The 72,089-nt window shown below is 42.0% G+C and overlaps 1 protein-coding gene across 2 annotated transcripts; it reads left to right on the top strand.

Moving 5' to 3' along the window:
• Window positions 1-25,379: 25,379 nt before the first annotated feature.
• Window positions 25,380-57,907, top strand: LOC120111017 (uncharacterized). 2 transcript variants are annotated; one of them, XM_039127290.3, is made up of 25 exons: window positions 25,420-25,604; window positions 26,138-26,797; window positions 26,882-27,006; window positions 27,098-27,192; window positions 27,308-27,538; window positions 30,184-30,274; window positions 32,854-32,905; window positions 35,385-35,450; window positions 38,117-38,271; window positions 47,040-47,110; window positions 47,336-47,530; window positions 47,663-47,701; window positions 49,540-49,647; window positions 51,099-51,188; window positions 51,329-51,404; window positions 53,759-53,855; window positions 53,943-54,012; window positions 54,157-54,333; window positions 55,462-55,584; window positions 56,466-56,549; window positions 56,685-56,869; window positions 56,961-57,099; window positions 57,173-57,232; window positions 57,422-57,493; window positions 57,609-57,907. In XM_039127290.3, exons 2-25 carry the CDS (start codon window positions 26,229-26,231, stop codon window positions 57,720-57,722), a joined length of 3,084 nt encoding a protein of 1,027 aa, XP_038983218.3. In that variant the 5' UTR covers window positions 25,420-25,604; window positions 26,138-26,228; the 3' UTR covers window positions 57,723-57,907. The 2 variants fall into 2 exon arrangements, with proteins under 2 accessions (XP_038983219.3, XP_038983218.3); XM_039127291.3 differs by lacking the exon at window positions 35,385-35,450 and having other exon boundaries at window positions 25,380-25,604.
• The last annotated feature ends 14,182 nt before the right edge of the window (window positions 57,908-72,089 follow it).

Raw genomic sequence — 72,089 nt, 5'->3', positions numbered from 1 at the left:
ATGGAGTGATAGCCGAGTATGCCTTGAGGTTTGGATTTCCAGTGACCAACAACGAGGCGGAGTACGAGGCCCTAGTCACGGGACTCAAACTCGCCGGGGAGCTCGGCATCTGGTGTTTGAAGGTCTTCACCGACTCCCAGCTGGTGGTCGGGCAGGTCCGTGGGGAGTTCGAGGCCCGGAGCCCGACCATGCAGAACTACGTCCGGAAGGTGCAAGCACTCATTTCCGACCTCGGCAGTATCGGCATCCAGCAGGTCCCCAGAAGCGAAAATGCCAGGGCCGACAGATTGTCCCGCTTGGTGGGCGCAGAGGCGCACAACTTGTCGAGGGCAATCTACCTGGAGACCCTGGATGCCCCGAGCATCGGCGAGGCTGGAGCGGTGATGACGATTGATCCGGAGCCGTCTTGGATGGACCCGCTCGTCGCCTACCTCGCCGAAGGGATCCTCCCTGAAGACGAAGATCAAGCTCGGCGACTTGTCAGGAAGTCCGCCCACTACGTACTCTATGAAGGGAGGCAGTATCGGACCTCGTTTACCGCCCCCCTCTTAAGGTGCCTCCGCCCCTCGGAGGCGGCCTACGTCCTCGGCGAAGTCCATGAGGGCGTCTGCGGATCGCACTCGGGGGCTAGGTCCTTGGCGCACAAGATCATGAGGCAAGGCTATTATTGGCCTACCTTGTTGGAGGACTCAAAGGATCACGTACGGAAATGCGACGCCTGCCAGCGCCACGCCAACGTCCAGAGAGTCCCTTCTGTCCCCTTGGCACCAATCACCGCACCCTGGCCCTTCGCACAGTGGGGAATGGATATCCTCAGACCATTCCCCGTCGCTTCCGCCCAGCGGAAATTCTTGATTGTTGCAATCGACTACTTCACCAAGTGGGTGGAGGCAGAGCCGCTGGCCACTATCACGGAGGCGCAAGTCCGGAAGTTCATGAAGAAAAACATCATTGTCCGATTTGGGGTACCCCGGGTCCTCATCTCGGATAATGGTCGACAGTTCGACAACAAGCATTTCCGTGACTTCTGCGAGGAGTTCGGGATCGAGCATCGGTTCACATCTGTGTCGCATCCCCAAACCAACGGTGAGGCCGAGGTGACAAACCGGACAATCCTCCAAGGAATTAAGGCGCGAATCGGTCGGACGGGGCAAGCTTGGGTCGAAGAACTCGAGAACGTCCTTTGGGCGTATCGGACCACGCATCGGACCCCTACCGGGGAGACGCCTTTCAGCCTAACCTATGGCACGGAAGCGGTTGTCCCCGTGGAGCTCGGACTCCCCTCGCCTCGGGTGGCTACGCACCGACCCGAGGCCAATTCGGAGCAACTCCGAGGAAACCTGGACCTCTTGAAAGAAGCGAGGAAAATGGCGCAGGTTCGGATGGCGATGTATCAGCGGAAGGTGGCCCGATATTATAACTCCAAGGTCCGACCAAAACTTTTCAGAATCGGAGATCTGGTGCTAAGGCGAGCCAAAGCATCTCAACCCGCGGAAGGTGGGAAGCTGGCGCCAAATTGGGAAGGCCCGTATAGGGTTCGCTGGGTAAACCGACCTGGCTCCTACCAGTTGGAGGCCCTAGATGGTCGAGAAATTCCAAGGAGCTGGAATTTCGCTAACCTACGGATGTATTACCAGTAGAAAGACAAAGCCAGAAAGACAGTTCAAAAAATGTATAGTCCTTTTCATCTCAATAATTTCTGGTTACAATGGCGTGTTCGTGTGATTACAAAGAATTCCCAGAGGGGAATTGGGGAGTAAAGAAAGTAAGGAAGAGGTGGGGACTCCGTTAAGCTGAAGATCTGGGATCCCGAACCCTCCATCCGAAGCAGCTGCAATCCCACCGGGCGTGGGTGCTTCCCCCCGGAGGCGCCATCGACGCCTCACGCAAAAGACGAAGAGCCGGCGCGGACGAAGAAGAAGTTCGCACTGCTTCTAGAGGAACGCCACCTCCAAGGGATATTCCGGTCCTCCCCAGGAGAAGGGGAGGAAAGGAATACAAGGGAGAAGAGCGCGAGGAGGCGCGATCCCGGATGAAGCGTCTAGCGCAGAGCTCAATCGGGAGGTGGGACTGAAAAGAGGGGGGGTGTGATCCCGGATGAAACGCCTAGAGCGGAGTTCCGCCGGAGAGAATCTCCTTGTTGATCCCAGATGAAACGGCTAGTTGGCGGAAGTCGCGAGGGGCGTGCCTCCCGTTCCTCCGGCAGGGGTTTCCCAGCCACACACCGGAGAGGAGGTCCACGATCCATGGCAACCTGAACAGCTCCGGCTTGGCAGGCTCCACCGCACCAGCACTTATATTTATAGCCAAATTGTGGCCCCCCGGTCGTTCCGATGCGGGTGGCTCCAATAAATGCGGGCGCATCGAATCCGGAGCCGTTCCGGCTCTCGAGGCGTATCCTCCCACGACCTCCTAAGCGTCGTTCTCCTTAATTGCATTCTTCATGCAGGACACTCAGGGCGGCGTGTATCCCACGGCCCACGTATCTCCGCACGCGCCCAGGCCGCATCCGCCTCGAAGAACGCGCGTATCGCGGCCGCTTAACTGGCACTCCTCGCAAGCAGCAACTGGCCGATCCGATTTCCCAGGTAACGCCTCAATTAGCATTTAATAGCCTTCTGGTGTTCCCCAGGCGACGCTTCGAGAGGAGGAGAAATACGATCGCAGCTGGCCACGGAGAAACCCCGTCGAGCGGCAAGTGATAGGCGCGCGACCAACGAGCGGAATTTTCCGAGGCTCAGCCCTCGGATGCCAGGCTAACGCGATGATCATCCCGGGAGCAGACTAGCCTGAAGCCCCGACCGGTCGCCTCGGCTTGCGCCAGCCTTGGCCGACCAACGAGCGGAATTCCCCGAGGCTCAGCCCTCGGATGCCAGGCTAACCCGATGATCATCCCGGGAGCAGACTAGCCTGAAGCCCCGACCGGTCGCCTCGGCTTGCGCCAGCCTTGGCCGACCAACGAGCGGAATTCTCCGAGGCTCAGCCCTCGGATGCCAGGCTAACCCGATGATCATCCCGGGAGCAGACTAGCCTGAAGCCCCGACCGGTCGCCTCGGCTTGCACCAGCCTTGGCCGACCAACGAGCGGAATTCCCCGAGGCTCAGCCCTCGGATGCCAGGCTAACCCGATGATCATCCCGGGAGCAGACTAGCCTGAAGCCCCGACCGGTCGCCTCGGCTTGCGCCAGCCTTGGCCGACCAACGAGCGGAATTCCCCGAGGCTCGGCCCTCGGATGCTAGGCTAACCCGATGATCATCCCGGGAGCAGACTAGCCTGAAGCCCCGACCGGTCGCCTCGGCTTGCGCCAGCCTTGGCCGACCAACGAGCGGAATTCCCCGAGGCACAGTCCTCGGATGCCAGGCTAACCCGATGATCATCCCGGGAGCAGACTAGCCTGAAGCCCCGACCGGTCGCCTCGGCTTGCGCCAGCCTTGGCCGACCAATGAGCGGAATTTCCTGAGGCCTAACCCTCGGATGCCTGGCCTAGCGCCGGAAGAATTTCCTGAGGCCTAACCCTCGGATGCCTGGCCTAGCACCGGAAGAATTTTCTGAGGCCTAACCCTCGAATGCCTGGCCTAGCGCCGGAAGAATTTCCTGAGGCCTAACCCTCGGATGCCTGGCCTAGCGCCGGAAGAATTTTCTGAGGCCTAACCCTCGGATGCCTGGCCTAGCGCCGGAAGAATTTCCTGAGGCCTAACCCTCGGATGCCTGGCCTAGTGCCGGAGGAACTTCAAGAGTCAGGAGTCGGCGAGACGCTACCAAGAGTTAAAAAGAGGAAGGACGAAAGTGAAATGGGGAAACACTTTGTTTGCATTAACTTTCGTTGCATCAGGGCCGAGACCCATACAACATGGCAAAACGCCAACATACAAAGAAAAGAACAAAGAAAAAGTACAGAGGGTCAGCTTGGAGGAACCCCTGGATCGGGAACGGCGAGCACGTCCGCGAAGGGTAGGGAGACGGTTGGAGAACCGGCAGGCAATGGCATCGGAGGGGAGTCGAGGAGGGAGACCCCACTCAGGTCAATTCCGGGGTATTTAGTGGACACCCTTGCTAGGCCTTCATCGAAGCCTAAGGCAAAGGAGTCGGACCCCGCATCCGACATGTCACGGATGAACTCGGCGGACTGACGATAGGCCTGTACCGCCTGACGCCCGATTCCTGCGCTCTTCTCGGCCAGCGCCGCCTCCGCTCGCTCCGTAATCTGAGCTTTCGCTTCCATGACCTTCGCCACAATCCGGTCGTCCGCCTCGGAGGAGACCCTCAGCAGATCGGCCCGAGCCTCCATGTGCTTCGCCTCGGCAGCGACGCGAGCAGCCTCAGCCTCCTCCAGGCGCGAATGAAGCTCCTGGTTGCTCGCACGAGTCCCCTCCAAGGCCGACTCCAATTCGGCCATCTTGGCTTCAAGAGATCGGGTTCGGTTGCGGGCGTTGTCGGCCGACTGCTGGGCCTTCTCCCACCTCTCCCAGAAGTCGGCAGCCTTCCGGGACTGCTTTTCGGCTCGCTCCTCCGCCTTCCTGATCTCGCTTTCGAGACCCGAGGCAACCTTGAGTTGCTCCTGAGCCTCCAACAGTTGCCTCTCGAGGGCGGCGAAGCCGAGTGCCCGCTCTTCGGCCACCTGGAGCCTCGTCTCGAGGTCCCTGGTCGTTCTCCCCGCCGCAGCCTGGCCTCCCTCCTCTACAGCTTTCAGTCGGCTCTCGGCCTTCGCCAGGAGCCTCGCCTGTTCCTCGTGGCTCTCCTCCAGACGGATCATGTACTGGGCGAGCTAAGAGACAGGAAAAATGAGAGCGTCAGACGGGGATCAATAGAGCCTATAAATGACGAAAGCGACCAAAAGAACACTCACCGACATGAGACAGACGCAGCTGGCAGCTCCGACTTCAGGGATCCTCATCTGCCGGACCTGCCTACGGTCACCCTCCAGCAGCACCGTCTCGATGAGGTTTCGGGCGCCGGCGAAAGTGAAGGCCGAACCCGACTTCGCCCCGGAGCCGGACGGTGGTTCTTCGGTGGTGGGGACACAGACCACCGTTTCCAGCATGTGTATAGGCGTCGCCGGCGTGCATAGCACTTTGGCTGCCATAGTTTTATTTCTTATGTATTTTGGTTTATTTATTATGTATTTTCATCCTTGTTAGTTGTTGACTTGTTATGACTGTATTTAGCTATGTTGTGGGGATCATGGGTAGTTATATGATGTTTTGTGGGAATCATGGGCAGTTACAAAGAGGGCTATATATGAGACCCTCATGTCTATTGTTGTGGTTAGAATATTTGGATTAAAGAATGGACTTTGTTCTGGCATCTGGTGGACTCCAGACTCCTCCCTCCTCCTTCCCCTTCTGAATTTCTTTTTTTTAATCAGCTGTCCCCCATCAGTTTGGTATCAGAGCACTGTTGGGCTTTGCCTCTGTGCCAACGCCCCGATCCTCAGTCTACTTCCCTTCCCTTTCTTTCACTGCCATTTTTCTAGGCCGCAGTGGGACAGTCTGCAAAAAAAAAAAAAAAAAAAATCTTTTGTTGTCTCCTCTGTCCCGAAACTCCCACAGAAATCTACCAAGTGTATGGCAGAGCACCGCCGGATCCCAGGATTCCGGTGGGCACACGAAATCTACGCGGTAACCCGACCCCGGACGCCGGAGCGAGCTGACGGACCACGGGTGACTCCCTCTGTCAAAAAGAAGAGGAGCATCGCTGCCCTTCTTTCAGATCTGTCCCTCGGACCCGCCGAAGCGTCTGCCGGCCACCGTGCACATGAAGAGAGACGGGAGACATTCCTGCGAGGAAACCCAGTGCCGGAGCAGGTGACCGGTCGCCGGCCACCACCACAGACCACTGAGACCTCCCCCATCTGCACTGCTAGCGTGGACTTCGGCACGATCGGCCGCCGGGAACTGCCAGCAACCGTAGCCGCAGAGCCCGGTACCACCTCCCGAAACCGTCGGGAGGTTGAAGAAACACCAGCTAACGGGTAAGTCCCTCACCCGTTACCCAGTCTATTAACCCGGATCCGTTTCCAAAAAAAAAAAAAGAGAGAGAAAAAAAAAAAAAAAGAGAGAGGTCACATGACCCTCACGTGAGCCTCGCACGTGACTTCACACGTGACCACCCCAGACGCAGCACGTGACTTGCACGTGCTGTTCAAAAAAAAAAAAAAAAAAAAAAGAGAAAGATCGTACCTGTTGCTCGACGGAGAAGAACCCTAGATCTAGGGTTCCGCCACCGCTGCCGCCGTCGATGCTTCGCTGCCACGCCTCCACCGCCACTGTCGCCGCTCCCTGTTGCTGCCGCCGAGCCGCCTCTCCCTTCCGCCGCCAGGCCCTTCTCGCTCGCCGCCGCCGCTTTCCTCTGCGACCACATACACCGCTGCCCGGTCACACCACCGCCCCTCCCTCCATCTTCTCCGTTGCCTCCACTCTTTCCCCAACCCTCGAGTTCTCCCATTCCTTCCCCCTTCCAGCTCACCAAAACCCTTCTCCCTTCCATACCTCATCCCTCAGACCCTAATCTTTTTTTCTTCTCCCTCCCATCTCACCGAAACCTCCATCCCATTTCTTTCCCCGCGCCACCACCTCCACCTCCGTTGCCGACTCCATCGTCCGCCCTCGCCGCTTCCTTCGCTCCCCAAAACGGAGATCTCCCCTCTCTTCTTCCACCGGTGTCACCCTCAGCTCCTTGGTATCAGAAGCTCCTCACCCAACGACACACAGCGGGATCCGAAGCCATCCAGAAGCTTCGGGTCCCATCTAGTCTTTGCTTTTCGGGCGAGTGGGCCGGCCAGTGTTCGGCCTGTTGTCACGCGGGCCGAGCTGATCTTCTGGCCCAGTGCTTTGCGGGCTTCGCTTTCAGGCCCTGCACCTGGATCCAGACCCTGCCGTGAGTTGGACTTCTACAACGACGCTGCAGTCAGCCATCTTCCAGCAGCATTTCCTACAAATCGTCGGGTTTCGGTTCTGCATCCTACACTTTGACATCCAAACTCATCCACTGATTCAGATCTGCAAGAAGAGGTCGTATCTTTCCTTTAAATAATTATTTTTCAGCCTTTCCCTATAAACTAGCTATCTTTAGATTATTATTGTTTCACTTCATGTTGTCGGTTTGAGATAGGACCTTGCTTTTATAAAAGCCTAAGCCCCTTGAAAACACATATTGAGCCTTATAAATTATTTTCAAATCCTCGAAAGGCAACTAGGAAATTTTACTTGAATCTGGTGAAACCCAACTCAATTTGAAGAACCCCACTTTCATTAGATTAACCTGTAAAGATTTTGCATGATCCAGACCAAGGTTAGCAGTACCTAAGGTCCTGATATTTAGTTATCACCTGTGCTAATTCGAAGGTAACCAAAACTACGTCAAAAGTCGTCTTTTATTCAACATTGTTGATTTTATTTGAATGTTAATTATATCTCTAGGATTTTTGAATTCTAGAGTATGACAACTCGCAGCGGTACATCTTACTCACATGAGATGTCGACCAACCCAAACCAACAGGTGTTAGATGCCATAGCAGCATTAGAAACCAGATTAGGAGCAAGAATCACTGACCTTGAAACTAGACTGAACACTCGCTTGACTATGGCTGAAAATTCAATCACCAACCTCCAAGTTACCCACAACGATGGAGAGTCTGAACTTGGTGAGTTTGAACCGCTCCGTGCCAGAGGCCTTGGGCAACAACACCAAAGGGACTATCTAAGATTGCGTGAGACACCAGATGAGCACGTAATGCGCAGTATTAAGATCGATGCACCAAGTTATGATGGTCGTCTCGACCCAAAAGTTTTCATTGACTGGCTCGCTGATATGGACCATTACTTTGAATGGTATAATCTATCAGAAGATCGCAGAGTTCGCTTTGCGAAAATGAAGCTCACTGGTCCCGCAAAGTTGCATTGGAACACAATAGAAAATATGCTTGCTAGAGCTAGGCAACCCCCTGTGGTACAATGGGATGAAATGAAGGAGAAGTTAAAGGAAAAATATCTCCCAACATCCTATAAGAGTCGCCTGTTAGATCAGTGGCAACGACTGATTCAAGGAAACAAACCTGTGTCTGAGTACATCGCTCGCTTTGATGAGTTCTTCATGCGATGTGATGCACGCGAGAGTGTGGAATTGACCCTTTCTAGGTTTAGGTCCGGATTGCGAGATGATTTACAAAAAGAGCTTATTCTGCGTGAGGTCAATTCATTAGAACATGCTTATCAACTTGTCCAAGACATTGAGCGTTATACTAATAAGACAACCTTTAGGCGATTTGATCTTAAGGAGACCAATTATAAGAACACCCACGGTAGTCAAACTAATACTTGGAGTAAGCCTAATATTAGAAATCAAGCGACTGAGTCCCCAAAAATTAATGATCAAAAGAGTAAGGGAATTTTAAGTGAACCACCCAAAATTTCTCGAGATCAGTGTTACAGATGTTTTGGTTTTGGGCATAGAGCTAGTCAATGTCCTACTAAGAAAACATTGGTCATCGAAGGAGATAGAAATGATGAAGAGAATGAGTTGGTCCATGAACCAGAATAGACCCTGAAGAGTCGGATGAAGGTGAGGACCCGGACTCACTTGAGGGTTCCACTCCTTTAGGTATAGTCAGGTGTGTCCTTACACAACCAAAGCGAGAAGATGATGACTGGAGGCGTCGCTCCATATTTCACACCTATATCAAATGTGGCGAACATAGCTGTAAGGTTATCATTGACAGTGGGAGTTGTGTCAATGTTGTATCCACAAGAACTGTCAAGAAGCTACAGTTAAAGACAGTGCCTCACCCTAATCCTTATAATGTGTCTTGGGTGGATAAAACCGCTATACCAGTCACTGAGCGTTGTCTAGTCCAAATCAACTTTTCTGAATATAATGATAAGGTCTGGTGTGATGTTATTCCCATGGACGTCGGACACATCATCCTTGGTAGGCCGTGGCTTTATGATTTGGATGTGACCAATTATGGCAAATCCAATTCCTGTTCTTTTGTTCACCAAGGAAAGAAAATTCGACTAAACCCTCTACCGCCTAGACCTTCTATTGCTGGAAAGAAGGATGTGAAGGTTGAAAAGCGCCTTCAAATCATTAGTCCTAAGGAATTTAAGAAAGCAGCAGCCCAAGGATCCAAAGTCATTGTGTTAGTGTCCAAAGAAGTTGTTCCTGATTTTCAAGTAGATTTTCCGAAGGAAGTTCATCATGTTCTGGAAGAATTTAGGGATCTCTTTCCTGAGGACCTTCCTGATGAGCTTCCCCCTATGCGTGACATTCAGCACGCCATAGACTTGGTTCCAGGGGTGACTCTCCCGAACTTGCCTCATTATAGATTAAATCCGATTGAGCACGCTGAATTGAAACGGCAAGTTGATGAACTACTCCAAAAAGGGTTCATCCGAGAAAGTCTTAGCCCGTGTGCGGTGCCGGCGCTTCTAACATCCAAAAAAGACGGCACTTGGAGAATGTGTGTGGATAGCCGGACAATTAATAAGATAACGGTTAAATATCGGTTTCCAATACCACGATTGGATGACATGCTTGATATGATGGCAGGTGCCACTATCTTTTCCAAAATTGACCTTAAGAGTGGTTACCACCAAATCCGTATCCGCCCAGGTGATGAATGGAAAACAGCTTTCAAAACCAAGGATGGGTTATACGAATGGCTAGTCATGCCCTTTGGATTAACAAATGCACCTAGTACATTTATGCGAATTATGACCCAAGTGCTAAGACCTTTCATGGGTAAATTCCTTGTAGTCTACTTTGACGATATCTTAATTTATAGCAAAAACAAGGAACAACACCTTGAGCACCTACGTTTGGTTTGCAATTCACTAAGAAAAGAAAGCCTATATGCGAATCTTAAGAAGTGTTCATTTATGACTGATCGTGTAATCTTCTTAGGATTCGTTGTTTCTTCTGAGGGTGTTTCAGCAGACCCGCAGAAGGTCCAAGCTATTCTTGAATGGCCCGAACCCACTACATTATTTGAGGTGCGAAGCTTCCACGGCCTAGCCACCTTTTATAGAAGGTTCATCAAGAATTTTAGTACGATCACTGCACCGATTACGAATTGTATCCGGAAAGGTGAATTTCATTGGACCGTTGCGGCCTCAAAGGCATTCCAAGAGATCAAGACTAGAATGACTGAAGCTCCGGTAATGCGTCTTCCAGATTTTACCAAAGTTTTTGAAGTCTCTTGTGACGCATCTGGTCTAGGTATAGGTGGAGTCTTAAGCCAAGACAGACATCCTATTGCATACTTCAGTGAGAAGCTAAATGATGCCAAACGAAAATATTCCACCTATGACAAAGAATTTTATGCAGTTGTACAAGCGCTGCGTCACTGGCGTCACTATCTATTACCTCAAGAGTTCGTATTATATTCTGATCATGAAGCTTTGAGGTACTTGAATTCTCAGAAACGATTGAGTTCACGACACGGAAAGTGGGCTGAATTTCTTCAAGAATACACCTTCGTGTTATGTCATAAAGCAGGAATTGACAACAAGGCAGCTGATGCCCTAAGCCGACGTGTCGCACTACTTTTGTCAGTAAGCATCAAGGTTACTGGATTTGATCGTATGATTGCCGATTATGCAACTTGTCCAGACTTCGCTGAGATCTATGCTAGTGTGTTAGAAAGTCACACCAGGGACAATAGTGATTACCTTGTGGTTGATGCATTTCTGTTCCGAGGAAACAAGCTATGTATCCCTCAAACATCCCTTAGAGATTTTCTTGTTTGGGAACTTCATGCGGGAGGAATAGCTGGCCATTTTGGTAGAAATAAGACCATTGATATGGTCGAACAAAGATTTTATTGGCCTAGCTTAAAACGGGATGTTGCAAAAATTGTTAGTCAGTGTCGTACCTGTCATCTATCCAAACAGCGCAAACAAAACACTGGCTTATATACACCCCTTCCTGTCCCAGATCGTCCTTGGCAGGATATTAGTATGGATTTTGTGCTAGGATTGCCAAAGACTAGAAGTAAGCATGATTCCATTCTCGTGGTAGTGGATCGGTTCTCTAAGATGGCACATTTTCTACCCACTTCCAAGACTTCTGATGCCTCCAAAGTTGCGAGGATTATCTTTGATGAGGTCGTTAGGCTCCACGGGCTTCCAGCCTCGATAGTGACTGATAGAGATGTCAAATTTGTTAGTTATTTTTGGAAGACCCTATGGAACTTTATGGGTACTAAGCTTAAATATTCCACAGCCTATCACCCTCAGACAGATGGGCAAACTGAGGTGGTCAACCGCAGTCTAGGAACCCTTCTACGATGTTTAGTAGGTGACCACCCAGGTAATTGGGATCTTCTTCTATCCATAGCTGAATTCGCCTACAATAGCTCTGTAAACAGGACCACTGGCTTGAGCCCTTTTGAAATTGTCTTAGGTTATGTACCGCGAAAACCTGTTGATCTTATCCCTGTAGCCCCTAACAATAGAATCTCTGAGACCGCTGAATCCTTTGCGCAACACATGCAAAATTTACATAAAGAGATTAAGAAGAAAATTGAAATCAACAATGCGAGATATAAAACGGCCGTTGACTTACGTCGACGTTATCAAGAATTTCGAGCGGGTGATGATGTAATGATCAGAATCAGACCTGAACGGTTTCCACCAGGAGCCGTTAGGAAATTGCACGCCCGAAGTATGGGTCCATACAAAATTCTGAAACGGGTTGGATCTAATGCATATGTGGTGGAAATTCCAAGTGATTTTGGGATTAATCCAGTTTTTAATGTAGAAGACTTAGTTGCCTACCGAGGTCCGACAACTATTCCTACTGACCCATTCAATGAGCCTGACACTGACCTCACATCCAACTTTGAGACCCTATTTCCTACTCCTGCCTTGCCTCCTGTACCTATTTCTCCGCAGATCACAGACACAGTGGAACAGATTTTGGACGATCAGATTGTCAGTACACAGAATGGTGGATATCAGCGATATCTGGTCAGGTGGCATGGTCGACGTCCGTCAGATGATACTTGGATTAGCAGAGATGAGCTTCAGCGACTAGCTTCAGACCTGTTGGAGCATTACCAGACCTCCGTTTCGCCAGAGGCGAACTCCTCTCAGCTGAGGGGAGTTGGTGGGGACACAGACCACCGTTTCCAGCATGTGTATAGGCGTCGCCGGCGTGCATAGCACTTTGGCTGCCATAGTTTTATTTCTTATGTATTTTGGTTTATTTATTATGTATTTTCGTCCTTGTTAGTTGTTGACTTGTTATGACTGTGTTTAGCTATGTTGTGGGGATCATGGGTAGTTATATGATGTTTTGTGGGAATCATGGGCAGTTACAAAGAGGGCTATATATGAGACCCTCATGTCTATTGTTGTGGTTAGAATATTTGGATTAAAGAATGGACTTTGTTCTGGCATCTGGTGGACTCCAGACTCCTCCCTCCTCCTTCCCCTTCTGAATTTCTTTTTTTTAATCAGCTGTCCCCCATCATTCGGCCTTACCCTTACCCATTGCTTGAGGGAGAGTCATGCCGACCGTGCTCGGGGCGGGGGCCGCGCCAGAAATCGACAGGGTCCCGCTCGGCCGGGGCCTCGGCGCGCCCCTCCTTCTCGTATCATCCGAGGCCGACCGAGTCGAAGGCCGGGCTGGGGACCGACCGCGTCCGACCCGGCCGTCTCGGGCGCGCCCGGATGACACCTCCGGAAAAGCGGTAGTCTCATCACCGGAGGGCTGATACGGCGTCAACTGTCGGTCCGAGCCCGCGGCGTCCCCCTGATCGGTGGGCCCGGACCCGTCTGTCGGCGTCGGAGTCGCCTGCTGGCGGGGCTTCTTCGCCGGTGGGACCCCGCTCGGAGGAGTCCGTTTCTTCCTCCGGACCGCTTCCAGTAGGGACGCCCTACTAACAGCCATTGCCCTGTCCGACTGCATGACGTCGTCGATTTCTGCAAAAAGAACGAGATGGTTAGAAACTGAGAAACTGATGGAAAGAAGAAACGAAAGAGGAGAAAAGAGCTAAAAAAGAAGAAGTGATGGCGGGCTCACGGTCGGCGGGGACCGAGCTCAGACCGACGTTCACCAAGGCATCCTCGGAAATAAGGCGAGCCACCGGGGGGAGCCGGCCCTCGGCAACCAACCCCCTCAAAACGGCGACGCCATCGGACTCCTCCCTTGACAACCTCGATAGGCCGATCGGGGACTTCATCGGCGTCTCCCAGGTTGTCCCGATTCCCCAAGAGGGATCTCTGTCGATGAAAAAGAAACGCTCCTTCCAGCCATGAATGGAGGAAGGAGCCTCCTTGACGAGGCCGCACCCTCGCCGCGCCGCAAAGCACCACCACCCTCTGTCCCGAGGGTGGCCGTTCAGGCCGTAGCATTCCCAAAAGACATTCAGGGTGGCGGGAACCTCGTGCATGCGGCAGAGAACCTGGAAGGCCGTCAGGGTACGCCATGAGTTCGGCACCAGTTGCGTCGGCGCCACTCTTAAACCTCGAAGCACCTGCACGACTAAGTCCGAGGGGGGAAAGCGGAACCCAGCCCGAAGGATGTCCTCATTGATGGCGACCTTCCCTGGAGGAGGATGGGACATCCTCTCCTTAGGCCCCGGGAGCGTAACGTTGCAGGCTTCGGGAAGGTGGTACCGGGCCACGAACCTATCTAGGTCTTCGGGGACCAGCTCCGACTGAATGCGGTCCGCTCTTACTTCGTCCATCCCTAACGGCCAGAGAATCTACGGTCAGGACGGGGTCAAGAGGGGAGTAGGGACCGGAACGACTGGGGTACACTAATACGAAAGGAGAAAGTACGGAGAGCCCTAAATTGAAGAATGGGGCAACTCACCGGAAGGGAAGGAAGAACGACTCCGAGAGCGTCAAAAGAGGAGCGAACGAACAGTCCGACAGCAACGGCAGCAGCACAAGGGAGAAACTCGAGGATGCCTGTGGAGAGAAAGGCGGACGGGGAGGGCCCCCGGTTAAATAGGCGGAAAGGCGGGTGACGCCTCGGTGACGCCAGAGGACGCCTGGCTGCCGAAGGATCGTTCGCGCCCCAAAGGCGAATCGACGCCATTAAGGAAGAATGTCCGCCGAAATCCGCAGACTGCCAGATCAGCGACAACCGCCATACGCCATAAAGAAGGCGGGGAGCTCGGAGCGCGCGCGCCTTTCCGAGGGATGGCGGCAATCTCGAAGCGTCACTCCCTTCACCCGTTCCCCTCCTGGTTCCAGGCTCGGAAGTGGGGGGCTACTGTTACGGGGGAACTTAGCCACCATGCCCCACGTGACCGGCACGCGCGCCCAGGAAGACTACGGCTGCCCCTTGATCCAGCAATCCGACCTCGGGTCGGATATCTTCGGCTCCGCAGCCCGACCCCGAGTCGGCTGCCCCTTGATCCAGCAATCCGACCTCGGGTCGGATATCTTCGGCTCCGCAGTCCGACCCCGAGTCGGCTGCCCCTTGATCCAGCAATCCGACCTCGGGTCGGATATCTTCGGCTCCGCAGTCCGACCCCGAGTCGGTTGCCCCTTGATCCAGCAATCCGACCTCGGGTCGGCAATCTCTTGACAACAACAGACTGTTCCCCTGAGGCACGCCGCGGCCCCCTGCTCCACTACTCCCTGCAACGGCCGAATCCGGCGCTGCCCCACGATCCCCTGTAACAGCCGTACAAAGCGGAGCTCCACTACGCCCTGCCATGGCCGTACCCAGCGCTGCCCCACGACGCCCTGTAACGGCCACGTCGGTGGCAACCCCATCGTGCCACACGATGACCAATCCCCAGAAAAACCCCCCAGCCTGATATATATGGGGCTGGGGGGAAGGGGGAGGGTAAGAAAGATTTTCCAGAGTATCATCTTACCTGCTACCTCTCCTTCTCCTTCTCCTTCTCCTTCTCCTTCGATCTCCCCTGACTTGATCGTCGGAGGGCCCCCACTACCCTGGTGGTGGTGCGAGGCTTGCTTGCAGGTTTCCCGGCGGAGGGCGGAGCGCAACCAAAGCAATTCAAAGGGAATCCCGTTCACACCGCTGTGCCAATCGTTCTCGGTTTGGACCCCAGCAAGATAAATATATGATTGACGTGGTTGATCTACCAATTATTTAAAAAGTTATAAACCACGTCACTTCATTTTGGGCCTCCTGCATTTAGTGATGGAGTGATTGCGACATATAACCTAGTGATATTGACTAAACTGAGAAGACTGACCGCAGAATCGTTAACACTCATATAATGTTTTCTAATGTGATGCTTTGTTGTTTTATAAATAAAATAGCTAAAGTTAGGCACTCAATTTGCTTGCTTCCCCTAAATACGTTTAAATAAGACTTGGGTCAGAGAATACTAAACCATGTTTAGCGAGTATTTTGGTCCTTCGAGAAACTAGCGCTCAACTTTTAGAGAATTTTTTACCAAACAGTAAATATTTTTTTATAAAAATTTTACTTTAAACAATTATACTTTCGAAAGCTTTGCTACTAACAGCTATATTAAATGGGGTCTAAATATCTTACATTCACTTTGGATGATTAGGCTGTTGATACCTTTTTTTAATGCATTCATGGACAATAATTTCTTTTTAATTTATGGCTGCCTACAGATTAAAAAAAAAAACAACACATATGCTGTGAGTACGATATAAAAGAGTCGTAATTTCGGACTCACTCCACCTACCATTGAAGACTTCGAGATCACTACCGCCAATCACTGATTGAAAGCTCCCTTCCCAATCCCGGCTATCTGATTCACGTAAACAGTTTCCTACCCCATATGAATTTGATTTTAGTGCTGGGCTGCGCGCCATGACCACCTTTCGTTGGAAAGTGATCGTAATTAGATCATTGATGGAGATGGCAAGCAGAGAGGGTGAGCAATGGAGGACAAGGCTTGGGGCCACTGGTTTTAAAGCTACTGTCTACTTCTCTAGAAAGGGTGGAACATTCAAAGGAGTAGCACTTACCAACAACCACGGAATTAAGGGTGAGTGTAACCTGGGGCAATATCTTATGACACTAGAATTATTAGAAAGAAGAAGGTGATTTCTTAAGAAAAGAATGAATGCATAAAATTCAAGAAAAGGAGGTAATGATCGCAGAGGATATGGATAATGGTGGGAATTGGATCAAATGACGTTTTTCTTCCTTTGGACTGAGGATTGACAAAGAGGTTAGAGTACAAGTTCGTGTTTAGCATGCTTTTAATGATATAATGATACAAGAACCATGAGCTAGCATCTATCTTGTTGATCATATAGGTTAATGGAGTACCATATCTCTAAAACATAAACCACAATAAAATCAAATGTAAATATATGTTACCCTGCACAAGGACATCAGGGCAGCACTGCATGCTCACAATATAAGTGTTACCACTTACACTTAAAAACCATGTCTTAAAAGATAGTTCACAATTAATCCAATCACATGTTCTTGCCAAATGTGCAGCATATAAGGAACTGGCCTAGATCACAACTAATCACTGCAAAACATTCCAAGCCTGATTTCATCTAGAGATGGGCACTGGGCCGGGCCGCCCACGGCCCGGCACGGCACGGCACGAAGTGCCGGGCCGTGCCTGGCACGGCCCCTTTGATAGGGCCGTGCTGGGCTAGAGGTTCCTGGCCAGCGGGCCGTGCCAGGCACGGCCCGCTTCGGGCCTGGGCCGGCACGGCCCGGTCTAGGCCCGCGGGCCAAGCACGGCACGGCCCGCGGGCCAGCACGGCACGGCCCATAAGGGCCTGGGCCGGGCTGGCACGCGAGCCTGGCACGGTCCGGGCCTGGGCCCGGCTCGGCCCGATAAAATTTTTTTAATAAATTAATAAATATTGAACACTAAGAAATCTTGATTTATGAATATAAAGCCACCTTAATGGTGGGGGGTTTGGCATAGACCCCTACCAGTTTATTAATTTAAATCAAAATGGTACATGAAGAGAGGTTTGGACCTTGGTCTGACCTCTAGATTCTAGAATACAATAAGAAACTAAGAAAGGGCCGAGGTTTGGACCTTGGTCTGACCTCCAGAATACAATAAAAATGTACAATTATAAAAAATTAAGAAATCTTACTAATCATCAGTGATTCAGTGAATCAGTATTCACTCTTCAGTCTTCACTCTTCAGTCTTCAGTCTTCAGTCTTCAGTCTTCAGTAGTGTTTGTATCATCATCATCAGAGGATGTTGTATTATGTCCACCTTTATCTTGAAGTCTTGCCTCAGCATCCAGCCAATCATTGAAGCAGAGAAGCATCTCCACCGTTTCGCCCGTCATCCTACTTCTCTTTTCGTCAAGAACACGCCGACCTGCACTAAAAGCGGATTCCGATGCTACCGTGGACATCGGCACAGCTAAAATATCGCGTGCAATTGCAGACATAACAGGATATTGATTTCTAACACTCTTCCACCAAGATAATACATCTAGATTCTCTATTTGATTTTCATCATATGCAGACTGAAGATCATTTCGTAAATAAAATTCTAGTTCACTACTTAAAGATGAAGAAGATGAAGAGGAACTTGAAGCATGTGTGTGTCTTCTCTGTGCAATGAATGAAAAAATAGATGACGAACGAGAACTACTAGAAGGAGGAATAGAGGTTTGTATTTGTGTTCTAGATCCACGAATTTTTTCATCATATATAGCATAAATATCATAAAGAAGTTGTCTTACCTCATCTTTAGCAGATTCAGCATCTTGATTCATATTTTCAGCGTATGCATCAAGTAAAATTAGCACGCCATTTAATTTAACTCTAGGATCAAATACAGCAGCTAAGTTATGCATAGGACATATCCTGTCCCAATACTCATTCCATTTAGATTCCATTAGGTGAATAATAGGCATTAAAACATCATCATATCTATGTTCTGCAAATTTTTGACTAATTATATATGCTTGTTGTAAAAATGAACATGAAGTAGGGTAATAAATACCAGAAAGAACATTGGTAGCATTATAAAAACTAAGCAAAAAATCTTCCAAAATTTTTCCTTTATTCCAATCAGTTTCAGTCAATGTAAATCCTAATCCACGATCATTAATATATGCACTTAATAAATTTTTATATGGGTATGCATCATGTATCATGCTATATGTGGAGTTCCAACGAGTAATTACATCAAGTTTAAATTTTTTAAAACGTTTACCATGATTTATGCATAATTCCTTAAATTCTTGAAGTCTTGATCTAGAAGCATGAATAAAAGAAACTGCATTTCTAATTTTTGAAATCACATCTTGAATCATGCCCATGCCAGCTTGAACAGAAAGATTTAAGATATGACATGCACATCTAATATGCAGTAAATTTCCATCTAATATGGGATGCAATGAGTCTTTTAATAATACAACAGCAGAATTATTATTAGATGCATTATCAAAAGTAATAGACATAATTTTATCATTAATATTATATGAACATGCAGTTTGATAAATTATATTTGAAATTTGTTGCCCAGAATGTGGAAAATCAAAAGCACGAAAAGCAAGAATACGTTTATTTAATTGCCAATCATTATCAATATAATGAGCAGTAATGGCAATAAAACAATTACTACCTACAGATGCTGACCAAATATCAGAAGTTAATGAAATTTTTACATTTAAAGTAGAAAGTGTTTCAATTAAATTTTGTTTTATTGCTAAAAAATTGGTCATAGCTACTCTTCTAAATGTACGCCTACTAGTTCTTTTGTAAGCAGGTTGTAGGTTTAATTGAACATATTCTTCAAAATTAAAAGATTCACATAAACTAAAAGGTAATTCATCCTTAACTATCCATTTTACAAGTGCTTTTCTTTGATTTTCATGATTATATGCAAAATTACCTACAAGTAATCCCCCTTGTATATTAAGGCTACTTTGAGTTTGAGCATGAGAATCATGCATCCTATGACTCTCTTGATGTCTTTTTAAATGCCCTGTTCCCCCACTACTACTACAACTATAAAGTTTGGCACATTTTTTACATTTAGCTTTCCAGACTCCTTCAACCATAACTCTATCAAATTCATTCCATACAGTACTAGTCCTCTTACGAGAAGAGGTTTGACCTTCACTCGGTTCACCAGTTCTAGAGGAACTAGGAACAGGGGGTTGGGGATTAGTTTCTTCTCCCTCAGAAACAGGAATGCCAAACTGACTTTCCTCAAAAGATGACATATCTATGATTAATTCAAAAAATAAAAACTAACCGCAAGGAGGAATTGAGTAGAGGGTCGGAGGGCAGAGGCAGAGCCGAGATTCCGAGCTTCCTCTTGTGCTCTCAACAGAAGCGACCTTCTCTTCTCAACAGGAACCTCCTCTTGTGTAGCACTTGAACAAACTAAAAATTAAATTGCTAGAAGAGCACTTTAGAGGAGAGAAATAATAGCAGTAGAGAAGGAGAGAATGAGAGGTTTGGTGTGGTGAGAATGAGGGAGGAATGGGCTATTTATAGAAGCCCAAAAAATTTTTTCCCCAAAATACCCCTCCATTCAGCCGTTATTGGACTGTTGGGAGGGGTAAAATCGACTTTTTCCCGAAAATAGCCGTTGGAAACGGCTATTTTCCCTCCCCCTCTCCAGACGGGCCGTGCCAGGCACGGCCCGTCTGGAGCCGTTACGGGCCGTGCCTGCGCCCGTTACGGGCCGTGCCTGGCACGGCCCGTGCCGTGCCGTGCCCGGCCCGGCCCACCAATAGAGGGGCCGGGGGCCGGGCCGGGCCGGGCTGGCCTTCCGTGCCTCACGGGCCGTGCCAGGCACGGCCCATTTCATAAGCGGGCCGTGCAGGCACGGCCCGCTTAGAATTTGGGCCCGGGGGGCCTGGGCCGGGCCGGCCCGGCACGGCCCGTTGCCCAACTCTAATTTCATCTCAATTTTATTGATCTTGACTTCATCTACAGAGTTACACTTTTCGCCACCTTAATTGCTTGCATGCTAAGGTGTCATTTCCCCCTTGACGCCAGCCAATGAGCGGTCCCTTCAGGATTACGTCAGGAGCTCAAACTCCATCCACGGTTCGGCTCCACTCGACCACTCGGCTGGATGTCGGCTGGAACCCAGCCTAACGGCATATTCCTGACGCCGTCTTCGATCCCCGGCGTGCGCGCGCCCGTACCCCTCTCGCTACGACGTACACGTGTCGATCGGTTATTGCCTCGCTCCGGGAGACGTGGCGGGAACAGATTCGCCGACTATCCGACGTGGCGATCCGGACTTCCGAGCGGAAGCGTTTGCGTCCGCGTCTCCGCCACGGCGACCCGTAACGCGACAAACGAGGGCGTGGAATGGTAGGGCGGCACACGTGTCGCCTTTTGATCGGCTGAAACGAGTAACCCTATCTTAACGCGACGCCACTAAAAGTTTCTATGACGTGGGCTCATCCTGTCCATTCGTGTGCGGCATTTTTGAACGGTTGAGATGTGAGGATAGGAATTTGGACGGTTAATTTAGCTTTTGCATTGAAATAAGTACATGGAGTGCGCGCGACGTCAAGGCCGCGGGTCGTCGGCGTCAGAAGCGACGAAGGCGAACAAGGGGTGGTTCTATATACACCCCCCCTATTGCTCAGGACACCCCCCAAAAATTAAAAAAAAATTAAATACTCTCTACACCCCCCATTTGCTAAGGACACCCCTAAAAAATTAAAAATTTCTAAATTACCCCCCACCCTCCCCACCCCCTCACCTAAATTGCTCTCTACACCCCCCAAACCCCCTCCACCCCGCTCTTCCCCTCCAAAACACCTCGCCAACGCCCAAAACCCCCCCGTTCCCCCTTCTCCCTCTCGTCGCCGGCATTCTCCCGATCTCCGACCACCTCGCCGGCTTCTTCCGGAACCACCTCGCCGGCTTCTCCCGAAATTTTTTTTTTTCACGGTTCGTGCTCCGTTCGGCACTGGATCGCCGAACAAAAGGCTTCTGTTCGGCTGAACAGTGCCGGACAGAAGCCTTCTGTTCGGCACTGTGCAGCCGAACAGATCTGTTCGGTTGAGGGTTGCCGAACAGAAGGCTTCTGTTCGGCACTGTTCAGCCGAACAGAAGCCTTTTGTTCGGCGATCCAGTGCCGAACGGAGCACGAACCGTGAAAAAAAAAAAATTCGGGAGAAGCCGGCGAGGTGATTCCGGGAGAAGCCGGCGAGGTGGTCGGAGATCGGGAGAATGCCGGCGACGAGAGGGAGAAGGGGGAACGGGGGAGGACGGGTTTAAGGAGGGTTTGAGGGGTGTTTTTTTTTTTTCTTTTCAAAACGAAACGGAGGAGGAGGAAGGGGGGTGTATGAGAAAATTTCAAGGGCAATATGGTAATTACACTAAAGGTTAGTTTGGGTATTTTCTTTTTGGTTTTTGGGGGGTGTCCTGAGCAATAGGGGGGGTGTATATAGAACTACCCGCGAACAAGTTGTCCGATGACGAAAACGCCCTTGACTGATTTAACATGTGACGGCTGTGTCCTTCATATTTTCGGCGATTATTACGGATCGGGTATCCGTCAGAGAGAGGCTTGAGCACGAGAGGCGACTTTTTTCGATGTGAAATTTATACGCTCCATGGCTTCCTTTGATTATAAGTGAGCTTCATTTTTTTTCTCTTTCTTTATATATATATATATATATATATATGCGCACGGGTGTGTGTGCACGTGCGTGCTTGTGCTTGTGCGTGTACGTGTGTGCGTCGACAAATCTCACCTATGTCACAGTGGACAAATGAATGAATGATACAAAATTTGCTGCTCATCCATGGGGTGATTATGTTCCCCTCTTCATTTAACAGCACAATTTGGCAGTTAGTCAATAAGATAAAGCTTGTTTTCTTTCACCATATCAGACTAAAGTTTGAATTATTCTATATAATGGACACCTAAGAGCATGGCTGTGGCTTCTCCTTGCAAAAATAAATCATGTTGCCGAGATTCATGGCTGCTTTCGTCCTTTCATCAGAGGATCTAGGAGGAACAAGTAAATACAGAGCAATAGCCGCTGTCGTGTCACTACAAAGCTAACTCCAAGTCCACCCAGTTTTTATATTTAGATATTTCCAAGGCTTCAAACCAATAAGTGGGATCTAATCATTGCTAAAGTTTGACATTCCGAGGCAACTTGGCATTTTAAAATTAATGAAACGTTGCCATCAAGTGTAGGTGGGCATTTGTGGGTTGTGCACCCTATATTTTTAGTTAGCAATACAGCATCAAAGAAACCAAGCATCGGTTTTCATATATATAAATAAAAAGAATTCATACTCTGTCAATGGAGGTTTGGACTTCAGAAACATGGGAGGCATAAATATTCTTAACATACAGAGACTGAAGTTGAATGAACTTGTTACTTATTTAAACAATTAAGTAGCTTTCAATTTACCCATTCATTTCATGCTTCTACTTGAAATTCCATCATGCGACTCTAAAGTGATGTTACCTACCGCAATAGCATAAAAAACAATCTCAATCTAAAGTTTGTTCTATTCGTAGCATGACGAAGTCTTCGATGTATAATTTAGTGGGCTCCTCAAAGTATCATTAAATTAGAACCAGTTAATCAACTTGGCCTCAGGTCTTGCCTTTAGCATTACATTACTCAGATGTAGAGAACCAAGGGGGAGAAAAGGTCATGGGACAGGGACTTGTCTGGGCTACTGCCTTCAAGTGACTTCAGCGCTTTTAGATTATTTTTTGAGCAGTTCTTAAGGCTGGTGGCAGGTGAGGATTTCTTCTTCATGCAAAGGTGGAAGAAAAGGTTCCTTTTCGTTATATCATTATTTTAAGAAGCCTCAGATTCAGTAAATGATCTTTCAGTGATTTAAGAAGTATGAAAGTTATCAGCTCATAGCTCTTAGGAGAAGAAAATAGTGGAGGATGACAACATTTTGGGCCTAAAACTTTATGCACCAATTGCACCCTTTGCTTATCCCAAAAAGAAAGATCACCCCACTAACTAATTATATGAATCTGCGATATTAACTTGATGGTCCAACATGAGGATCACTTGGTCAAATCAGATGATTTACATTACTGGTATGAACAATTCTGGGTCACTACATTTTTCGGTGTCGACAATTCAGCTGAGAACTTCGGCGAACCAAATCAAAAGCTAGGACAAGTTTCTTGGTGTAATATTGGTGATCCAACCAGGTTTCTGAACCCACCCCACAGGAAGAATCCTCAAATGTATATCATGTGTATCTATATAGTTATTTACTTTTCCTTCTTTGCAAACACACTTTGTTTAGCTATCTTTATATCTATTGATATAATACTTAAATTTCAATTGTTTACTACTAAAATTTTCTACTTGAATATATTTTTGTATTCTGCAACTACTTGTAAATTAACTCGTCCATGCCACTATATATAATCAGATTGTTGGGAGTCCCAGAGATTCAGGCTTTCGAGATTTCGAACACCATACAGAATTTCCTGCTCCTCTCTCCACTCCAGTGCTCTTGAAAACTACTTATTTTTTCAACCAATCGCAGGTAAAAGTAGTCTGGTGTCATAGTATAGGGATCTAGCAAACATTTGGAGTCTCTTTAGATCTGTAAAATATGGCTATCAAAAACTCTATTCCATCAAAAGAAACTGGGCCTATCTTGTTGCTCGTCACCTCCCATGCAGGCCAGGAAAGAACCAAACTAAATCCTAACATTTAATCCTCAGCTTGGATTCGTATAAAATTTCCCTTTCCAAGGTGACCCACAATCATGGGATGACATCTTAGTTACCATTCCAGCTAGATTTACCAAAAAGAAAGATGGAAAAACAAATTGCGAAAAAGAAAAATTAGAACAAAAGGGAGGTGAAGAGTATTCAACATTAAACTGAAACTTTGTTATTTTGAACTTCGAAAGTTTGTTATTACAAGAGAACAAACATTTCATATTTGAAGACATATTATAAGAGCAAAGACCATGTATGGCTATACATCATCAGGTAGCGATATTAGATGTTCGATAACATCAATCTCTTGACTAGACATTACAAGCATTGCCTACTAGCTAAAATCGAAGGTACAACTACGATATAGGTGGTTGACGATGAGCTACACATAAAACTTAAATCATCCTAGATAATGGTTGTCTCAGCTGCTGCCAGATTTCTCACTATGGAGTGAGGGAATCATTTTTAAAATGAAGGTAAAATTATGAAATTAAAACTCGATCTCATCCTATTAGTATTCTAAAATGTTGCTATGTCAAGAAAAAAATGTGGGCTTTTAGGAGAGGGGTGTAAATTTATGACAAGGTGAATTCAAACAACATTGATCAGTAGCCATAAGCTCATAAATATTTTGTTGTACGTAAACTTTTTGCATCATGCCTACATTGGGTGGCTCTGTTTCTCTTCAGTGTCTTCTTCAACTGACCGAAGAAAAGAAAGCAAGCAAATCACACATAGAGAGCCATCCTCCAACAAATCTAATAATTTCCGAATACAATGGTCAAATCATCCAAAATATGCCTCAGTTTCACCATAAAAAAAAAAAAAATAAAACATAGATAATACCGACTTGTTAACTTGATGATGGAGGAAAGTGCAACAGAAGACACTAAAAGGGCATTTAGAAGGAATATGATGGAATAAGTTCTTTATTCAACCTCTATTCCATTGACCAAACATGATAATTTTCTTTGTGTTGAGTCAATGTACATTGAAACATTAAACTTGATGATAATTTTTCAGGTAGGGCTAACAAAAATTGACTCGACTAAAAAATCTAGCCCAATCCAACCTTATTTAGATCAAGTGGAAGTTAGGGCTTTTTCAACTCCAGATTTTAGATGGGCCGGAAATGATTGAACTAGTTATAGGGATAGTGTTTCTATTTGGATTAATACAGCTTAGAAAAGGATCGTGCCACACCTTAAGCAAGAATCTTACAAGTGGTTGATCTTTTTAATTACTGCTGGTTGTTCATTTGATCTTGGAAACAAGTCACCAAGTTATCGAGATTGAATTTGACATATTAGATGCGCTCACTCAAGGATCAACCTTTACAAATTAGATGATGCTGTGGGTTAAAGGGGTCAAATTGTATCATAAAGGTCAATTTATAGATGGGTATTGTAAAAAGGATCCCGACCTAACATTGGGTCAAGCATGGGCCAAGGTTTTATCTATTGCTATCTTTAGCTGGCTATGGCCTGGACCTAAGCCAACCCGATCGGCTGCCACCCTACCTCCTCTTAAGAGACCATGCTCGTTTAAAATACGGTCATGATTGAACGATGCGTCCATCTACAAGGCCAAATACACATCACGTTTCATGAGTAATTAAAAATATAGAACTTATTCATACACTCGATCCCAACCATCAATATGATGAGATCCCGAGTGCCCAGCGTACCACGGGATCACCCCGCCCTGCGATTCTCAGAAATCTAATCAGACGCACGATGATCCTTATCATAACCGTTTCGATCATCAATCGCGAGCCATCCATAAAATCAGGCGGTCCAATAGCACGAGATCGGAGGGCACGCGCGGCTTCCACATATATGAACGAACTGGAACCTTGAGAGCCAGATACAGCTGCGGCGCCTTGCGAAGCCAGGACAGGGCGAACGATTTAACTCCCGGTTCCCTCTCCGACTCTCTCGCCCCTGTTCACAATAACAAAGCCAACGGAGCGAGGGACCCCAAAAAACCCTAACAAGGTTTGCCCTTCTCCCTAGAATCTATACCAAGTTAGCGTTTTGATTCCTCTCCTAGGGATGATTTTAGGGTTTGGAGCATCTTGTTTGTTATTATAATTCCTTTTCGGAAGATCAACTCGTTTCTTGCTCGGTATCTGGGGATCCCCCCCTCCCTTTTTTGGTTTTTAGCTGCAGTCCTCTATTCTAGAGGACTGGGCATGATCTTTTGATTGTTTTTTCTTTCGATTCTATTATCTATTAGTTGTAATTTCTTTCATTCATGGCTGAAACTGAAGTTATGCGTCGTTGATGCGATGAAAGGTTCATAATTAATTTTCCTGGGCCTCCAATTTGTTGTTTTGATGGCGCTGGTTAAATTTCCTGTCTTTCATTGCGAGTATTTGTATTGATAGCTCGGTGTTGATAAAAAGTCATATGTTTGGAATCTGTGATGCAAGATAAAATTCCGTTCTTTGCTGCCACCGATTCTTGTTCTATATACTCGGAGAAAATGTGCATTAATTTTTTTATTTTCTGTTATTCTTAATGTGCAGAGTTATCTCTACAAACTGTAGCTTAATACCAATAACTGTTATAACACCACCGGTGATGCAATAAATTTCCTGAAGATTAGAGAAGGTTGCAATGTATGCAAGGAGAGTAAAGTTTAGGGGCCAGAACTGGTATTCTTTATCCCAACAGGCAGGATCTTTATTTAGGTTGATCAGAAGGGATATTTCACAATCCTCTTCTAGTAGAAGTATCTACCATACAGGCCAATCACTAAAAGATAGTGTTATTAGGAAGTTCAGCTCAGTTCCACCTTCCCTGCCGGTTGGTAGTGATTTAGGCATTTGTAGGAGGTACCCTGCATCCTTTTCATATGGACTGTGTCGATTTTATAGCTCCAAAGGTGATGGGAGTAATGCCAGTGGGGACAAACATGTGCCGGTTAAAGATGCCACCAACTTTGATAAAGGGAAGACTAGGAAAGAAGAGGTTTTAGCTGATTCAAAGCACTGCAATGAGCATGCTCGGCTTGGGGAACACGATCAGCAGGAGTGGCTGAATAGCGAGAGATCGTCCATTGATAGTAAAAAGAGAGAATCCCCTTTTCTAACCAAGCGAGAGAGGTTCAAAAATGAATTCTTGCGAAGGGTGATTCCATGGGAGAAGATCACAGTTTCATGGAGGACCTTTCCTTATTATATCCAGTAAGTTCATTTTATTCTCTCTTTTCTTATAGCTAGACTATAATGTTCTTTGCTGTAACTTATTCCCTTCTTTCTTGCTTCTAGTGAACACACAAAAAATTTGTTGGTGGAATGTGCTTCCTCCCATTTGAAGCACAAGAGTTTCACATCATCTTATGGTGCTCGGCTTACCTCTTCAACTGGGAGAATTTTGCTTCAGAGTATCTCAGGTCGTTTGTGGTTCCTTTATTACTTGTCAATTCCTTTCGCTAAAATATGTCATTCAAGTTGGGTAAATACTCTATTTCTTGCTATTCATAGGAACCGAGCTTTACCGGGAAAGATTGGTGAGAGCTTTGGCTCAGGAATTACAAGTCCCCTTGCTGGTTCTAGACAGCAGTGTTCTTGCTCCATACGTAAGTGCAGCACATATTACCCCTTGGTTTCCATGTTTGATATTTGACCTGGTTATGATCTCTTTCATTAACTTATTAAAGGCATTTGCTTGTTATTGTTAATTATCTGCTGCAGGATTTTGGTCAAGAATGTGCATCAGAAAGTGAAACGGATGATGAGAATGTGGAATCAGGAGAAGAATGTACATCAGAGTCAGATGTTGAAGATGATGGAAACAATGAAGAAGAATGGGCAAGCAGCAATGAAGCCAAATCTGGTGAAAGCGAGGATGATGTTGATGATGTGCAAGCATCTGCTGAGGCCATCAAGAAGCTTGTACCATACAGTCTAGAAGAGTTTGCAAAGGTAAAAACGATAGAATTATTATCATTATAATTCCTTTGCTGGAGCAGGTGCTTCAGTGATGATTTCTTTTGAAAGTTTGTGCATTAACTCTGTGTGTCTATATGTATGCATGTGTTTATGTGTATGAATGAATCTATGTAACTGCGTATTGTGTAGCCTGTTCTCACCTAACAGTTTAGTTTCTTCTATTCATAGTCATCAAGATTGTTTCTTTTACGCGAGAATTTCAAACTAAGCATGGTTTAATTATTCTGGACTAATGGTATCTTTGTGGAGAGGGAAACAAAGGATGACATGGTTTTGCAGAGGGAGGGATAGAATGATGCTTCAAGAATGGGTGTTATTGTAATACATAGTTGAAAGAACAAGGAAGAGAAATGGAATGGTCAAGCACCACTCTCATGTGAAACAAAAGACATGACTACTGTACCATATTTTCATTCTTTTATGAAGTTAGGCCAACACTGACCTGATATGTTTGTTAATTCTAAAATATTGAACTTTACTGTTTCTATTACATTTATAATTTTCCTTGATCAACAGGATACATTCTATAATGTTTGTAGGGAAACACATGCCGTTTAAATGCTAGAAGCATGGTTTTTGGTAACATAAGGTGGTCTTTTATGTGGTTTCATCATAGAGCATACCTTTTTGTGTGCTCTCTAAAGGGGCTTCGCCTCAATACACGTGGGGCCTTGGGGTGGGCTTTGCCTGCGCCTTGCGCCTAGGCTCAACCTTAAATGAGATCTTGATCCAATCTGACCGTCCAAGCAAATGAATTGGATTTGAGTTCAGAACTGAAAACTACTGCCTGTATGGCTTGGATCTTGTCAAATAGGATCTGGACCTGATCCAACCCACTTGCAGCCCAAAGCGAGGACAAAGGTTGTTGGTTGTTGTCATTGTCAATTTGATGAACCTGCATGTAATTTATTTGTTTATTTTAGTAGGTAGTTTGATTGATGTTCAGTGAATCGTGGACAAAGGCCAGACTTGAACTTGAGAACCATGAGGGTATGATATGTTGATTGGTGCAATATTTTCTTTGCTATTTTTATATTGATGTTGACCTGGTTTGTTGTACTGATGTTGGGTATTGTGCCGTTACCTTATTGGTACTATATTGCATGCCTCCTATACCGAGGTAGTGTTGGAGACCCTTTCCTTTTGCCCAACTATGTACCCAGTGTAATGTACCCAGTGTAAGCCGATTTGGCTCCTGCGCCATATTGAACCTCACTAGTGTACCCATATCTTTGTGATAATGGCATGGTATGCCACAATGGTCTATCGTACTGTTTGGTACGGGGCATATCGTACCGCTTGGTACGGGGCGTATTGTACCGTATCGGAAGAAAACCGGTACGAAACTTAGCTTCAAGTTGGTACAAGCCCGTACCGCCCCATACCGACCTGTATGGCTGTATCGAGGTATACTGAGGTGCGTACCATCCCGTACCGAAGCGTACCGTCTCGTACCGAAGCGTATTGACCCATATCGAGGCATACCGAGATAAAAATTGAGAAAAATGGTTAGAGAACTATTTCAGTATAGAGGCGTACCGTACTAATAAGGTATCGATATGGTATCCGGCACCGAGATTGCGGATCTTGGTATGCCATGTACTGGATGGTGCGGTGAACCATGGATTTCGATCAAACTATATTATTTAAGATATTTACTAAGAACCACAAGTTTACGAGCAATAGTAAAATAGAACATCAGGCAAATTGACTTATCAATGTGACTTCAGTCTTATTGATTTATTTTGATTTGGAAACGGATTAAAGTTAATAGTGGGGTTATCTTTAAAGGGACTCCTTTATGCTTTTTGCTGAGTGGACTTTGGGGGATGCAATTGCATAATCTGTAAGTTAGGGGCTCCAAGGAACCTATTAGAGGAAATTAAATTAGGCAATGGGGCTAGGGGTGGTTGTGTACTGGTGGGCTGTTCTATCATGTTATCATGTGTATTTTTTAAGCTCTTCATTCATATCGCAATTGAACATGGGACCCCCAACTTCTGTATCCTTTTTGCACTATTAATAAAATATATTGGCCATTTAAGAATAAATTCATGATACAACTTGTTGAAATATCTGGTTATGATTTGGATTCTTACTTAACATTGTGTGGGAATCAAGACTTGGAGTTCAATTGAACTCTTCAACCATCATTGGTCTTTATAGTACCATTTCACTTTTCATAAGTTGAAGGTTTTTTGCATATATACCCTTGCAAATATGCCTTATTGCATGTTTATCCCCTCAAAAATCACTATTTGCATATATACTCCTCAATTCACCCTATTTTTGCAATAATGCCCCTTCCATTTGGGATATTGATGCAAAAGGTTAACAAAGTCATTTTATACTCAATATGGGAACACCATCAATCAAAAAATCTAATAGAAGGGGCACCGTTGCAAAAGTAGGGTGAATTAAAGGGTACATATGTAAATAGGAATTTTTGAAGGGCAAATATGTTCTAAGCTATATTTACAGGGATACACATGTAAAAATACCTAATTTTATTAGGTTAAGTGAGAATATGTTTTTGCTTCATGTTGTTTGAACTGTCTATATTTTATTGTTGTCCGCTATTGATTTAGCTTTATATTTTTGGCTGTGATATATTGCAGAGAGTTTCTGGAGAAGTTGAGGGTACCTCATCATCGACACAGACAGAGACTGCTGAGTCATCACAACAACCAAAAAGGCCTCTCAAAAAGGGTAACATGCTTGCTTACCTAGTTTTAGATATCTGTTATGCTCATGGTCGGTGGAACTGTCCCGAACCGGACGGCTCCGCCCGTTCTGAGCTGCACCGGTAGCTTACTAGTACGGTTTGGGCTGTAAAAACGGCACTCTGCCGGCACCGGAGAAGGAGAAGAGAGAGAGCGAGCGGGAGAGGGAGGGAGAAGGAGAGGCGGCATATGTCGGCAGAGGGCTGCGGGGGGCCGGCGTCCGCCGCCTCTCCTTCTCCCTCCCTCCTTCCCCCGCTCGCTCTCTCTTTCTCTTCTCCTTCTCCAGCTTTGGCAGCGTGCCCTCTCTCGGAACGGTGCCCGATACTGATTCCTCCGACCTTGGTTATGCTATTTCAGTAATTCGTGTGGAAATTAATCCTGTTTCATGGTTTGCTTTTGTTGCATTCATCTAATTGTAACTTAACTATCACTTAAGATTTGGTTCTCTTTTTGATGTATATATGCCTTTTCTGTTGGCGTTTCCTTTATGGTTATGTGCCAGAAAAAGGAACATGGCCTGAGCTATGAATTGCTTTGCCATGTAAGAGTGGGGATGAACAAAAAAGCCATATCACTCCTGGTTTTGCATGGTTTAGAACTTGAAATTGTATACTTTTTGCTGAATGATTTCTTTCTTATTGAAAATATAGCACCCTCAGGAGAATGTTGTTAAAGTTTGTAGTATTATTTAACATCGCATGCAATTAAATATATCTTTGTTGGATAGGGGCGGTGATGGATCAAGTCAGTTTAGGTTTGGGTCGGGACGAAGCAAGTTTAGGTCAAAAAATTTCCAACCCAAATCCAACCCATTTATAATCGGTTGGAAGATGTAAACCCATACTCGACCCATTTGTTTTCCATGAACCCGGATGCAGCTACCAAACCATTTTAATTTTTTCTTTAAGCGTCGGGTCAAAAAACTTGCAACCCAAATCCGACCAATTGTTAATTGGGTTGGAAAATGTAAAACCATACCTGATCTATTTATTGTACAACCACCAACCCGTTTAAATTTTTGTTTGTCAAATATATATATATATATATATATATATATATATATATATATATATATATAACTGAAGTTGAAGCAAAACATAGCATGCAAATATCACAAACAGAAAATATCATATTTTTATCATCATAAGCACAAAAAATTTAGAAATTTAGGATATATTACAATAAAAAAATAAATTAACAATGGACTAAAAAAAAAATGCTATAATAAGAATAAATTAGGTCATAATAATTTACTTGTTTTGTGGGCCACTAGCTTCATAGTTGCTATCGTGGCTAGTGTATCTTCATGCAAGTGATATAGTTATCTTTGCTAAACTTAAAAAAATCTGATATATTTCTGATATATATTGACTTAGGGGACCCACCAGATTTGGGAGCTAAACCCGAACCCATCCATTTATGAACGGGATGGTCTCAGGTTGACTCACTTCCAACTTGGATTTGAAAATGGCCAGCCAGAGCCTGTTTATTTTGGTTGGCTTCATGCAGGTTGGTGGGCTCGAGAAAGGTTTTGCCACCCCTAATGTTGGAGGGTGTTCTTTCATAGAAGACATAGGCTTAGATAGGAAGTAAAAGCAAAGTAGAATTCATACGAACCCAAATTGCTGGATTAGGGCTCGTTGTTTCTGCTTGGTGTAGTTTCTACTTGGTAGTAGACATTCAAGAAAGAAAAACAGTGTCCTTTTTATGGATTATGTTCTTTCTGCAAGTTGTCAAGTCATGAATTAGTAGTGCACCTGACTCCTGCCCAGCAGGAAAGACATTATCCTCATTAGATAGAACTGTTGATCTCTCTAAAGATGTAATGCCTTGAAGTTCCAATATGCTATCACGGAGGAATCTTGTTCTTGGTTTAACATATGATAGTGTGCCCCAGTTTACAATTATTTATAAGCTCAACTGATCTTATGCTGTTTCTATATGACAAAGTTCCAATTTATTGAAGTATCTGTGGGTGGTTTCTAGTTAGTCTCCATGATGGTGATTATACCTCAAACTGAAGTTTTTTGGTGATATTTAGCGAATGGATACTAATGCAGTTTTTTTATTGATATTATATTAATATTCAGTGCACTTATCATTTGCTGGTTCATGATTCTACTTATTGAGGTGGATTAAACAAATCGAGCACATTATGGTAGCATATATTTTACATAACATGTTTTATGTATATATCATGTATGTGATTTAACATGCTTTTACTTATTTCATGTGAACAATAGGATATATGATGGTTGCATACAAGTTAATATTTCGATTAGAGAGGGTTAGCTGGCACCTATCCTTTAGATGTCCTGGTAAATAAATGCACGAAATGTTCTGATTCTTGGTGGGGATGGTGCCGGGATCCTTTGTTAGTGTCATGAAGATTGCATATGTGCATCATCTTCATTACGATCAGGTTGCATGCCTCATTTGATAATTATGTTTTGGGGGATGTCGACCAGAATGATCTCCTGCCTTCAATTCCTTTCTTTGAGCTGGAAGAAAAATTTTTCCTTATCATTTTCTATGTGTTCTCAAACCATTCTATCCATTTTTCAGGGGACCGGGTGAAGTATGTTGGGGCCTCAGTGCATGTTGAAGCTGATCACAGGTAATTTGGTTTATCTTCTCTTAATCTTACCTCCAATTTATAGTGAAATGCAACATTTTGTTTCTTGATCTGGGCTATGTGAAATATTTTTGTGTTAAAAATCTTGATTCTATGTGGATATTCTAATTTTCAACCATCAATCATTATATTTACACCTGAACCTGAAATCTGTGTAATGTCGTGAACCTGAAATCTATGTAATGTCATTTTGATATGTGAAGTATGCCTTGGTTCTATAATAACAATCACTAATAAGTTAACAAATTTGTCATGAGCATGTATTGTGACTAGACCTTATTAGTTCACTATGATAATTGCTATTCAGGGAAAGTAGTGCACTTTAGAAGTTGATCACGTCCCCATCCTTACATCTGTCTAGGCCGTGTCTTATTGTGTCTCGATAAAAATAGGAAAGCATAAATGTCTACTGTTGATGGAGTATATAGAAGATTATACAAATAGCTATGTATGTGTTTTTCTACAATAATCTTTTCAACTTTGTCAAAACTTCTATTGGAACTCGAGTGGTAGGTGGTGGCTGTCCTGCCTAACGCAGGGTTAATGTGTAAGGAACAAAGATTCTTCTTTTGGATCATTGGTTACAGTTCCTCTTTTGCTTGAGGTTGCCTTGGCCAAGAATTTGCCATAATTTCTGAGTGTAAGCAACAGCTTAATGGTCTGATCATAAAAAATGCTCAATTTTTGTCGGATCACTTACTGCCATGTTCAAATTCAACATGTATGGGTGATAAAGGCTTGCTGGTTAAGGCTAAAGATAATACCTTACCGCAGGCCACTTAAAACCACAACCTTACACTGTGCTAATGTGTGTGTGTCTATATATATATATATATATCGAGAACTAGAACACAGTTTTTATGTTCTTTTGCATGACTACACGTGCACCGTTGGAGAGACCCCTTTGATATGTTTAATTTTGTTGCTGTATCCCTACATCTTTATAAAAAAATTATCATTCAAGAGGGGCAGGCCATTTGCATTCCTTGAATATTGATTTGGGAGGTATAGTCTTTCCTACTTGAGGCTATCTGATGAGAGCTGTTAACTTCTTATGAGAAACTGGTTAATTAATTTTATCCATAAGAAGGATATTTTAATTTGTTAGTTTTCCACTATGACTTTTGGGCCTATAAGTTGTGCTCCAGAGATGAAGTGTCGTTCCCTAGTTGCATGAGTTTTTGCGGGGATCTATATGACAAGTCTCTCTGCTTGCTTATTGGTCTTCTAGGTCCCATAGTAGAACAATCTCTTGCTGAAAGTTGCCTTGGCCAGAAATTGGACTCCTATACTTGGAGGGTTGACATCATGTTGGGAACTGGTCTTAAGAACTTGCTCAATTCTTTCATGAAGCATTCTTGAGTTGGAATTTTACTCCTTATTTGACCATATTTTTTAGGAAAAAATGGTTAAACCCTGAAAAAATCTGTACTATTATAATGAAAAGTACCTTGAGCCTCCACCCATGGTCTTCGAGTCTCCATTTAAGGTGAAATACTGCCAACTTTTTATCTCTAGCTGCTTTAAAAATAACCGAATTTAGTAGAAATACACCTCAGTCAGTTTAATCTTTGCTCAAGGGAGAGGAAAAAGATATGTGTTGCTAGCTTAAGAGTGCATTTATTAGGTTAGGGATCACACCCATGCTTTACTTCATGCTCATAACACGTGGCCAGCACTAGAGTTTAATCCCTTGAGTATTCATCATTGCATCATCACCATATGATGATTGAAGATGATCTTTCCTTATTTTTACTCGTTACTGGAAGCTGCAGCAAACTCTGCATGAGTTGCCATTCAAACTTTGATCCAATTTATACTGGAACTGACTATAAAGGGTCATTTCTGAGAGAGATTGCGATCCATGTGATTGGATTGGTGTGATTGTATAGTTTGGGGGAGCGACCAGAAACATCTTCCACCAGTTTTAGCTCACTGTATTTTCCACAATAGGAAGTGGATGATATTTGTTACTTGATGTTGGAATTGTTATTTTTAGAGTTGATTTTAGCAAATCAGAGGTTCTTCCATTATTCAATCAACAAGGCAAAATATGATAATGGAAGAGGAAAAGTGAGATGCACCTGCAGCTAGAAATTTACTTATTTCTGTAGTCAGTTAAACTACTTTTTCATGGCAAACTTTTTAAAAATATAAAGCATAAATGGTTGCATACTTGCATTAGTCTTTTTCTTATATTGTAACAAAGTTAATGCAGATTTTTGCTTGACTTTGCAATCGATTTCTCAGTTATTTGATAAATTTGAAGTTCAAATGTTATGTCTTTGGTAACTTCAAGAGTGTAAGAAGCTTCACCTGGTCAAAATCATGAAACTGGTTGACATTCTATCACATGAAACTGGTTTAATCGGCTCACTCCCACATCCTTGTATTCTTCGACCCCCCTAATTGAGCTGCATATTTATGAAGCCTGATTGATAGCATATATATTGTATCACAGGATCATATTGGGGAAAATACCAACTTCTGATGGCTCAACAAATGCATATACATTTATTAGAGGCAGGTGGGTGGGTAAGTCTTCCCTATATAGCATAGGATAACTGTTGGATCAAGTGTTTAGCCTTCTAAATTAGGCATATTCTTTAGAATTGTGGCAACCTTTGTGCCACAGTGTTTAACAGCTTGATCATGTTTTCAGCTGGAGAGCAGGATGACCCTTTTCCCGTTGCTTTGTTTATCTTCTGGCATACTGCTTTTACATTGTAATGGTTTCATTTCAATTGGTTGCAGAAGAATAATTGCCCACAACAACGCCTTTCAGGAAATCAAGAATGTTTTCTTAAACCTTATGACAAGCATTAAAATCAGACTTTATTCTGTATATTGATCTCATTTGACCATATCATCTTGCCAATGAGAAATCAAAGGGAATGTCATATTATTGCATTGTTTAGGGGACATGAATCATTGAGAAATTTGTGCTTAAGGGCTGTACTGGTGGGTGGTGTAGGCCTTACTACCAGTTCTTTGAAAATGATCTCTGATGATTGATTGTTTGTTTGGTTCAATAGTCGGTAGAGGTTTCCTTCTCTTCTTTTACAAATCTTCTCTTTTTCTTGTCTTGGTCCTAAATTCTGTTGGTATATGTCTGGTAGTTTTGCAGACATCATTACTGAATCTTCCATTTTAATGTGGTTCATTAGGGATTGCTGATGAACTCATTGTGAATGTCACCTTAAATTTTATATAGTGAAATGCATGCTTTTATCTATCGTATATTCCTGGAATTGTGCCAGATATGTCTTCGCTGTTAACATCAGAACAAAATTGTCAGTTTTTTACTGGTACCCTTTGACTATCCTAGCATGTAATGCTAGTTGTCCTATGCTACCTAGACCATTTGGTGTAACCTAAAGTACTTGGTACCCCAGCACTTGAACATGGCATTGGTAGACAACCGGACATGGAAACAGACCCACTACCGACACACATACTGGAGTCAAGGTAGTGTAGGTTTTGCCCTGGGGTTCTGTGGGCAGAATACTGGCATTCTTTTTTTAAAAAAAATTGAATTTCCTCTTTGGAGGCTCAATTGATTACTTGTCTACTAATTAATCAGAGTAAGAGGGCTATTATTCGGTAACTTGTCTCTGCAGCCAGTGTTTAAGGGAGTGAATTTTATAAGTAGCTATACCATACTCGCATTGATTGGTAGGCTAGCATAACCAGGATCCTATGATTGAGAAGCTTGGAAAGAGACTTGCTGTGGCAAAAGGTTGTATCTGATAGGTATAGGGGTCCCAGCCTGGTCGGTCCTGGACCTACTGGCCAAATGTTCCATGCTAGGTATGCTTGTTGAATTTCCTAAAAGAAATGTTCTTAACAAGCTGTAGCGATTGTGGAAAAGTTCCTCAATGAAAGCAGGAGCGTTGGAGGGTAAGTGGTTGCTATCATCCTTTAACTGGGTTCAGCTTTGTGGCTTTGAGAGGGAAGAATTGAGGGCAAGAAGAAGCTTTACCAAGTTAGTAGGTTGGTTTTGTTTATTATTTTGATTGAGGATCTGTGCCTTGAAGGCTCATCTGCTCCATATTGGTCATTGTTGGGCTTGACTGCATGTTATTTGCTTCAAAAGAGAAGAAATGCAGGGAAATCAGCTGCAAACTTAACGTGTATTTGTCCTGAGAAAATTCCAGAAACATATTACCAGCTGAAACTAGTATGATTCTCCTGGAATTTGAAAATGAGTTTTTTGCTGGAGTGAATTTGGAAAATGATGGTCTGTCTAAGCTCTAAAGATAATGGTCACAAGTGTAACTTTGTACTCAGGAACTGCATTAGGAATATATTAGTGCCAAGAATGTTACGGCTCTTTGGGACTAATGATATGTACAATTTCAGTATCTAGAAATCTTATCTATTTTGGGCTTGTGCTTATAATGGTGCCTTAGCAGTGATGGATGGAATTCATAAATTTCAAAAGTCAAAGCCCTTTCCCATCCATAGGGTATGGCTCTTTAGCTGCATATTCTTAAAATGAATAGCCAATAAGGCATGTTTCCTGCCAACTGGCTCTTGGGATTATCAACTTGTCCCTCCATTGCCCAATTTTACCTTGACTAGATATGGGACACTAGTTTGGAGAGCTGGCTTCGGATTTGAAGTTAGTGGTAAGATGTTTGGAAACCCTAGTGGTTCATACTTGATATATGAAGTCGATACATATATATAATACATGATATTATATTCATGGAGCAAAAGGTTGCCTTTTTGAAGTTTATAAGTAACTATAGGTGGCGTCAGGATGAAGGGGATGTTTGAGAGACTGAGATGGGAAATGCTAATTGGGCATTGCCACAAGCACTACCTTGAGCACATTTAGAATATCATAAACATAATTAAAAGTTCCTCTAGTGTTTCTCTATTGTGGATATGCTGCCTGTACACCACGCAACAACCCACATGCTGTGCTCTACATGGAATACAACTTCACAGTATTTTTATTTTTGAGATATTAATTTTTTCCCAATAACTTAACATTCATATTAATACAATATGCTGTCTTTTCTTTTTTTTAATTGTCAATGTTGTCTTTGGTTCTGGATCCTTCTATTTTGTTTATAAAGTATGTGTATTTTTTAGATGTGCCATATGCATGTTTTATCCTTTCCAGCCTTCTATTTTAGATGTTTTGCTTGGTTTAATCTTCTCTCAAACCATCAAATCGTGCAGGACCCTGTCAAATGGACAGCGGGGAGAAGTCTATGAGGTCAATGGGGATCAAGTAGCTGTTATTCTTGACAGAATGGGAAATAAAATGGAGGAAGAAAATAAGGCTGAAAGTATCAATGAGCAAGATGCAAAACCATCTATTTATTGGATTGACAGTATGCTTCTATTGCACACTAATGATTGGATTGAATTAACATTTCTCTGGCTATGTACTTGTCATGTTTACATCTGTATGCTTTATTTTTATTTTTTTTAAATTTTTAGCGAGTTATTTAGAAGCTAAGGTTGTGTTTGGCATCACTTTCACCTTTTCTATTTATAAAAGTTAAAAAAATCTGTTTCTACTATTTTCTTATATTTTCAGAAACTTAAACATATCTAGTGTAGTCAACTACTTTTATTTTTGTAAACACAAATGAACTAAAAAAATTGACCTCTCTTCTAACCTTTGGATGCGGCGGCGGCAGCAGCAATGGTGGTGGAAAGGATACGAAGGAGGTTGGAAGTTCTGCCTGCCACCACCGATGGTGGTTAGACAGTGGTGATTGTGGTGGAAAGGATATAAGGAGAGTGGGGCTTCCACTTGAAAAACCTGAGTTTCTTATTTTGGAACAATGTGAAAAACAAGATATTCTTGCTTACATTTTTCCTAAGAACAATGTATATGATTTTCCAAAAACAGAAAATAGAACAGGAGCACTAAACATGTTTTGTCTTGGTTTTCATGTTTTTGTTTTAGAACAGAAACATGAAAAGACGTGACAAATAGGCCTTGAGTTTTAGCTATTTTGTTGTCCCTGAATTTTGTCTGTTAAGTGTAGAAAAGTATCTGTGTGGTGTAGAAAACATACATTCGTAATGTTTTATGACGCTGATTATCAAGAATGCAAAAGAAACTAATGCTTCAAAAGCTGTAATGTACTGTGCTACTGTTTTTGTGAGGACCCGTGCGGGCGTGTGTTTAGTCCCATATCGGTTATTTGCTGGGTAGATCTTGGGTACTTATACAGGATCAAGGAACCTAAATAATACTTTCCGGTTAGCCATTTTGGGTGAGGTCCTTGGTTGTTACAAATGGTATCAGAGTGGACCCGGCCTATAACTTATGTGGACTAGGGGACACTGCAGCACGGATCTATTGGGGCTGACCACGGACTGATCGTGGTGCTTGTAATTAGAGATGGGCACTGGGCCGGGCCGCCCACGGCCCGGCACGGCACGGCACGAAGCGGGCCGTGCCTGGCACGGCCCGCCAGCTACAGTGCCGGGCCGTGCCTGGCACGGCCCCTTTGAGAGGGCCGTGCTGGGCTAGAGGGTCCTGGCCAGCGGGCCGTGCCTGGCACGGCCCGCTTCGGGCCTGGGCCGGCACGGCCCGGTCTAGGCCCGCGGGCCAAGCACGGCACGGCCCGCGGGCCAGCACGGCACGGCCCATAAGGGCCTGGGCCGGGCTGGCACGCGGGCCTGGCACGGTCCGGGCCTGGGCCCGGCTCGGCCCGATAAAAATTAATGCTTCATAAATTTTTTTAATAAATTAATAAATATTGAACACTAAGAATTTATGATTTATGAATATAAAGCCACCTTAATGGTGGGGGGTTTGGCATAGACCCCTACCAGTTTATTAATTTAAATCAAAATGGTACATGAAAGGAGGTTTGGACCTTGGTCTGACCTCTAGAATACAATAAGAAACTAAGAAAGGGCCGAGGTTTGGACCTTGGTCTGACCTCCAGAATACAATAAAAATGTACAATTATAAAAAATTAAGAAATCTTACTAATCATCAGTGATTCAGTGAATCAGTATTCACTCTTCAGTCTTCAGTAGTGTTTGTATCATCATCATCAGAGGATGTTGTATTATGTCCACCTTTATCTTGAAGTCTTGCCTCAGCATCCAGCCAATCCTTGAAGCAGAGAAGCATCTCCACCGTTTCGCCCGTCATCCTACTTCTCTTTTCGTCAAGAACACGCCGACCTGCACTAAAAGCGGATTCCGATGCTACCGTGGACATCGGCACAGCTAAAATATCGCGTGCAATTGCAGACATAACAGGATATTGATTTCTAACACTCTTCCACCAAGATAATACATCTAGATTCTCTATTTGATTTTCATCATATGCAGAATGAAGATCATTTCGTAAATAAAATTCTAGTTCACTACTTAAAGATGAAGAAGATGAAGAGGAACTTGAAGCATGTGTGTGTCTTCTCTGTGCAATGAATGAAAAAATAGATGACGAACGAGAACTACTAGAAGGAGAAATAGAGGTTTGTATTTGTGTTCTAGATCCACGAATTTTTTCATCATATATAGCATAAATATCATAAAGAAGTTTTTTTACCTCATCTTTAGCAGATTCAGCATCTTGATTCATATTTTCAGAGTATGCATCAAGTAAAATTAGCACGCCATTTAATTTAACTCTAGGATCAAATACAGCAGCTAAGTTATGCATAGGACATATCCTGTCCCAATACTCATTCCATTTAGATTCCATTAGGTCAATAATAGGCATTAAAACATCATCATATCTATGTTCTGCAAATTTTTGACTAATTATATATGCTTGTTGTAAAAATGAACATGAAGTAGGGTAATAAATACCAGAAAGAACATTGGTAGCATTATAAAAACTAAGCAAAAAATTTTCCAAAATTTTTTCTTTATTCCAATCAGTTTCAGTCAATGTAAATCCTAATCCACGATCATTAATATATGCACTTAATAAATTTTTATATGGGTATGCATCATGTATCATGCTATATGTGGAGTTCCAACGAGTAATTACATCAAGTTTAAATTTTTTAAAATGTTTACCATGATTTATGCATAATTCCTTAAATTCTTGAAGTCTTGATCTAGAAGTATGAATAAAAGAAACTGCATTTCTAATTTTTGAAATCACATCTTGAATCATGCCCATGCCAGCTTGAACAGAAAGATTTAAGATATGACATGCACATCTAATATGCAGTAAATTTCCATCTAATGTGGGATGCAATGAGTCTTTTAATAATACAACAGCAGAATTATTATTAGATGCATTATCAAAAGTAATAGACATAATTTTATCATTAATATTATATGAACATGCAGTTTGATAAATTATATTTGAAATTTGTTGCCCAGAATGTGGAAAATCAAAAGCACGAAAAGCAAGAATATATTTATTTAATTGCCAATCATTATCAATATAATGAGCAGTAATGGCAATAAAACAATTACTACCTACAGATGCTGACCAAATATCAGAAGTTAATGAAATTTTTACATTTAAAGTAGAAAGTGTTTCAATTAAATTTTGTTTCATTGCTAAAAAATTGGTCATAGCTACTCTTCTAAATGTACGCCTACTAGTTCTTTTGTAAGCAGGTTGTAGGTTTAATTGAACATATTCTTCAAAATTAAAAGATTCACATAAACTAAAAGGTAATTCATCCTTAACTATCCATTTTACAAGTGCTTTTCTTTGATTTTCATGATTATATGCAAAATTACCTACAAGTAATTCTCCTTGTATATTAAGGGTACTTTGAGTTTGAGCATGAGAATCATGCATCCTATGACTCTCTTGATGTCTTTTTAAATGCCCTGTTCCCCCACTACTACTACAACTATAAAGTTTGGCACATTTTTTACATTTAGCTTTCCAGACTCCCTCAACCATAACTCTATCAAATTCATTCCATACAGTACTAGTCCTCTTACGAGAAGAGGTTTGACCTTCACTCGGTTCACCAGTTCTAGAGGAACTAGGAACAGGGGGTTGGGGATTAGTTTCTTCTCCCTCAGAAACAGGAATGCCAAACTGACTTTCCTCAAAAGATGACATATCTATGATTAATTCAAAAAATAAAAACTAACCGCAAGGAGGAATTGAGTAGAGGGTCGGAGGGCAGAGGCAGAGCCGAGATTCCGAGCTTCCTCTTGTGCTCTCAACAGAAGCGACCTTCTCTTCTCAACAGGAACCTCCTCTTGTGTAGCACTTGAACAAACTAAAAATTAAATTGCTAGAAGAGCACTTTGAAGAGAGAAATAATAGCAGTAAAGAAGGAGAGAATGAGAGGTTTGGTGTGGTGAGAATGAGGGAGGAATGGGCTATTTATAGAAGCCCAAAAAATTTTTTTTCCCAAAATACCCCTCAATTCAGCCGTTATTGGACTGTTGGGAGGGGTAAAAGGGTCATTTTCACGAAAATAGCCGTTGGAAACGGCTATTTTCCTCCCCCCTCTCCAGACGGGCCGTGCCTGGCACGGCCCGTCTGGAGCCGTTGCGGGCCGTGCCAGGCACGGCCCGTCTGCGCCCGTTACGGGCCGTGCCTGGCACGGCCCGTGGCGTGCCGTGCCCGGCCCGGCCCACCAATAGAGGGCCCTGGGGCCGGGCCGGGCTGGCCTTCCGTGCTGGACGGGCCGTGCCAAGCACGGCCCGTTTAGTCTTTAGGCCCGGGGGCCCGGGCCGGGCCGGCCCGGCACGGCCCGTTGCCCACCTCGACTTGTAATTAGATTTGAATGGATTTGAACCCTTAGCCTGACGAGGACGTCAGGGCTTGAACGGGGGGAGTATGTGAGGACTCGTGCAGGCGTGTGTTTAGTCCCATATCGGTTATTTGCTGGGTAGATTTTGGGTACTTATACAGGATCAAGAAACCTAAATAATATCTTCCGGCTAGCCATTTTGGGTGAGGTCCTGGGTTGTTACAGTTTTCAGCTTTGTATTTTCTCCTTCTAGTATCTACCAATCTTATCTCAAGCAAGTTCTCGATTTCATTGCAGGTGCTTGATTGTTAGCTCCATTCTTATTAGTTTATCTCACCAAGCTAAAAACGTCCGTGTCTACCATCCTGAATGCTTATCTCATGCAAGTGCAGCCTTTATGTTAACCATTAACATAAATCACCGAGCTCTTCCATTGTTCTCATTATGGGTTTAAATTTTTATTGAATCCCACTAACATGTTATAAGTCATTTTTCGCTTAATGACATTACTATGTTATTGATGGATGTGTTGCTAATACAATGTATAATACAGTATATTTTATGTCTTTTTTGCTACATATATATATATATATATATATATATATATATATATATATTTAAGGATAAGATATTGTAACATTGAAAATTAATAATCAACACCATTTCTCTTGCAGTTGTATTGTTTGGTTTCTATTGCTCAATAATTTGTTATTCTAGGTTTAGCAAATATAAAAACATTCTTGTGGGCAAGGTGGATTGTTCCATGTGAACTCATTCAGTCAACTCAAGGTATCTGTAGACAATTTTGATAAAAATTTCTACTTAAATCGAGGGGACTTATTTAAAAGGAAAACCACTATGAAAGAAATGACTTCAATTAGAGTGTACTTAGAACATTGCTTACTACATGAGGCCTTGATTCGCACCCCCCCCCCACCACAAAAATCTTCGTTTCCTTGATAGCTATATATTATCAACAACATAAGGGTGGCCTAGTTCACGAGGTTGCTGCCATTATAGGGTCTAGGGAAGGTTAGACATACGCAGCCTTATCCCTATGTGTGGACAAGCTGTTTTTGTATTTCAAACCTATTACCTCCTGGTCATAATGGAGTAGTCTTACCATTGTGCCAAGGTTGTCCCTTATATATTATCAACAACAACATTCGGTAAATCCTTGACTAATACTTTTTTTTTTTGGTACATTGGTGACTCATATACAACGGGTGTGAGTGTAGCCCATAAGGTTAGAAAGAAGCAGAAAATGCAAAAGAGACGGGACAGAGTCGTGTCTCTCCTAGATAACACCTTCGGAGTGCTGGGCCGCATAAGGTGCCACCTAGTCTGCAGCACTGTTGGCCTCCTTATACACATGAGAAGCCCGGAAGGCAATGCATTCACCTAAAGGACGGTGAATGTCGTGGAGCAGCCGCATCCCCTCGGCAGACCTCTCGGGATTGGATTTCCTCGATCACCGTGGTGGCATTCCCTCAAGGATAATGCATGCCGCACCTAGCACCCGTCTTGCATGGAAGATACCCTCCCAAGCGACTTTGACCTCGGCAACGGTCTGGTCAAAGATGCGCCTACCCTCGACCGCCACCAATTTAGCCTGCTGATCTCTGATGACAAATCCGACACCGCTATATCCACCCGCCATGACACTGCCGTCGAAGTTCACCTTGAAAAAATAGGAGGTGGGGGCTCTCAGGAGACGAGCATAATTCTGGACGTTACAAGAGCGGAGTGAGAGCCTCAGATTTTTCTAGCCAACCCAAGGGACGACGACACAATGATATGAAGGACCTTCGCCACATGAAGTAGGGCCCTATCCGCTACCAATCTTGGGTGCGCACCTCTATCCTCAAAGACTCGGGCATTCTTGTCTAGCCAACAGTGATAAGCCAGATAGGTCACTCTAATCCCCTGCTCCAGTCGGTCGAGCCTCCAAGAGGACTCTGTCAGGAAGGACAAAAAAATCCTCGATCGATGCCCACCTCCGACATAAATCAAAATAGGCCGAGGCACACTCCCAAATCAGAGCAGCCCGGTGGCAGCCGAAAAGGATGTGGGATATGGACTCCTTTGCCTCCTAACAAGCCTCGTAGCTTGGGGTGATGCTCACCCCCCTTCGAGCTAGCACTCTTCTGGTGGGCGGACAACCCCAGGCCACCTTCCAAATAAACAATGCTACTTGGGGATGGATACACAGCCGCCAGATGCCCCCCTCAATCTGCTGTGCCGTAGACCTCCTGACTAGCCCAAGATGGTCCCAGGTCTGCACCTCTGACCTGCCAGTCTGGCCCCACACTCGCCGATCCTCCATCACATCTGTCGGGATTGGCACCGTTAACACCCGCTCAGCTAACTGCTTGCCAAACACCCGTTGCACAAGGTCCACATCCCATGCTCGCTCACCTGAAACCAGTGGGTCACAGACCCTGCGCCCCTCTAGCCCCCGGGGTCGAAATAGGTGGGCCACCTGCTTAACGGTACGCTAGCCAGCCAGCAATCCTCTAAAACATCCACTGCTCGCCCATCACCAATCTTCTATCTAATCTCTAGTATCACCAAATGAGTGCGGGAGCATATCTCTCGCCATAAGGAGTCGTGTCTACCCGAGCAGAAGATAGATGGGTCCGTCGGGTCTTCATACTAGGCCGTTCTACTAATACTTCCACTGAAGCAATAATACTGTAGACCTAGCCCCTCTCCTCGGACACCTCTTTTTCTCCCCTCTTCCATTTCAACCACATTTTTGCACAAATTTAAACCATTATATCATGCTTCAGCCTTCTGGCATTGTTGCATTGCCTAAGCTGACTTGCCTCTGACCACTGCTGTAGATGATGAGACTTCATAAATTGCCCAATTGTTTTCTCAGAAAAAAGAGGAGACTTCATGAGACTTCATAAATTTCTCAATGTTGAAATTTGCATCTCTGCAATGTTAATGCAATTGTAAGTGCTGAAAGCTTTCGGAGGAAGGGTCATCAGGTACCCATGAAGCTGGACACACATGGGTAGGAAAATTACAATAGAGATACTCTGATTCAACAAAATCTGAAAGAGCCGTATATGATATGGCTATGATGCGAATATGTATATGTGCTATTTGTGTGCATCTCTGTGTGTGCATGTCTGTGTGCGCACTTTATATATATATATATATATAAACACTTGTTTTTTGCAAATATGTATAAAAAGCATTTGCAAATCATTTGCACAGTTAAAATAGCACAGTACATACTTTATAAGATCATGCAAACATCACATGCTGTCATTCAAATCCATAGACCACAGCCCATGTTCCATACAATAATGTGAACGTCACATATTCCAATATTAACTGGGTACAATTAAAGCTTAACATTCATTAAAAAAAAGGAAAGAAGAAACCCTCATCCTCCAAGTCATTGAGGAAGTATCTTGAGAGTATCAAAGAAGTATTTGCAGCTCTTTTTTAATTTTGAAAAATAGGTTACTTAAATATTGAGTACATATTCTAGTACTATATAAGTATCAGTATCTAATATGTATCTGACAAGCATGACAAGCAAATTGAGTTATTTGTGCTTCTTAGTGGAGTATCAGTCTTCTTGGGTCTGTGTGCTGAATTACATAATTTACACATAATGGATGGATTGTCAGTTCTACTTGGCTTTTGCAGAATTACAAGTTCCTCCCTTTCTTTCTCTCTACACAAACATTTATTTTTGTCATACATATAAACATAGGGCAATTTTCCCCTGAATTGTGTTTTTTGTAAAAAAAATAAAAAAATATTTTTTCTCTACTTGCCTTCGGGCCAAGTATGATATCTGGTCAGAGGTAATTTTTTTGTCTGCTATTATTTCCTATTATCCCTGCTTGTTGAGCTGTTCAAGCTTTAGAATGATTTCATGTATGATGTATCATGACCCCCATAATAGTGGTGAACATGATAAAATGGTTGACAAGCAAGGCACTTAGTGGTTCTGAAATTATGTTTCACTAGTATTCATATGTTTTTTTATTAAGAAAAAGGGGTGCTTTGGGGTTTGGGGGGGGTGAGGGGTGGGAGAGGCTAGGTGAGAGTAATGGAAAAGGAAAGAAAAAGGGCATAGTTGTTGCAGGACTCCTCATAATGACGCGAGCCCTTAATTATTTGTTCACAATAGAGACTTCGCCCTTGGACTCTGGATTCACGTGGCCTGCTACAAGAGTTTCCATTATATTATTGTAGAAGATAAGAAGATGAGTCAGGACATAATTGCTTGTGGACATATCATATGAAAGATCTATTGATGGTGTAGCTATGTTTAGTATTCTTCAAGGAAATCTATTATAATGCTTCCATTTTTCATCTTGACTCGATATACATGACATCCAGTTTATCGCAACATCTTAATTATGTAAGTGCCAGACAAAGGAATGCAAATCTTATTTTCTGTTCCTTTCTAGTTCAGGATATCGTGCATGATTCTGATACTCAGGCAGAAGATTGGTGCATAGCAATGGAGGCACTTTGTGAGGTGATTATATTAATCGATTTTTTACTCACTTTACATTCCAAGAGATTGTTTCTCATCATATATGTTTACTTAGGATACCTTTATATTCTATTTTAGTGTGACTTTCAGGAAATGATCCATTTTTATAGTTTTTTGTTCTCCTTTTTATATTACCACTGTGGTTTCCTATTGATTTCTTTTGTACCTTTTCTTACATTATTTTTTCTGGTTTCTGATGGATCGCAGATTTTACCATCTTTACAACCCGTTATTGTGTATTTGCCTGACTCTGCCCGGTGGTTGTTAAGGGCAGTTCCCAAGTCAAATCGTAGGGAGTTCATCCATAAGGTGGAGGAAATGTTCGACCAACTTCCTGGACCTGTTGTTTTGATATGTGGACAAAACATAATAGAGACAGGGTCCAAGGAGAAAGAGAAATATGTAAGATTCACTTTATTTTTAAGATGCATATTGAAAAGATTTGTTCTTTATAGCGATACTTTTAGATATTTGTCTTTCCATAAACTTATGCAATTTTCAAGTAGATTTTTTCTGATCTATGGAGTGTTGCAGACTATGGTGCTTCCTCGGCTTGGTCGCCTGGCTCGGCTGGTACCTTTTTCTCTTCTTTCTTTTCTTGTGGTTAATACTTTGTTAATTGCCAATTTCTTTCTCAGCACTGTTAAACAATAAAGCCATAACGCAAGTCTCCATGTACTGTGATCCTTTCTATTGGAGACTAAATTTCTGTCTCCTTGTTTATTTCCCAAAAGGAAGCAAAATGCATAGCATGACCTCCTATTTAGGATGTGCCTTTGCCATTTTAATCTGTTTCCAGTCAGTAGTAACCGTGCAAGTTGTAAAATTCATACATTGATGTAGTTTATGACAGCTATCCTTCCTAGACTTCTCACAAATCTATCTTTACTTTCTTGATCATGAAATATCTCTTTTATTGGCATGGATTCTTAATGTAAAACTCATAGAAATAGCAGGGATAGGTTGGGAAATTCAATGTGTAGGTATTCAAAGCTTGTTTTTAAAGAATAATAAATCGAAATGGAATATGGTTCCTGCAGAGAACATATAGCACATCAAAGAAGCTAGGGAGACGGGCTGCATATGCCTGCATGCTCAAAGTTAGTTTTGGAGAAAACTCTGTGAATATAGGTGTTCAACAGTGGACATTGTATAAACTGCCTTAAGCCAGATCTGAGGGCAAATCTAGCTCATGTTCATATTGCCATGGGGATTGATTTCTTTATTATTTTTTGGTTACTGGGCTTCCCTAAGACCTGCTTCTTGATTAGTCCTTTAAATTATTTATTGAGAATAGAGTTTGTACATCTTCATAGTATATTTCCCTTTTTTGCTTGGTATTCTTTGTTCTAATTGACAGCAGTCTTCATACATATTCATCAGTAATTTTCTCGTATTTGTGATTCTTTGTTCTAATTGAATAAGTACTGGAGTTATTTTGCCTTACTCATTGTAACTTTGCTAGACCTAAAGTGTTTGTTTGCTATACTGCTGAATAAGTTATATTACATGACGTACCAGTTTGATTTTGATGTCAGAGTGGGAGAAGGGATAATAAAGTACAAGTGGACATACTGGTGTAAGTAACTCACAGCTTTATTGGAATCCACCAAGGATGGAGCAAGAAGTCACAGATGAGATCTTTGTGGAACCATGTTTCCCGTCAAAACTCCAAACACCTTTTTTCTTACATTGTTAAGCCATGTATAGGAAACTAGGCATATTGTGGAAAGATCCTCCTACAATATATGAATGCAAAAGTATAGATAACAGTCTTTCTGTCCATTTTAGTTGACTTTATCCATCTTTCCAACATAATGACTACAATATACTTCTAAACTTCAGCTCATGGTCTGCCGTACCGATCGGTACGGATCGGTATGGGCTGGTACGTACCGGTATCGGACGGAACCGGTACGGTACAGCTATATTTTTCGGTTCCGACTATTTGCAACCTGTACTGGCCCCGTACCAACCTCAAATTTTTTTTGGCTTTTGGCCCGAACCAACCGAACCGGTATGGTATACCGGTTCGGTTCGGTATGGTACCGGTACCGGTGCTCACCGGTACATCGGTACGGTCGGTACAACGGGCCTTGCTTCAGCTACTTATTGTTTGGAGTAGTTATAACATCAAAACATAAAATCTAATGCAAATGCTATTAAACTTGAGAAGCGAAAGGTCATTTTCGAGTATGGTTCATGGGACTGGGCCCATGAGCTCTGTAAAATTGTTCTTCTTGGGCTTGTCTTTGAATTGCATCCATGGACACCTCTAATGTTAGATTTGACATGTTGTATAGATATGTTGATGACTATTGTATGGAATAATATTCTTTATAATGATCATTTCTATGTTTTTTCTAATTGTAATATTGATTATTGACCTGGAATGTTAACTATATTTGCAGCCTGTGCCATTGAAGCGACTAACTGAGGGACTGAAAGCAACTAAAACTACAAAAGATGATGGCATAAGTAAACTCTTCCCAAATGCTCTGTTTATTCATCCTCCAAAGGTATATAACCATGTGATATCATTCTATAATTCTTTTAATGTATAACATGTAATATGGCTCTATTTACTCCTGGAATAACTTAGAAAATTGAATGCAGTATGCTGTATGTGATAAATTAGGATGCACACTTGTTGCACATTATGCTGGTTTCTGTAATTTAAATAACTAGTTTTGTAATAATTAATAACTTCCAGAAACAACTGCCTGATATCATAATAGCTTTGTGAGCTTATGATTAGAAAATGATTTCATACAACTTACTGCTATTTCTTTGTAAGTAATTTAATTTAGTTCGTTGATTGGTTTTGAATACCTGATCATGTGACATTATCACCATGCATCTCATATTGTTGATGTGCCATCTGATGAATCAGCATAGATTTATCAGATGCAATCATGCTTATACCTCGTTGCAATCGTTAATATTGAGAGAGGTCTATGACTTTCTGCTTATTTTGATGAAAACTTGGAGAAGGTGGCTTCCTTATCCTGTCATATGCCCATTGAAACCTCATTTTGAAGATTACTCGATGTTTTTACTGAATTCGGTCTGAATAAGCTGTTAACTGGTTCTTCCAACACACGCATAGGGACAAACATGCTACAACGAATAAAAGAGCAAAAATATGTTAAGCTGGATGTACGGCATAGAAGTTTGAAGTTATTGGAGCATATTTTTTTTGGTTCCTCATATGGTTTCTTAAAACTATCTTAGTTCCTGTTTCCATAAAAACAAAGTACCTACATATAAGCAGCATCCAAGGAAGAATATGAAATTTGAAGTATATAATGCATTAAGGTCCCACAGTCTTGTCTCTTATCAATTTGTTAACTTTTTCATTCTGAATTTCCAACAAATATTTTGCTCAATGCGCATCCTCTCAAGCAAGCTTTTCTTCCACCTCTTCCTCCTTCCATATCTGCAATCCCTGTCCTTGATGCTGTTTGCCACCATTCTTAACTTCTTTGAACTGAAAAATGTTTCCTTTTGTACGCAAAGGAGGACAAGATGTCAAATTGCCATGTATTTGGTATTTTTTTTTATTTTTTTTAATTTATCATCGGTAAGCAACAGAACAGCGAAAAATGTATCAAAAGAGAGGAACCAAGTTACAAAAGTTTATTGTAAATATATTTTCACGTACATCTTGTTGGCGTCTTTTAGTTTATGCCTTTAGGAAGATGCATAATTACAATCAAATAAGAAAACTTAATCCAAATTAGATATATTTTCTAAATCACTAGAAAATAATGCATCAAGTGAGGTGTGTACATAGGAAACTATGTGCTACTTCTTAAGCATGCTAAGATGTTCAAGGCTTATGTGTATATAGGAAACCATGTATGAAAAAGAGAGGATGGAGTGACTTGGTGTCTAACTATCTCAATAAGCTCATATGTGGACCTTTTGCCCTTTGTACTTTTGTGACTTGTTTTTTTTTTCCTTACAGGAAGAGGAGCAACTTAGAACATTCCATAAACAAATTGAAGAGGATAGAAAAATTATCATATCAAGGAGCAATCTTATTGAACTGCATAAGGTGTGGAAGCTGTTATTTTAATTCTAAGGACTAATATATGGAAATTTTCTGAATAATATGTGACTTTTATGGGGACTTTTTTTTTTCCTTTATGCATTTGGATCACCTTCAGCATATATATTTATTTCCTCATATTGTAGGTGCTAGAAGAGCATGAGCTATCATGCATAGAGCTTTTGCATGTAAAGACTGATGGTGTGATCTTGACAAAGCAAAGTAAGGAACAATTTTATAGATTTGATCTTTTCCCATTAGTGTCTTATTTGATATTTAACGCTATTTTGTATACTGTCTGGACAAATTATTTTTTGTCATTTTGGTTCTGATGCGCATTTTTATATTGGATCATTAAAGGATAATTCGAAGAAAGAACATTAATTAGAAAGATACCAAAAGAAATACCTGAGGAACTAATTTCCTATACCTCTTCCCCAATTGAAGTCACGCCATAATATCCATGCTGCTTGGGCTTGTTCCTGCTTGTGACATGTGCCCACATCCACAAGGAATTACATATGGAAGTTTCTAAAGCGACATCTGAGTAAGGCTGAAACTGGGCTGGGTTGGATCGGGTTCCCATTGTAGTGAAAGATCAGCCTTAACGGTTCTTTTCAGTCTCCTGGCTAGGCCTAGGGGGGAGAGAGGAGATGAAAGGCGGAGAGTAAGGATGTGGGAATGCGGATGAGCCGGTGGAAAGGGGGGGGGGTGTGGAATTGGTAGGCAGCGGGCCGAGCTAGTTTGGGATCTGACACAGGCTTTGTTCATGGGCCTGATATCGATTTGGGCCCTACAACCCAAGCTCAAACCCAATTGGTCTAGGCCCAAGGCCTAGCCCAAAGCTGGCTTGGGCGTAGTTCCGGCCCTACATTTGGGTGATTCAAACAGAGAATCATATCACAAGGAGGCAAGGTGCCTAACCATCTTAAATAACAAGTTGTTGGCTGATGTTCTCTTTGTATTCATGATGTACTTTGTGATTGTCATATAATGAGCCAACATTTGGTTTGTTCTTTTTTATCTTTCTATATAACATGTTCTGGTTATAATTGTTATTTTTTATTTTGGTCTTAAGCATGAAACTCAATCAGTTATGTCAATTGTTATCATGACTGAGTCTGATAACTTGCAAGATGGATCGACTTAAATTGAAGTGCCATGATTGAATATGAAAGTTGAAAACACATTCTTTGAAATTACATTATTGAACTTAATAAACAATCACAGACTTTATGTGAGGACATATAGCTGAGCAGCTGATTAGCATAAGTTCTGACCTAATAATTAGGATGGTATTCTATACGAATCAATTTATGTGGTGAATATGGTTTCCTTCAGCATCTTCACCTTGTTTGTTGCTTCTTCAAAGTCCAGACACTAAGGTGATTGACTATTAGGCTGATTGGAATGGGGTGCAGATACCTTTCTGTTAAAGATAGGGTTAAAATAATTATTGACGAAGAACTGAGAGGGGGAGATTGTGGCACTCTTTTTTCTTCTTTTGAAAGTGGTTAAGTTGGGCAGTGCAATTGAGGACGTGAAAATATGGATACCGTGGTGGGAGCCTGTAAAATTATTCTATGTTTTATATTTTTATGATCTCTTATTGGACTGAGAGAACTGGGCTTTCTGGAGGAGTATCTGGTATGCTTTTGTTCTTAAGTAACCTTCCTTTGGACAACCGTTTTTGTATAGACCCCAGTCTCTTATATTATTGTTGTGAAAGTCATGGTCTGTGACTGCACATCAATCTTACGAGGGTGGCATAATTTCCTATTTTATCGGCTTATTGTAATGCAGGAGATTAATGCACCAATGTCTTGTAAGATTCTTTATTTTCTTCTATTCTTTTCCTACTCCTTTTCCTCTTATCTTTTGAGTCAAATTGGCAATTTCTCCTTGCTGTGAACCCCTTGTCTTTAGTTTCCAGTGATTGTACCTTCTTAAGAGGCTGATTTTTTTTAATGAGTTTCCACTGACTTGTCGCTAGAATGTGGCATGTGCATCCACTTGTTTTTTTTTAAATTTTAATAAAATAAAAAATATTAAATAAATAATAAATGCTGGAAGGACTTGAACTTTTGATCTTGTGCTTAATAACACACTTGATTTACCTATCTGGGTTTGATGGTATGTGCGAAAGTTAGCAGCGAAACTTTGAAAAGGGGATACGGAAGGATGTGGAGTGGGGAAAAGGCAGAATGAGAAATGCAAATGGCCAGACATGCCTCATGAATGGATACATTAAAGGAGTTGGTGTTATATAGTGGAAGACATGCCCCATCAAACCCAGATAGGTAAATTGAGCATGTTATTAAGCACAAGATCAAAGGTTCAAGTCCTTCCAGCATTTATTATATTTTTGATGGATGCAAATGGTATGTTGTTCCTGTATTCATGTTTGATTCTTAAGTGCGCCCGACTTGTTTCATTACCCCAATTATGATTTGTACAAAGTGTCTGCTTTGTAATTATGACTTATCTTTAGTATTTGATTAAATATTGCATGGTTCATTTCTTATTCTGATGTATAAGCGTACCTTGTGCTTTTGTTTTCTGATCCATATATGCAGAAGCTGAGAAAGTTGTAGGATGGGCTAGAAATCACTACCTGTCCTCTGTCATTCTTCCCTCTATAAAGGGTGATAGGCTACTGATTCCCCGTGAAAGGTAATGATTCTCAACAATGGCATTCTGCTTGTCAAACTATTTCAGTGAGTTTGGGAAAATGAAAACTACTGTTTTCTTTATGTGAAGTCTGGATATTGCGATTGCAAGGCTAAGGGAACAGGAAACAATTTCCAGGAAACCCTTGCAAAGTCTAAAGGTCTGCACATTGCACTTTTCTCATCCATTGTGTAGCTTTAAAGTTTGATAACTGATAAAGTACGTGTAAACCTTATATTGCTAGTTTGCAACATATTTAAATGCTGTTATTTTATGTTATCATAATGCATGTTTCTTGCTGCAGAGTCTTGCCAAGGATGAGTATGAGAGCAATTTCATTTCAGCAGTGGTTCCCCCAGATGAAATTGGAGTGAAGTTTGATGATATTGGTGCTCTTGAAGATGTGAAGAGGACACTGAATGAGCTTGTCTCCCTTCCTATGAGGAGACCAGAACTTTTTTCACATGGAAATCTATTACGAGTAAGTTATTGCTTGGCAAAATGTTCCCCTTCGTCATTGTTCAAACCTATGCTTGGTTTCATGCCTTCTTCAGGTAGATCATATATGTGCATTCCTAAATTTATACAGCTTTATACTGTAAATGAATATCTTAGAAAAAACCATTATTTTAGCAATTGCATCCAGAGGAGCAAATTTTTTTGAGGTAATATTGTTTCTACGCTTTTTCTAAATAAGAATCTGTTAGGTAGTAAATCTATTTTTTCTTATCAGAGAAGCGGTCAGGGTAAACTCTCCTGCTGAATTTGTCTCTTTAATTCATCAACAGTGATTTGGCTACCAACAATGATTCCGACTTTCAAGATTTACTTTTTAGCATTTTGATTTCCAATTTTAAGAAGCACTATAGAAATTGCGCGGTCACATCCATCAACCAACCATTAACTAGTATTTTGCCAAAGGTACAATAAATTGTCTCATCAGAAAGATATCAAGTCACAGAAATTGAATGGTTTCTTCTGTGATTGATAATGATTGGAGATAGTGTTATTGGTGGGTGTGCCTACTTTTTTGCGTATGCTTAGAAATGGTGGATGTTTTTGCTAGGAGTAGGACTTTGTCACTTTTTCTTGTTAGGGGGGGTCCTCCTATTTGCTCCTAGTGTTTTAACTTTATATCATTCAAAAAGAAGCATAGTTTTGATTTGATTATCTCTTGGTGCCGGGAATCAACGCATCACCCTTATCTCACATTTCTTTAACAATGACTAAATCAATTTAGGTATTTTCTTTTTTCCTTCTTTCAGAAATTTTCTCTGTGGTATTCTCTTTTGGACTTTAAAGAGTACTATTCATAATAATTGTGAGATACAGTTAATGATGAGTTCCAGAAGTCTCAGCGTGTGACTTGAAATGTTGCTAAGCCTTCAGAAGGCAAGTGGGAAGATGGAGCGGTTCATGAAATTAGTTTACTAAGGGTGTCACCGAATAGGACTATGTACATTATTTAAATTGAGAAATTCTTATGATGACACGGAATGCCAAATTTTTATGGTGCTTGATCTGTACCTGTTGGATTCTTATGCATTTTTTTTGGATTGATGTGAGAAGCACTTTCAGCTGACCTGTGATTATGTTACACCTCTATCAGCCTTGCAAAGGGATATTGCTTTTTGGGCCTCCTGGAACAGGGAAAACTCTTCTTGCAAAAGCACTTGCAACAGAAGCTGGAGCAAATTTTATCAGCATTACGGGATCAACACTTACCTCAAAGGTAGTTTATAGTAAATTTTCTTTCCAGCATATTTTAAGTACTATAGGTTTTCTGGATTAGATTGATCCCCTGCATAGGTAAGATTAAATATGCCTCAGATGTTAGGATCAGCATTTTGTGTTGTGCATAGCATAAATTGGTTAGGATAAAATATACATACTGGAGTAAGTACAGAAATATGAGGGCAGGCCATGGTGCAATGATAAGATTGCACCATTATGACCTAGGTATTGTGGATTCAAAATATGGAAATAGCCTCTTTGCATAGGGAGATTAGGATGCATATATCTGACTGTCCCCAGAGCATGTAATGGCGGGAGCCTCGTATTTCGGGACATCCTTTTTTAGCAAGTATAGAAATATTTATCATGGGCAAGAGACCTACTACCAAGGTCCGCCATCTCGGTACCAGACTTCGTACTAGTACCATCCTATTACAATGTCGGTATGTGGTATGGTACGAGACGACGAGGCATATTGAGTATCAGTATGGTATGAGGTTGCGTATCGGTTTGGTACCGGTATGGTACTGTATATTTGGTACGACAAACTTTGCCTGTTACCCATGTTTTCTACCAATTACCATGAGACTCGCTGGGGAAATAATCAAATGTCAGATTTGTTCTAGGAAAACATGGCTCACAGATCAGGTTTTGCATGTATTTTCTAGTGTGGGCTGCTGTGTTGAGTTATGCCCAATTCTAAATATATTCTGATGGATGTTCGTGTTCTCTTTCTTGGAGAAATCAGAAGCTCCAATAGTACTGAACTTGACGCTATGGAGAAACTACCCAATTTGAGCTGTTGTATGTTTGGAGAGTTTGCAAGTGTTTAGTTTTCTTTATGGATTTCTTAATTTTGTTTTCTGTTCCTGTGAACAGTGGTTTGGAGATGCTGAGAAGCTCACAAAAGCCCTATTCTCCTTTGCTAGCCGGCTATCCCCTGTCATTATATTTGTTGATGAGGTAGGCATTATCTTCACAATGTGATATTTTCCCCTTTGCTGCTAATGTCAAGGCAAGGACAGTTTACCTTTTAATTAGCATGTTATGTTTCTGATTAATTCTCTGATTGTGAGTGTTTGGTTGTCATGTTGGTAGGTTGACAGTCTTCTTGGTGCTCGAGGTGGTGCTTTTGAGCATGAAGCAACAAGAAGAATGCGGAATGAATTTATGGCTGCTTGGGATGGACTGAGGACCAAGGACAGTCAAAGGATTCTTATCCTTGCTGCGACAAATCGTCCATTTGACCTAGATGATGCTGTAGTACGCCGCCTGCCAAGAAGGTATGACCATAGAGAGCACCTTTAAGAATCTACTTTCGTTTTCATTTTCTGTCATTTAAAGTCCTAAGTTGATGTATGTTTGAATCTGTAGGATATATGTGGATCTTCCCGATGCCGAGAATCGGATGAAAATCCTAAGAATATTTCTTTCTCAAGAAAACCTTGAACCTGGCTTTAGACATGATGAACTCGCCAATGCAACTGAAGGATATTCAGGAAGTGATTTGAAGGTAAGATACGTGCTGGTATTATTCCAGTTCTGTGAATTGCCTTGGTTGCATTTCTTACTCTGTTGGCATGCAGAACCTGTGTATTGCAGCTGCATATAGGCCTGTTCAAGAACTTCTGGAAGAAGAAAAGAAGGTAATGACCTTTCTGGTCTTTGTAATCTGATCTATACTTCAAAAATTTCTCTGTTAAATTTGACTTGGCTGTCACTAGAACATTCTCAAATTTAGCTGGTTGTATCAGTTTTAAGATATCTTTCTTGATGACAAAGTTCTATCCTGCTGAGTTCCAATTTCCTAATGCAAGAATGTTTCTGTGGATCAGAAAGGTGCAACGGGCACGGCAGCTTCACTTAGGCCCCTTAAGTTGGATGATTTTATCCAAGCAAAATCGAAGGTATCAATTATATCTTTCTTATTAACAGCAATTGTGATGCTTGAGTTTTTGTTTGTTATTTCAGCTGGCGTTCAAGCCGTAATATTTTTTCTAATTTTCCTTTCTTTCCCATTAGGTGGGTGCGTCTGTAGCATATGATGCCACTAGTATGAACGAGCTAAGAAAATGGAATGAACAATATGGGGAGGGTGGTAGCAGGAGACAATCACCATTTGGCTTCGGTAATTAACGTAGTGAAATCATCTTTGTAATATTTAGTAGGGCTATTCTCTCCACAACAGTAAAGATGGAGATTCCTTCCCTAAAAATGTAAGTCCCTCTCTGTTTTTCCAAATTTTTGGGCTTACAATTATCTATATACGTAATTATCTCTCTTCGATTAAATATCCATTACGAATAGGTTTATTCTTTGAATTTCTTAGGCCTCGCTCTCTCTCTCTCTCTCTCTCTCTCTCTCTCTCTCTCTGTCTGTGCGCATGTGTTTGTTGTGTCAATGCAATGATCACTGATCATTTGGATTTCAAAATGGTAATTCGAGGGCAGCATGGCAGTTCACAGCTCCAAGCTTCGAGAAAGAAAGAGCAACGACATTACTGACAACATACTGAAGTGCGGCCAAACAAGAAAATTTCAGGGGTCTAGGGTTCTAAGATTTGTAAGATTCAGTCATCGTTAGGGAATTGTTAAAAGCCTCAACGGAGCCAAAGGTATTGGTGGGACTTGCCTTCTATCTTTCTGGGAATTTCGACTTCCAACCAGCAGCCAATTTTTGGTCCGTTGTGTTCCAACGGGAATTAATGGTGTTGGCAGCCGGGTTTCAGGTTTAATCAGAACTAGATAAACTGCTGTCGATGAAAGGCTTATGGATTGTCAGTTTTGCGAGGGGTTATTGGGATGAAGGACCTATGTGGATATTTTCTTGGACAATTAGGGAAAAAAAAGAAGTTTATTCTTGAAATTTCTTTTTAATCCTCCTCTTTTACATGTGTCGTCGCATCGAATTACATTGCTTTCCATTCTGATAGGGCCAATCGAAACCACTTAGGGCAATAATGTTGCTGGATCTTGGTCCGGTGGGATGGCCGGATCCTTGTGGAAACACACACACACACGCACAAAAAAAAAAAGGAAAGAAAACTTGAAGCCTGTTTACCAGTCTAAAAGGATTTGATTGGATACCGATTGGGCAGCCCATGAGGATTTAGCCTGTATCAACCTAACACCCCTAAGCTCAAATTCTGTGGGATATAAAAAAAAAATTTTCCTGATAGATTAGGTAGCCCATTTGTGCATGGTCCGTATCTGAAAAAAAAAAAAAAAAACCCTTTTTGCCTTGCTCCTATGCTGCCTTCCTCTCCCCAGTCCTTGCAGGAATACCTAAATATGCCCTCAGAAGATAATTTTCTTTTCTTACCCCGAGGATCGTCTCTCTTTCTCTCTTTCCCACACTCCATTACCTCCTTCCATTGCACTCCCTTGTGGCCTGTCCGGCTACATTGTGTGGGATTAATCCAAACAGGGCCTTAGAAGTGTCATGGAGCACCTAATTCCATGTGGTTATCAACCATTGCTATCCAGTATAGTCATTTCTTTGCGAGAGACTTTGATGGAATGTAATTAGTTGCACGTGTTTGCTTTTGGATTCTTCAACTAGGAGGTACAAAAACAGACTATAATTGAATCTGATAATAAGTACTGCTATTGATTGGTGCACCATTTCCTATGGCAAAATACTAGGGCATCAAGTGAGTTGAGTTCGGCTGGGCATGCTTGACCTGGCATGATTTACGATCTGGATCCAACCCATTAATTAATTGATAGGGTTGGGTTGTGTTGGGTCGGACTATAGACCTAATAGATCATTTGGGTTGGGTCGGGTTAGGACTAAGCATAATCTAAATCTACCCAGAATAGTCAGCTTTAGGTCTGGACTGGATTAGATCAGATTTGTAAGGTCTGGACTGGATTAGATCAGATTTGTAGTTTGAGTTAAGTATCCAGCTATTCTTTTATGGCTAAAATATAATAATTAATAATTAAATATAAAATTATTATAAAAAATAAATAAAACTAAGAAGAGTAAGCTCAACATGAATTTTCTTTCCAAATAAAAGTTTATAAACTACGATTTTTAATATATATAAGTATTTGAGAATATTATAAATCAGAATCCATGAAAACAAATAAGGCAATAAGAATGTTTAAATATAATTAAGTAAAATATTCAAGAGAATATGTAGTTGTTGAGATGAAAAAGAAGAATTAGTTTAAATGGGAGTACATTCAATTAAATGGGAAAGATATTAAGAATCAAGGAGAAGGAAGTTTTTATGATTTGTATTTCTGGTTGAGCCAGATCAAGTTCAAGTTGAGCCAGGTCTATTTTTTAACAAGCCAAATTAAACCCAGATGATATAGAAACCAGGTCGGGTTGGAAAATACAAGACCAAGGTCTAACCCAAAACTTAAATTGGGTTCAATTTTGGAACCTTGACCCAACTGACGGGTCTTCTAATAGAGATCAGGTTGGGTCTATATGGGTTAGGATCAAGTTAGGTCATGGGTTGACTCAACCCATCTGCAACTCTACAGAGTACATGTTAGGCAGGCTTGGCTAGGCTAAATCTGCAGCACTAAATGTTCGGCCCAAGCCCAAATTGGCCCACTCAAAATCCAACACTGAATTAGGCTTGAAAGTGGGCTGGACTAAGTTGGATTTCAAATATCTTTTCTTGTTCTTTTTTTTTTATTATTTAAATCAAAGATGTGTTTTTTTTTTTTTGGTAGAAACGGCATTTCATATAACTCTAACTTGAGTACATCCAGCCAAATCAAAGGAAAGCAAAGAGTAAAGGGTGGGAGGAATATCTCCTGCAGATGTCCATATGATCTCCCCTGAATGCCGGGCAACAAAAGAGGCAACCCAGTCTGCCACACTGTTCGCCTCCCGAAAAACATGTACGGCCTGGAGGTCACTCAGCTCCTGAGCCACTCGCCTAACCTCACGGATGAGGGGATGACCATCACCAAATCTGTCCACTCCTCGTATCCAATCGATCACCACAGAGGAATCTCCCTCAAGACATATATGCTCAGCACGAAGTACCCGCCTCGCATATGCTATGCCCTCCCAGGCTGCCCGCAGCTCTGCCCCAACTGCGGTGAATCCCGGCGTACGGCATCCGCCAGCAGTAATCAGCCTACCCCGATAGTCTCTGATAACAAAGCCAGCTCCTCCTGTGTTCGAAATCTTCTTTTCCTCCAGGCTCCACTTCAATCAATAGTGTAATACCAAAATTGCTTGGTTACGTTATGCGTAGGGTGTGATTGCGGGGATAATTTCTTAAATAATAACCAATATTGTTTATCTTATAGCCAGGATTTAGTACTACTTTATGGAATACAAATACATGTGGTGTGCGCGGGCGCAAGGATAACTGGACGAGCCACATCGGGCTCTCAAACTCGCAGACTGTTGCATTAAGTCCAACCCAATTTTAAGTCAGGCTAGAAATTTCAGATTAAGCTTAATCTAATGCATAGTAATATTGGCTCAACCTGCTTTGCATGAAACCAATAGAGCAAACCCATGGATTGACTTTAAATGTGAATCCCTTGCTTAATTCCCTGCCCTAATGTGACAATTTGGCCATTGGTATTTGGTGTATCACCTGAGAGAGAGAGAGAGAGAGAGTGTGTGTGTATGAGAGAGAGGGGGTCCGCATCACGAGGTTGGGTCATCCAAAGAGTCCACCATCATATTTAGCTTCCACATTAAAAACCGAGTGTGGAGCAATGTTTCCAAAGTTAATTTTTTTCTATATTTTACGTATTGAAGGAATAGTCATGAGTTTCAAAATTAACTGCAACATAGTGTGCAACTAGGGGAGGCCAATCCAATCTCAAATTAAATGACTCAACTCAATTAAATCTTAATCCTGAATTAATTGAGGTTAGCTAGATGACTCCTTATCCAACCTAGGCCAACCAATACTTATGTGTAGCAACATTTATATTATAATTAATTTTATATAATTAATGAAATTGAATCTAAAGCAACTTCTCATTTATCACAGTTCTTCATTTCTATTTTTATTATTCTTATCTTTGAAAAGGATTTAAGGATTTAAGTTATCATACATGACCGTTAACAACAACAACAACAACAACAACATAGATGGAAGATGAGGAGAGCAATGCAGATCAAATATGGCCGGCCTCCTTTTGGGGATCCTCTTTGCACAACCAAACAAACTGCCACCAAGCCTCTTTCCAGGTATGTCTATCCTGATCCTAGATATTTTTATGTCACGTCTTCTTTGTTTGTGAATACAAAGCCCCAAAATACTGATCGGATCAAGGTTTTGGGAAGGCAAGGAGAGAAGAGTAAGAAATGTTCCTATTGACCCTAGCAACTCGACCACCAAACCAATCTAACTCAACTAATCTTGATTCAACTTGATTTTGATCTTGAGCTCAATTTGGTCTTATGTTAAGGACTTTGGATAAAAAAGATCTAGCTGAGTAGGGTTCTAGGGTCAGAGTTTTTTTGACTAATGTTGGTCTTGGATTGACCTCTAACCTGATTTGATTTGTTTGAGTTGCACCACTACTTTTTGGCTACATAACATCGATCAGAAACAGGAGTTATGTCTTGCATCTTGCTCTTAAATACAGGCAAACCTAAAAATATTGCAAGGATACAACAGTACTTTAAAGTATTTTATACATAAAATATATAAGTATATGCATGTTTTATAAATATAAATTGCCTACACAATTGTCAAGTACAAAAACATCTTCCGACTATTTTATCCAATACTTGCAGAATATAACATCTAGTATCCATGTTAGATCTAGATTTTCCATCTAATGAATTGCCAACACAATCATGGCAGGCCTCTCTCCTACTAAAATTTAATAATCAAATATGTGCCAAATTGATTTATGGCCATCAATTCAACTATTAATTTCGCATTTAATCCATCACCATTTTCGCTCTATCTTGTTCTCCTTTGCACATTTATCCCTATTCTATCACACGCTTATGATTTATTTATAGAAGCTTCTAGACAGGCCATGGACTAAAAATATAATAGTAATCAAAAGGCAGAATTGCTACTTAAGTTGTTCTTAATATAAATTTGACAGCCAAACCAACCCTAAAACAATAGATTTCTAGAGAAAAAAAAAAAGAGAAATGGCTTAAAACACCCTCAATGAATGTAAGAGCCTCTCTTAGCAGGTAAATTTTGGGGCTCTTTTGCGGCTATCAAATTTAGCTTCAAAAGCCTCGGCTCTTTGAAGTCGTTCTTGCTTATTTAATAATAATTAATGCAGCCAGAGCATGACACAAAGATTCGCTCCCCGTGCTCCGTAAAAATATTATCTCATGCGGGAAATCCTATTAAGATATGCTGATGTTTCCTTCCAAATAAAACGTAATAAATCCTGACACGCTCTCTCTCTTCTTCTTCTATCTTCATGTCCCCTTCCAAATCTCCCTCTATAAAACGCTTGTTCTTCATTTCTAACTCCAGTCAGTCTTTGATGCAAAAAAAAAACTCCGATCAGTCTTGGAAACTTGATGGAATTCATGGAAGATCTAAGAGGAAGTGAGCTTATATTCTAAACGACCAACGTTCACATCACAAGCTGCTCCTTGTCATTCCTATTTCATTTCCGTCATACTTTCAGTTTAGATAGTATATGTTAGCTAAATCCTATTGAAGACAAAGAAAAATGCTAGCTAAACATTGTTCGAGAAGTTCTCTGATTTGTTGTTTTTCCATTATTTATTTTATGTATTTTTTTTTCTTTGATGGAATTGTAGAAGTGCATTTTTAGATTTAATTTTTAAATTTCCACCTATTATTTATTTATTTCTTTGTTTATTTCTTTCAAGGAAAAGGAGACTCACCTATTTTATTTATTTATTTATTTCATGAAAAGTGGGCTCTATGGGAGTGGCCTTATTACAAAAACATTTTTTTTATTCGTAGTATTAGGGTAGAAATTGGAGTGCATGCGGATCCGATACCAGTGTATCTATATCTATATTTTTTTTTGTTTGATGAATATAAATATGGATGATGATATTAGTCGGATTTAAAAATTTGTATCTATATTTAATTTATATAAATACATATACAAATTGAATAGTGGAATTATAGATATAAATATAGATTTAAGTTGGATGATTAAACTTTATGATCGTATAATCAAAAATATTATTAAGTAGAAGATAAATAAAATTAATTGTATATTAATATAATCATTTATTTTTTAAAAAAGTTTATGGCTCTGATGCAACACATCAAGCTATATGGTTAGTGTGATCTTGAAATTTATTTTTTTTAATACCAAGTTAATCCTGAAGTACCTTTAGTCTGAATCAATTAGGTGTTAGCATGTCTTCTAATTTTAGGAAACTTGATGTGGCTCACTCGATCAAATTTATCTGCATCAGGATAAATACAACCTCATTTAAATGGTGACTTAATTCAATCTGATTAGATGTTATTCAGAGTTTATCTTATCAGGTGGTTTCCGTGATGGATGGAAACTAATTAGAGATAAACCTTAAAGATAAGGATTCGGGTCCCTAACCTAGCAGTATAAATAAACCTGTGGATCCATCACCTAAGGCACTCAAGTACTGCATAGGTTAGAAGATCCAGATCTCCTCTCTCTGGTGGGGTCTCTTCTCTTCTCTCTCTCGCGAGACCATTTTGTACTTGAACAGCGATGGCCGGAGGTTAGTGAATCTATGATTATTTATTATTCCGCTGCATATGAATGCATGTATGTGATAAGATTTACGTGCATGTGTTCTTGATTTTCTTATATTGATGGCTCATGTTGTTCGGTATTTATGAATATAATAAAATATTCAACACCGATTTGCATGCATGGTAGTTGGTTTTAATTTTGGAAATCGACCATACCTTCCTGTTGATATTCAATACAAGAGTTCTCTGTGAAATCAAGTTTTTGCCGTCACTGAGATACCCAATCAGAAGTTCTAGTTTTCTTATTGCATTATGTTATTGCATTGGAATCATGAGAATCCTAATGGGTCAAACTCTGCATTCTAAGATTTGGGTGGCATTTAATGTTTTGGTTATATAATAATTGTTGCCGGCATGTAATACGCTTGAAGGAATAGTCTGGTAGATTGAGTTTTCATTTAAGACTTAAGATCAAAACTTCTTATCACTTTTGTTGCCATGGGTTTTACCCCTGTTGCGTTGAAAATCGATTGTTTTACCGGAAAGTGATTTTCGGTCACTGTGTGATTCGGTTAGCGCGCACAACTGCAGCGAAAAAAAAAAAAAAACTGAGGAGGCAGCCACGGCCGCCGCCGCCCCCGGCCGCCGCCCCCGGCGGCTGTCGCCCGGCCTGCCTGCGCCGGCATCCGGCTCGCCGCCTCGCGGCGACGCCGGATCCGGTAGAGCCGCCGGCAGTGGCAACCCGAGAAGGAAGAAGAGGGACGGCGGCGCTCAAGTTCTCGCCGCCGCACCCTCCTCCTCCTTCCTAATGGCGACCGGAAACCCACGGGAGCCGGCGGTGGGCCACGCCGGCCGTGGGTCTCCGACGGGCCGCGCCACCATGCCAAAACCAAAAAAAAGAGGGGGGGGGGGACCGAAGCTTCTTCCCGACGGCCATGAAGAAGAACCGCTGCTTACCGGCGGTTCTCCCCTCGATCGCCGGGAAGGCGGCGGTCGGCAAGGAGGGGAGAAGGCGGCGGGCCGCTGTCCAGAGGATTCCGGCGGCAGCCTCCACTGTTTGGGCGAGAAGAGGTCGCCGGTTTGGCTCCCTTTTCTCCTTCCGATCGGAGATTTGGGGAAGAAGATGAAGTCCGGGTTGGGGTGTCGGGTTTTGGAACCCGCAACCCGGAACCCGAATCCGGTTACAAAAAAGGAGGGCGGTTTTAAGAGGTTTCGGGTTACGGGGTTTGCGACCCGAAACCCGAATCCGTTTGGCTTGTATTGTGTCCTATGCAGTTAACCCCCTCACTATATGTTATTTCTGAAAAGGTGCATCAGAAATTTATATGTGGCCCCCAGAAGAAAATTGGATTACATAAAGGTGGTCACATATATTTAATTGACCTCTGTCAACATGTTATTTTACAAAAGGGTCTTTAGAAACTTATATGCGATCTCCAGATGAAAGTTTTATTACAGAATAGATGCTTAAATATATTTATTTGGTCCATGTACTCAAGTTTCATTACAGAACAGTATTCTGATAATTATCTATTGCTCCCTGTAATGAATTGTATTGCATAAATAATCAATTTAGATGATTTCTTATGATGAATCATGATTATTTAAATTGTTTATATTTTTATGGTTAAGGGTGATACATGCATAAGGTGATTAAATTTTTTGCATACTTGTAGTGACGAACTAAAGCATCCCATAAATTTTTTGAATGCTTTAATTTAGTCAATAAAAGATTTTTTATCACCATCTCATGAAATTGAACACTTGCATCATACATAATGACCCGACCCCAAAGAAAAGTCATTATACAAGGTTAATGATGGGATAAAATAATGTTATTAGTATGATATTTATGATGAAATCTTGTTGCCCAAAGGCCTTGCATTCTTCGATATCTAGTTAAATTATCCATTAAATAACGGTGTCTACAAAAAGTTTGTCAAAAAGGCATATGCGCCTTAGAAAGATTGGTACTTAAGTGAGCCTAATGCTCCACCACCGATCTGGAGCTAATCTGGCTGTTATTCTTTGGATTTTTTAACTAAACATCTAAAGTTTATTAACTATCATACTTAATGCATTAGTTTTATCATAAAGGGATAAATCATGTAAAGTTATTATTTGGGATAATTAAAATAAATTATAATAATTTATATAAAATATTTATCCCATTAAAGCTTTATTTTGATACCATTTATAAAAAAAAAAAACATCATGATAATTTGGAAATAGCAACATCATCTTTAATTATTATGATGTATAATTTTGGATCACATTTAGAGTCGTAAGACAAAATTAAGAGATTAAATGGTATCTAATATTGCAATTAAGTTAATAAAATAATTATTATGCCCATAGAAAAATAATTATTTTATTGTCTTAATTGGGAAAAGATAGTGGATTCATCACTGAAATGAGAATTTTCTATGTCTACAGATAATGAAAATTTCTTATTTTTAGTGTGTGATATTTACTTGTGTTATTAACAAAGTTTAAGTAAATTCAATGCATGTTGCAACCTTTTGCCCACAGGGAGGTTTGAATTTACTTTAATTTTGAAAATATTTTATAGTATAATATATTCTCAGTTATTATAGTTATTTCTATTACGTTTTTGAGTACTAAATCATCTCGAGTTCCATTATCGAGTGGTGATAATTATTCTGACCGAAAAGATAAAATTTTGTGGACTTTGGGGTACGTGGACCTTGACTTGGCGCTTCATGTGGATGATCCATCCGTCCCTACGGAATCAAGTTCTCCAACTGATAAGGCTTCTTATGAGCCGTAGGAGCGATCTAATTGCTTAAATTTGATGCTCATTAAGTCTCATATTAGTAAGGGCATCAAGGATTTGATCCCTGATTGCTATAAGGCAAAGGATTTTATGAAGGCCATAGAAGAGCAGTTTATCAGCTCTGATAAGGCATTGGCTAGCATCCTGATGAAAAGGCTTTCAGACATGAGGCATAACGGTTCTAAAAATGTGCTTGAGCACATTATGGAGATGCGTGACATTGTTGCTCGACTTAAAGGTTGAGAGATAGAGATTTCAGAGTCATTTTTAGTACATTTCATTTTGAACTCTCTTCTTAAGAAATATGGTCCTTTTAAAATTTTCTATAACACACATGAGGAAAAATGGTCAATTAATGAACTCTTGATCATATGTGTTCAAGAGGAAGAGAAATTAAAATATGAGACTCTTGAAGTTGCTAATTTGGCATCTCAAGGTAAAGGAAATGCTCATAAATGAAAAAGGTGCCCTTAAAGGGAAGAATGCTAAAGTGTCTTCCAAACATGAAGGCAATAAGGTTGCATACTTCTTTTGCAAGAAAAAGAGACACATGAAAAAGAAGTACTAAAAACAGGAAGTAGCTCGAGAAGAAAGATAATCTACTATCTCGTGTGTTATGAGTCTAATTTTGTTAATGTTTCTAATAATACATGGTAGATTAATTCTGGTACTACAATTCACATTGCCAATATCATGTAGGGCTTTTCTCTCCCTAAAGATTGGCATAAAAAAGGAATATTATTAAGAAAAACTCCTCGTTATTATGGCATAGGTGATTGGGACATATCTCAATAACAAGAATAAAGAGGTTAGTAAAATGAAGGAGTACTAGATACTCTCGATTTTACCAACTTTGGTACTTGTGTGGATTGCATAAAGGAAAAACAAACCAACAAGACCACTTAAGGAGCCAAAAGGAGTTCTGAGACTCTTCAGATAATACACACAGATCTTTGTGGACCATTTACCCCACCTTGTCTGACTGGTCAGAGATATTTTATCTCATTCATTGATGACCATACTCGGCATATGTATCTCTATTTTTTATATGATAAGGCTGAGGCACTTGATGCTTTCAAAACATATAAAGCAGAGGTAGAGAAACAAACCAAGAAGAAATTAAAATGGTTAGGTCAGACAAGGATGGAGAGATTATGGAAGGTACACATAATCTGGACAGATACCTGGGCCATTTACTAGATTCCTTAAAGAAGAGGGCATAATTGCTTAATATTCAATGCCGGGGACACCACAACAAAATAGTGTGGTAGAAAGAAGGAATCATACACTGATGGACATGGTAAGGAACATGCTTAGTCATTCGAATATCCTTATCAAGCTATGGAGTGAAGCTTTAAAAATCGATGTATATGTACTAAATAGGGTTTCATCTAAGGTTGTTCCTAAAACTTCTTTTGAGTCGTGGAAAGGATGGAAACCAAGTCTAGGATATTTACACATATGGGGTTGTCCAGTTGAAGTAAGGATTTATAATCCACACCTGAAGAAATTAGACTCCAGGGTTGTTAGCGGTTTTTTATTGGGTATGCTGAAAACTCCAAGGGATTCAAGTTTTATTGTCTCGTACAAACACCTAGAATCGTTGAAGCTAGAAATGCTAAATTTTTTGAGGATCATGAGTTTAGTGGGAGTGGTTTTCCTCAAACCATATCGTTTGAGGAAATAAAGGAACCAATTGGCGAACCAAGTGGGGAATCAATTGGTAATATGGTTGTTTTTCAAAATTCAGTTCCAAATATAATTGAAGAACAACCAATTCAAGAGCAACGATGCTTTGAGGAACAAACTCATACGGAAACTCTTATTGAATCAAGAAGATCCTCAAGAATAAAGAGACCGGCAATATCTAGTGACTACCTTGTATACCTTCAAGAATCCGACTTTGATATTGGATCTCAAGTTGATCCTAATTCGTTTTTAGAAGCCATGACATAGGATCATTCCTCTCTATGGCATGATGCTATGAAGAAAAAGATGGAATCAATGGCTAAAAATCAAGTCTGGAATCTCGTTGAGTTACCACAAGGAGCAAAGGCCATTGGCTGTAAATAGGTCCTTAAGACCAAAAGAGACTCCTCTGGTAATGTTGAGCGATATAAGGCTAAACTTGTAGCCAAAGATTTCACTCAAAAGAAAGAAATTGATTTTCATGAGACCTTCTCTCCAGTTTCTAAGAAAGACTCTTTTAGGATAGTCAGGCATTAGTAGCTCATTTTGACTTAAAGTTACATTAGATGAATGTGAAAACGGCTTTCTTGAATACTGATCTTGAGAAAATAGTATACATGGATCAACCTGAAGAATTTTCATCTAAAAAAAGTCATCTGGTTTGCAAGTTAAGAAAATCCATATATGGACTTAAACAGGCTTCCCGCCAATGGTATATCAAGTTTCACAACATTGTTACTTCATATGGTTTTACGGAGAACATTGTTGATCAGTGTATATATCTTAAGGTCAATGAGAGTAAATATATCTTTCTAGTCCTACATGTGGATGATATTTTAATTGCAACCAATGATTTGGGTTTGCTACATGAAACTAAAGTTTTTCTTTCCAAAAACTTTGAGATGAAGAATTTGGGTGAAGCCTCATATATCATTGGCATAGAGATTTATAGAGATAGATCCCCAAGGATATTGGGATTGTCTCAAAGGACCTACATTGAAAGAGTTTTAGAAAGATTTAATATGAAGTTTTGTTCACCTTCAATAGCACCCATGGTTAAAGAAGATAAATTCAGTTTAAGACAATCACCCCAAAATAGTATGGAACTGGAGCATATGAAAAGCATACCTTATGCTTCTACAATTGATAGTGTGGAGTGATTGATTAAAACCCCGTTTGATTTTGATGAGCTCAAAGTATTGGAGTATATCTTGTGATTACTAATGAATTCAATTGAGTGTTTCAGTGAAAATCCTGTCCAAGTGTCTCTAGACTTGGTTCATAGCATTTTGGATAAGTTAAGAAGTCTGCATGAACCAATGTCTGAGATACGAGTCGACTCCCGAGTATCACGAATCGACTCCAAGCGTATCAAGGTCACTGGCACGAGCTCGAGTCGACTCCTGATCAGTACGAGTCGACTCCGACTGAAAACAGAAAGAAGGACAGAAGAGCAGTTTTTCAGGTCTGAGATTCGAGTCGACTCCAGTGGAACGCGAGTCGACTCCCAGCGGTACACACAGAAAAAGTCAGAGAGCATTTTATGGACTCTGAGATTCGAGTCGACTCCAGTGGAACGCGAGTCGACTCCCAGCGGTACACAAAGAAAAAGTCAGAGAGCGTTTTATGGACTCTGAGATTCGAGTCGACTCCCGCAGTACGCGAGTCGACTCCGAGACTGTGCGACCATCGATAGACAGAAGACCATGTTACTGCCTCTGAGATTCGAGTCGACTCCCAGACAGCTCGAGTCGACTCCAAGACAAGCTTCACGTCAAAAGGCAGAAGACCAACTTTCGGAAACTGAGAGCCGAGTCGACTCCAAGGAAGTTCGAGTCGACTCCAAGACTGGATGAGCCAAAAGACAGAGAATCGGGAGTTCGGGCTCTGAGATTCGAGTCGACTCCCAGGACAGTCGAGTCGACTCGAGTGGACAAAATTCAAATTTGGATCCACGGACTACAGAAGATGAGCCGACTCCAAAATTGCCAGGTCAGCGCCAGAAGTTGGCGAGTCGACTCCGGGTCAAGACGAGTCGACTCCCAGTTAAGACGGCAACTTTAATTCAAACTGGGAACAGTTGCCGAGTCGACTCCGGAAAAGCTCGAGTCGACTCCTGCTACAGCCGAGTCGACTCCTGATCGCGCGAGTCGACTCCAACCCACCAACGGTCACATTGTCAGGCTGCGCAGACTGTGCAGAACGGCCAGAAAAAGCAGAGTAACGGCTAGTTTCCGTGGGGGTTGGCTTAAATAGCCACAGAAGACTGTAGCAAGGTAGAGAACACACATTCCACTCCTAGCATTCAAGTCTTCAAGCTCTCTAAGTGCTCTTCAACGAGAAAAAGGGAAGATCTGCATTTACTGCTCCACTAACATCTTCCCAGCATTCAAAGCTTCCTCCTCCTGCTTTCAAGTCGATCACTCTTTCAAGAGGAGACCGGAGTTCCAGAAGCCACACCTCTTCACCATCTTAAAAGCGTTTGAGGGCTTCTAACTCCTTTACGATTATATTGTTTTAAATCTGCTTTTTGAGAAGCTATCTTCTGTTTTCTTCTATCTCGTGTATTTACTTGATTCAATCGGGGGATTGAATCAAGGGGATTAAGGTTGGTTGGTGAGCCGGTTTAAAACCAACGAGTGTAAGGGTTTGATTGTGAGCCCGGAAAAACAATCGGGGTTGGTTCTAGTCGGTGAGCCTGGGAAAACCGACCGAGTTCGTTGTGAGCTCGTAAAACAACAAGTTCGGTTGTGAGCTTGCAAAACAACCGGCTGTAATCCAAGGGGGTTACAGTGAAATTTCCAAGTGAGACTTGGGGAGTGGACGTAGGAGCAAGGGTTAGCTCCGAACCACTATAAAACTTTGTGTTTGTAGTGCATTGTCTCTCATCTTCTTCCCCACACATTACTCACAGCACTTAGCTTTAATTAAATAACTGGATATAGTATTTAGTTAATCATCCACAAAGTTTTAATTAGCTAAGTTAATTTAAAAACCCAATTCACCCCCCCCTCTTGGGTTGTCTATCTGGGCAACAAGTGGTATCAGAGCCAAAAACTCTTCCACTCAAGAGTTAAAAGATCAAAATGACAACCCCATTTGGATCTTCTCACATTGAGGGTCAGTCCACCCAAAGACCCCCTTTCTTTAATGGATCTGACTACTCATACTGGAAGGCTAGGATGAGAATATTCATCCAAGCCCAAGACTATGAGATGTGGTCCATTGTAGTAAATGGGCCATACATCCCATCCATATACGTAGATGGTGTTAAGGTACCTAAACTTGAAATGGACTGGGATGAACATGACATGAGGAAGGCACAATTAAACTTTAAAGCAATGAATGTCTTCTATTGTGCCTTAGACCGTAATGAATT

Source organism: Phoenix dactylifera, chromosome 7 (genome assembly GCF_051530095.1).
Source record: "Phoenix dactylifera cultivar Ajwa chromosome 7, Ajwa_hap1_PhDact_Kaust_v1.1, whole genome shotgun sequence".
Lineage (NCBI taxonomy): Eukaryota > Viridiplantae > Streptophyta > Magnoliopsida > Arecales > Arecaceae > Phoenix > Phoenix dactylifera.
This window is presented reverse-complemented; position numbering and strand designations above follow the sequence as displayed.

What these genes read in the sequence shown, in the direction of transcription:
- LOC120111017 (XM_039127290.3), top strand. Translation starts at nt 26,229, where the DNA reads ATGTATGCAAGGAGAGTAAAGTTTAGGGGCCAGAACTGGTATTCTTTA. An exon ending in ATCTATTTATTGGATTGACA is followed by an intron (nt 38,272 to 47,039) that starts GTATGCTTCTAT and finishes GTTCCTTTCTAG; the next exon opens with TTCAGGATATCGTGCATGAT. An exon ending in TTCTGGAAGAAGAAAAGAAG is followed by an intron (nt 57,233 to 57,421) that starts GTAATGACCTTT and finishes TCTGTGGATCAG; the next exon opens with AAAGGTGCAACGGGCACGGC.